Here is a 72,089-nt window from a genome sequence, read left to right as displayed (position 1 = left end):
GTATAATTTGGTAATCTTGTTTTTTTTATTTAAATATAATTTTTAATCTATCACATCCATCAAATCACTCACAAATTTGAACAAACTTTAATCTTAATCCACCCACTTTCACCTTTAATCTATTTAAAGTGAACAACACAAACTTCATACAGTAATCCACTTGTTTTCATCCTCTCCCTCTCAATCTAATCAACCTACAGGGAGAGAGAGGGGAAGGAAGAGGGATATTCTTCTATTTTTAAATCATCTATGTTATTTCTTTGTTTAAGGATGATATCAACATTACAATTATGTCCGCAATTTATTTTTCATCTTAATTATGAAAATGATGTAAAAATATGTCTTTTTAAATTATTTTTACAAAAATAATGAATCACAAAAATTTGAAAATTGTTATAGAATAAGGTTTAAAAAGTAATTTTTAATTATAAATTTTTTTATTACATTATCTTTTTAATATTTTTTTATTAAAATATGTTACTTTCATTTATACATTTTTCATATTTTTTCTACGATAAATCAAACTTATATAATGATAATTTTTAATTATTTTTAAAATAAACTGCAATTTCGTAATCTTGTTTTTTAATGATTTAAATATAATTTATAATATATCACATCCATCAAATCACTCACAATCGTCGACAAACTTTACTCTAAATCTACTCACTTTCACCTTTAATCCCCTTAAAGTGAACAAGATAAGCTTCACATTCTAATCCACCTGAATTCATCCTATCTCTCTACCTCCGGTCAACGATGAGGGAGAGAGAGGATAGAAAGAGGGAAATTCCTCTATTTTTCAATCATGTTTGTTATGCAATGATTTGAAGGTGATATCAAGATTACAATTATGGACGCACTTTATTTTTTAGCATAATTATGAAAACGATGTAAAAATAACGAAAATTTGGAAATTGTTATAAAATAATGTTTAAAAAATAATTTTTAATTATAAATTTTTATTATATTATCTTTTAAATATTTTTTATTAAAATATGTTACTTTCATTTATACATTTTCATATTTTTTTCTACGATATATCAAACTTATATAATAATAATTTTTAATTATTTTTAAAATAAAATATAATTTGGTAATCTTGTTTTTGTTTGATTTAAATATAATTTTTAATTTATCACATCCATCAAATCACTCAGAAACTTAAACAAACTATAATCTTAATCAACCCACTTTCACCTTTAATCCATTTAAAGTGAACAACACAAACTTCACACTGTAATCCACTTAATGTCATCCTCTCCCTTTCCATCCGATCAACCTTGAGGGGGAGAGGGGAAGGAAGAGGGAAATTCTTTTATTTTTAAATCATCTCTATTATGTGTTGGTTTGAGGGTGATTTCAAGCTTACAATTATGTCCGCAATTTATTTTTCAGCTTAATTATGAAATTGATGTAAAAATATGACTTTTCAAATTACTTTTACAAAAATAATTAATAACTAAAATTTGAAAATTGTTATAAAATAAGGTTTAAAAAGTAATTTTTAATTATAAAATCTCTTATTACATTATCTTTTAAATATTTTTTTATTAAAATATGTTACTTTGGTTTATACATTTTCATATTTTTTTCTACGATAAATCAAACTTATATAATGATAATTTTAGTTATTTACAAAAAAAAGTACAATTTGGTAACCTTGTTTTTCTTTGATTTAAATATAATTTTTAATCTATCACATCCATCAAATCACTCACAAACTTTAACAAACTTACTCCTAATCCACCAGTTTCACCTTTAATCCACTTAATGTGAACAACACAAACTTCACACTGTAATCCACTTGATCTCATCCTTTCCCATTCCATCCGATCAACCTTAAGGGTGAGAGTGGGGAAGGGAGATGAAAATTCTTCTATTTTTAAAATCATCTCTCTTATGTCGTGGTGTGAGGGTGATATCAATATTACAACTGTGTCCGCAATTTATTTTTTAGCATAATTATGAAAAGGGTGTAAAAATAACGAAAATTTAAAAATTGTTATAAAATAAGGTTTAAAAAGTAATTTCATTACATTATCTTTTAATTTTTTTATTAAAATATGTTACTTTCATTTATACATTTTCATAATTTTTCTACGATAAATCAAACTTATATAATGAGAATTTTTAATTATTTTTAAAATAAACTGCAATTTGGTAATCTTGTTTTTTATGATTTAAATATAATTTTTAATCTATCACATCCATTAAATCAGTCAGAAACTTTAACAAACTTTATTCTAAATCCAATCACCTTCACCTTTAATCCACTAGAAGTGAACAATACAAACTGCACACTCTAATCCACTTGATGTCATCCTCTCCCTTTCCATCCGATCAACCTTGAGGGAGAGAGAGGGGAAGGAAGAGGAAAATTCTTCTCTTTTTAAATCATTTCTGTTATGTCTTGGTTTGAGGGTGATATCAATATTACAATTATGTCCACAATTTATTTTTTGTCAACTTAATTATTAAAATCATGTAAAAATATGAGTTTTCAAATTACTTTTACAAAAATAATTAAGAACGAAAAATTGAAAATTTTTATAAAATAAGGTTTAAAAATTAATTTTTAATTATAAAATTATTTATTACATTATCTTTTAAATATCTTTTTATTTTAAAATATGTTGTTTTCACTTATACATTTTCTTATTTTTTCTACGATAAATCAAACTTATATAATGATAATTTTTAATTATTTTTAAAATAAACTGCAATTTGCTAATCTTGTTTTTTTATGATTTAAATATAATTTTTAATCTATCACATCCATCAAATCACTCACAAACTTTAACAAACTTTACTCTAAATCCAACCACCTTCACCTTTAATCCACTTGAAGTGAACAATACAAACTTCACACTCTAATCCTCTTGATGTCATCCTCTCCCTTTCCATCCAATCAACCTTGAGGGAGAGAGGGGGGAAGGAAGAGGAAAATTCTTCTATTTTTAAATTATTTCTGTTATGTCTTGGTTTGAGGGTGATATCAATATTACAATTATGTCCGCAATTTATTTTTTGTCAACTTAATTATTAAAATGATGTAAAAATATGAGTTTTCAAATTACTTTTACAAAAATAATTAAGAACAAAAATTTGAAAATTTTTATAAAATAAGGTTTAAAAATTAATTTTTGTTATGAAATAAAGTGAATAATAAAGAGAATAATAGATAATAGAGAAGAGAAGAAACAATAGAGAATAGAGAATAGGGAGCAACTAATTTGTGTATTATTATTGATAGGAAGAGTCCTATTTATAGATACAATATGTGATCCATAAAGGAAACAAATCAACTTAGTTAATACAAATATTTACCATAAAGAGTAATGAATCATATGAGTAAATGTATCAAATAAATGGACAATCATTAATTCATAACACTTCCCCTTGAGTGTCCATTGATAAAGAATGTGCCTCGTTAAAACCTTACTAGGAAAAACCCTTTGGGATAAAAAATCTAGTGAAGGAAAAAGAGTACAACATTTTGTATTCTTTAATACAATATTGTTCATCACATATTCTATTTCTCCCCCTCATGTAAACTTACATCATTAAGGTGACAGAGTCCGAATTTGTGAGTCATTTGCTCAAAAGTTTTTCTTGTCATATTTTCAGATGAACGAATTTTTGGATATCTATATCATCCTTTCAATTGAACAATACACTACTGTCTTCATATATGGTTGTTGATTCCATCTTTCTCGAGGATAGTCACAAGTTTCTTGTATATGTTGAATTATAAACCTTAACCAAACATATTCACAACTTTCCTCGTAATTTTGTATGATTAGACGATGTTGCTACTATGGTTTGTTTCATATACCTTCATGAAACCATTGTGCTACCACATGTGAACAAACATCTTGTTTGTGATTAACCATTGTGACATTGTAAGAATATGTAAAATAACATGCATATCCATAACCCATTGGTCTTAATCTGAATCATTTGGATGGAATAAGCTCATATTCGTAGTACCCTTAAAGTAACGAAGTATATGTTTTACTCCAAAGCATTTTCTTCTTGTAGTTGAAGAACTATATCTTGCTTAACAAATTTATAGCAAATGCAATATTAGATCGAGTATAATTCGCAAGATACATTAGTGTTTCTATGACACTAAGATATGGTGCTTCTAGACCAAGAAGATCTTCATCATTTTCTTGTGGTCTAAGAAGAGTCTTTATCAACATCTAACGACCTCACAACTATTGGAGTGCATAATGGACATGACTTGTCCATTTAGAACATTTTAAGCACCTTAATCATATAAGCCTCTTGATGTATAAAAATACTTTTATTTAAATACTCAATTTCTAATTTCAAACAAGACTTTGCCCTTCAAAGATCATTCATCTCAAATTCTTTCAATTGCCTTGTGCGCTCATTAGTAGTTTCAACGATGTTTATGTCATCTACATAAACAATAATTATGAAAAATTGATTTTCTAATATTTTCATATAAATACAAGGACAAAAAGGATCATTTCCATATCCTTATTTTAATAAGAACTCAATAAGATGGTTATACCACACACATCCTTGCTTTAATCAATAAAAGAGCATGTTCAATTTTATTGAATAACCCTCTTTAGAATTTGTCTTGTTGGGCAAATTAAATCCTTCAGGGATTTTCATATAAATATGATTCTCAAAAGAACCGTACGAATAGGTTGTAACATCATCCATTAAATGTAAATGCAAACCTTGTTATGCAACTAGGATAATCGAATATTGCAATGTTGTTGCATCCAATACTAGTGAACATGTTTTTTCACTAATCAATACAAGGTTTTGTGAATAACCTTGAGTAACCAATTATGCTTTGTATCTAACAATTTCATCATTTTTAATTTGATTTTTGCGCAAAAATCCATATGTACCCAACAAGTTTCACAACTTTAGGTGTGCGAACTATACGTCCAAAAACCTTTCGTTCAGTAAGCAAATACAATTATGCTTCTTTGCATATTTTCATTTTGGCCAATCTTTTCTTCGTCGACAATCTTCAGTGCTCATTGCTTATTGATCCTCATTGTCATTCATAACATTCATCGCTATGTTATAAGTAAAATTTTCGTCAATGTTAACTTTATTTTGGTTCCATATTCTATTATTCATGACATAATTTATTGAGATCTCATCATTTTCAACCATTTCAGGTACCTGAGGTTCTTCTAGAACCGAACCATTAATTATGTCAAATGAATCTTTTGGGATTTCAACCTTTTCGATTAGGTTATTTTGCATATTAGCCCCCTTTCTCATTCAAGAGTTTTTATCTTTGGAACCAATAGGTCTACCACGCTTCAAACGTGTTCACATGAGTTTTTTAACCCTTTTTTTCGCATCATAATAACTGATCATGTCAAACAAGGCAATCATTTTGATTTGTAAACTTCTGGTTTACCATGACATGCATTTAAATTGTACTAATAAACTTGTAGTACAAACTATAAGAGAATGTTGATAATTTCTCCAATACACTTTCTTTTTCAACTCAATCATAGAGATATAAAGATATTTCATATCTTTTTCATTGTTTGTCTCAATATAATATCCATTTAGACAAATATCATTGAAACTTAATAAGTTTCTATTCAACTTCTTGGTAGAAGTATAATAGCTCTTCTAGAGTTTTCAAATATATTTGTAGTACTATAAATAATACTAACATTGATGTCTCACATTATCAAACAAAAGAAAAATTTATTACTCTTGAGAATTGTATAAGTTGTTGCACAATCAATAAGACACATATCTTTTGGTACTAGTGCAAAACATTCGTTTTTCATATAAAGGTAAATATCAATATGAGATTTTTTTTTCAACACTCTCATAATCAATTAGGTGATCAATGCTTTCATTTGCTTTAGCAAAGAAAATAACAATATCAAGATGAGTAGCATCCATATGGCCATAATTAGAATCACCATCTTCATAAGCAAAGTGTGTTTCTATGTTCTTCTCATTATTTGTAAGATGCTCTGGTGTACAATAAGTACAACTCAAATGGCCTTTACCATCGTAATGATAATATATACCTTCATCTTTTTGTCAATATTTTCACATTTTCCTTTTCCTTTTTTCACATTATCGTGCCACTTCTGGTGACAAAATGTGTCTTTGAAATTTTCTTTATAACCATGTCCAAAATCAAGATCATGATCAATCATGAAATTATAAATAAAATGTTGCTGCATTGACTTCTGGGAATGGAACAGAACCAATTTGGACAAGTTTCATGATTTTTTATCAAAAGCTCATTGCTTTGTTCAGCCATACAAAGGCATGAAATAAATTCATAATATTGATTGCTGCATTCACTTCTGGGAATGGAGCAGATTAGGCGGATCTCATGATTTTTCATCAAAAGCTTTATTGCTTTGTCCAGCCAGCCATACATAGGCATGAAATAAATTCACAATATTTGTGAAATCTCTTTTCACAATATTTTTGTCATGTTGCTTAAATGCTTTATTTCATTATTTAATGGTATCCCAATATCCATTGCATCTAAATATATTTCAACATTTAAAATCCAATATAAGGAATTCTTCCTTGTAATATCAAGGGTCACAAATCCAAATTTTGCAACATTTTGTGTGTTTAGAACTAGCACATAAAATAATTATATTAATAATAATAACAATAATCACCGTGAAAATAAAAATAAAAATAATAAGACGAAGATGAAAATTGATAAAGTTAAATAATTTTTATCACAAGAGGAAAAATATAAGGTAAAATTATAATTTGAGAAAGGAGTAGAAAGAGCCTGGATTAAGACACGCATAACACTGTCGTTATAGAGAAAAAGCTTCCACTAGTCCTCAATTGGTTGGAGCATCTTGCTGATAACGTGTTATGAAATAAAATGAATAATAGAGAGAATAATAGATAATAGAGAAGAGAAGAAACAATAGAGAATAGAGAATAGGGAGCAACTAATTTGTGTATTATTATTGATAAGAAGAGTCCTATTTATAGATACAATATGTGATCCATAAAGGAAATAAATCAACTTAGTTAATACAAATATTTACCATAAAGAGTAATGAATCATATGAGTAAATGTATCAAATAAATGGACAATCATTAATTCATAACAATTTTTAATTATAAAATTATTTATTACATTATCTTTTAAATATTTTTTTATTAAAATATGTTATTTTCATTTATACATTTTCTTATTTTTTCTACGATAAATCAAACTTATACAATGATAATTTTTAATTATTTTTAAAATAAACTACAATTTGGTAATCTTGTTTTTTTATGATTTAAATATAATTTTTTTATCTATCACATCCATCAAATCACTCACAAACTTTAACAAACTTTACTCAAAATCCACCCACTTTCACCTTTAATTCACTTAAAGTGAACAACACAAACTTCACACTCTAATCCACTTGATGTCATCCTCTCTCTTTCCATCCGAGCAACCTTGAGGGAGAGAGTTGGAAAGGAAGAGGGATTTTCTTCTATTTTTAAATCATCTATGTTATTTTTTCATTTGACGGTGATATCAAGATTACAATTATGTCCGAAATTTATTTTTTGTCAACTTAATTATTAAAATGATGTAAAAATATGACTTCTCGAATTACTTTTACAAAAATAATTAATAACGAAAATTTGAAAATTGTTATAAAATAAGGTTTAAAAAGTAATTTTTAATTATAAATTTTTTATTACATTATCTTTTAAATTATTTTTTATTAAAATATGTTACTTTCAGTTATACATTTTCATATTTTTCTACGATAAATCAAACTTATTTAATGATGGAGGCACATGCTTAAGAAGACTAAGCATGCTTAGAAAGGAAGTTCACTAATCCTTCATCCCTTTCATTTGTGTTTGTTATTTTAGATTCCCAAAGTTAACTTAGTTGAATCAACTTTAGTTGACTTGTTGACCTTTGACTAGGTTTGACTTGTTGACTATAGTTGACTTGACTTAAGCCAACATGCTAATCTATGTTTATTTGCTTTGTAGGTTAATTAGGAGTAAGAAAGTAATGCTAGGTGGCACATGGTGATTGGGAGCATAAATGATGTGGAGGAGAGAGTAAAACAAAGGCATAAAGCATAAAGTAAAAGGCATGAAGCAAGTGTACCTATGTACCTTTGGTCTCCTTTGTTTTTAGCACACTTTGGCCACTTTTTGGAGACATATGAGACACATTCTTTGTCTCCTTTTATGCTAGAACGAAATTAGCCTTGCACACACCCTAGTTGGCTCTTTTGTCTCTCATTTTTGTAACCTTATTTGACCTAGTTTCTAGAAGCTAGGGTTAGGTTTTTGTAGAGACATCCTTAGGTATCTTTTATTTGCTTAGAGGCCCCCTAAAATCTTCTATATAAGGGGTGCTCCTAGACATGTAAAAGGGTTGAACATTTTGAAGTAAAAACACTCTTGTGTCTCAACCATTTGTGAGAGTTTCCTCCCTAGGGAGTGAATACTTTTAAGCCTTATCTTGCATAGTAAGTGGCGGCACATATCCAATCATCTTCAAGGTTGCCATGGCTTTTAGCCTAGCCTTGTAGTGGCGTGCTTCTCACATTTTTATCATTTCTTTCCTTTCCATTTTATGTTTTCTTCTTCCTTTAATTGTTCTTGGTTTTCTATGATTTATGTGCTTTCCATTTCCTTTTTGTTTTGAATCAATCCATCATCTTCTTCTCTTGAGCTTTGTGAAAGGAACCTTCACATCTAGATAGCTTGCTATCTTAATGTCCAGTGGGGATTTCACTTACCTTTCTTAATCAACTCATACCATATTCAATAATCTTAAAAGAAAACAAGTTAATCCTTCATCATCTATATAAGATGAGAAAACAATGGGCATGTTTAAAACATGTCACATATTCATCCAGTACACAGTTCCTGAAAGTTCTAACTATAGGATCATATCCAACAAAAATAAATAGTGTATCAAGATTTAGGAAATCAGACAAAAAATATAAAGGAAACAAACACATTCCATCTAATTTCTCAGAACTTGAAAATCTGTCTAGTTCACCATAATTCCAATTGGAACCAATGATGCTATTAGCTTTGTCATCTTAGCCAATCCAGGACTTAATTCTTTCTTTTGACTTTTGGTAAAAGCATGTGAGTCTCGTTGACCTTGTGAAAGAATTTGTGATAAAATCATACTCATAAGTTTAACTTTCTATTTTGTGCAATTTATGATGAAGGTAGACAGTTAAGTATTCCACATGCACATAATAACTAAACATTACCTTATTCTAATTCCCTTTGTATTCTCCTCCATTTCTCCCTAGGCTTGAGTCCTACCCTTGCCATTTTAACAATTCTTTCACATTTTTGTGCACTTGCAAAATTAGGAAAATACAGAGCACGCGGGTTACTCAAAACCTATAAGGATTACAGATCAAAAACACATTTATTTGAAACTCAAAGCTCAATTGCTCAAGTAAATCCTCAAACAAAATCGTGTGCCCAACATTATCATACTTACGCAACAATTGAAATTATAAATTAGTTATTCAATCATCTCATAAAAGTTTATGAAATAAAAATATTAACCTAAACTCATCATAATTCATCTATTTTAAACAAATGAAAAGTAGATTTTATCTACCCTAGCAGAAGAACATTTCAATGAAACACTATGAAGCATGAAGAAGTGAAATCGCACACCTAAAAAGGGATCAAAGGAATTGTCTTTGGATTCTCAAGCTTGAAACAAATGATACTCCATCTCTTCTTTCGTCGATTTTTCAATCAAGCTTGCTCTTGCTCTCGGCATCAACCTCAGGTCATCTTCACCTTCCTGCAAATTCCAGCAAGAGGTCATTATTCAGCCAAAGCAAACCCTAAATTAGATATTTTTTTGGATTAAACTTACCTTCTCTACGAAACCGAACGATTCCGATTACGCTCAACCATGTGAATCCAACCGTGAGTCTAACCTTGACAAAAACCCATTGAGAATGCGAGAGTGCAAGGATTTCCAAAGTGTTAGAGAGTAGATGTTTGCAATGATAGGGTTTGGAAATGATTGAGTGAATCGTGTAATGTGTTGGGAAACGTTAGTGAGAATGCGAAGGTATTTGAGATGACTAAGTAAAATGGGTGGAAAAAGAGGGGGATTGATGAAGTATCAGTGACTTCGAGCATATTGAAAAAAAATAGAGAAGATCGCAATCTGATGAAATGCAGTGTTGAGCACAAAATCGAAAAACTTAATGGAGGGAAAGTTGACTTTTGGTCAAAAGTAATTTTTAAATAAATAAACTTAAGTTTTTAGGTTTATAGCCCACCGTTTTGTTGAATAAGTAACATTATTTAAAGGTCACACTTAACCAAACCAAATATGGTATTTAGTAACGTTTAGACTACGTCAAGTGTGATCTTTTTTTCATGTTTAGAGAAAATTTTTGAGGTTGTGAACAAATTTAATATGGTCTAAAGAAAAAAATATTGTAGTGTGTAAAAAAATTTAAGATTTTTTGTGGGTAATGTTACGAGTACATATAAAACAACATTTTTATTTTTTGCCACACATTTTAAAGATAACTATTAAAAAAATGTGGTATAATATAAACAACATTTCATAAATTATGGTATTTGATAATTTTTAAACCACATTTGTAAAAAAAGTGTGGTCTTTGATAATTTTTAAGCCACATTGTAAAAAGTGTGGTCTTTGATCATTTTTAAGCCACATATGTAAAAAAATGTGGTCATTGATATTATTTTAAACCACATTAGTAAAAAAGTGTGGTCTTTGATAATTTTTAAGCCACATTTATAAAGAAGTGTGGTCATTGATATTTTTTTAAACCACATCTTTAAAATTGTTGCCTTTTATCTATTTAGGTAACATTTTTTTATGTGTTGGTAAGTTTAGTGTTGTCTAAAGCAAAAAATGGTGTAGTGACATCCATCAAATCACTCACAAACTTTAACAAACTTTACTCTAAATCCAATCACTGTCACCTTTAATCCAATTAAAGTGAACAACACAAACATCACACTATAATCCACTTGATGTCATCCTTTCGATCTCTATCCAATCAACCTTGAGGGTGAGAGAGGAGAAGGAAGAGAACAATTCTTTTATTTTCAAATCATTTCTGTTATGTCTTGTTTTGAGGGTGATATCAAGTTTGCAATTATGTCCGCAATTTATTTTTTAGCTTAATTATTAAAATGATTTAAAAATATGACTTTTTAAATTATTTTTACAGAAATAATTAATAACGAAAATTTGAAAATTGTTATAAAATAAGGTCTAAAAAGTACTTTTTAATTATAAATTTTTTTACTACATTATCTTTTAAATATTTTTTTATTAAAATATGTTACTTTCATTTATACATTTTCACACTTTTTCTTCGATAAATCAAACTTATATAATGATAAATTTTAATTATTTTTAAAATAAACTACAATTTGGTAATCTTAGCTTTTTATGATTTAAATATAATTTTTAATCTATCACATCCATCAAATCACTCACAAACTTTAACAAACTTTACTCTAAATCCAACCACTTTCACCTTTAATCCACTTAAAGTGAACAACAAAAACTTCACACTCTAATCCACTTGATGTCATCCTCTCCCTTTCCGTCCGATCAAACTTGAGGGAGAGAGAGGGGAAGCAAGAGGGAAATTATTCTATTTTTAGATCATCTCTGTTATGTCTAGGTTTGATGTTGATATCAATATTACAATTATGTCCGCAATTTATTTTTTGTCAACTTAATTATGAAAATGGTGTAAAAATATGACTTTTCAAATTACATTTACAAAAATAGTTAATAACGAAAATTTTAAAGTTGTTATAAAATAATTTTTAAAAAGTAATTTTTAATTATCAATTTTTTTATTACATTATCTTTTAAATATTTTTTAATTAAAATATGTTACTTTCATTTATACATTTTCATATTTTTTCTACGATAAATCAAACTTATATAATGATATTTTTTAATTATTTTTAAAATAAACTACAATTTGGTAATCTTGTTTTTTTATGATTTAAATATAATTTTAATCTATCACATCCATCAAATCACTCACAAATTTTAACAAACATTACTCTTAATCGACCCACTTTCACCTTTAATCCACTTAAAGTGAACAACACAAACTTCACACTGTAATGCAATTGATGTCATCTTCTCCCTCTCTATCCAATCAACTTTGAGGGAGGGAGGGGAAGGAAAAGGGAAATTATTTTATTTTTAAATCATCTTTGTTATGTGTTGGTTTGAGGGTGATATCAAGATTACATTAAATGTCCTCAATTTATTTTTCAGCTTAGTTATTAAAATGATGTAAACATATGTCTTTTTCAATTATTTTTACACAAATAATTAATAACGAAAATTTGAAAATTGTTATAAAATAAGGTTTAAAAAGTAATTTCTATTTATAAAATTTTTTATTACATTATCTATTAAATAGTTTTTTATTAAAATATGTTACTTTCATTTATACATTTTCATATTTTTTTCTACAATAATTCAAACTTATATAATGATAATTTTTAATTATTTTTAAAATAAAGTATAATTTGGAAAACTTGTTTTTTTATGATTTAAATATAATTTGTAATCTATCTCATCCATCAAATTTTAACAAACATTACTCTTAACCGACCCACTTTCACCTTTAATCCACTTAAAGTGAACAACACAAACTTCACACTATAATGCAATTGATGTCATCCTCTCCCTCGCTATCCAATCAACCTTGAGGGAGCGAATGGAAGGAAGAGGGAAAATCTTTTATTTTTAAATCATCTCTGTTCTGTCTTGGTTTGAGGGTGATATCAAGATTACAATTATGTCATCAATTTATTTTTCAGCTTAATTATTAAAATGATGTAAAAATATGACTTTTTCAATTATTTTTACAAAAATAATTAATAACATAAATTGGAAAATTGTTATAAAATAAGGTTTAAAAAGTAATTTTTAATTATAAATTTTTTTATTACATTATCTTTTAAATATTTTTTTATTAAAATATGTTACTTTCATTTATACATTTTCATATTTTTTCTACGATAAATCAAAATTATATAATGATATTTTTTAATTATTTTTAAAATAAAGTACAATTTGGTAATCTTGTTTTTTTATGATTTAAATATAATTTTTAATCTATCAAATCCATCAACTCACTCACAAATTTTAACAAACTTTACTCTTAATCCACCCACTTTCACCTTTAATCCAATTAAAGTGAACAAAACAAACTTCACACTGTAATCCACTTGCTGTCATCCTCTCATTCTGTATCCAATCAACCCTGAGGGAGAAAGGGGAAGGGAAAGCGAAATTCTTTTATTTCCAAATCATATCTGTTATGTCTTGGTTTGAGGGTGATATCAAGATTGCAATTATGTCCACAATTTATTTTTCAGCTTAATTATTAAAATGATGTAAAAATAACGAAAATTTGAAAATTCTTATAAAATAAGATTTAAAAAGTAATTTTTAATTATAAATTTTTTTATTACATTATCTTTTAAATAATTTTTTATTAAAATATCTTACTTTCATTTATACATTTTCATATTTTTTCTACCATAAATCAAACTTATATAATGATAATTTTTAATTATTTTTAAAATAAAGTGCAATTTGTAACACCCCATTTAATTCAATAAACGAAATTAAAAGAAGCGTCATATATAGATAATATAACGGCAGGTTCCTGGAGTTTAAAACTTAACTCCTTACAACCTAAGGCACACCACGATACTTGAAAAGGAAACTAGATAAAAAGTTTAAAAGAATATGTAGAAATCAAAAAGACGGACAGGTACATGGCCATAGCCCTAAAGGAAAGCCCATCAAGAACATGAAGCCCAACCCATTCAGACTATGCAGCGGAATCGTCTCTCCCCTGTTGACCACGAGTACCTCTCGTATCTACTCCCATCAATAAATTGATGATCGTCGCAAAAGTAGAAGAATAACATACAGAGCAATCAAACGAGCAAAGGGTAAGCTAAAGCCAAAAAGATTTTTATCATGCAATCAGATATACATATATCACCCAAGCATGTTATGACCTTTCAGTCAATACACTAAGACTCGACTCGAATCATCCGGATACATATAACCTGATCGGATTCAGCGGATGCTTGCACTTGTGGTGCATACCTCTACTCACCCCCGAGCTATGTGTTACAAGTGTTACAAGTGTTATAATGAATCAATTCCCTCACACATAAGGTTAGCCCTTAATGAGTTTCAGGCCTCCTGCTACTCTCACCACAAAAGTCAGTCCGCTCTAGGTGAGACTAACTGACCCCTTAGATTGTTAGGATGCAATCCTTACCTTGAATCCTTACCAAATTATATAAATGGGGCACCACCATGGACACCCACTAACAAGGGTCATGGAATTACGTCCCGACCACTGAAGCACGACCCTAAAAATCTCACCTAGAGATTCCAAGGAATTACGCACTGACACGGACTAATCATGGTCAATCAATCAAGAAGGGTTTAACATGCACATACATATATATACATATATCACATACCAGTGCCTCATAACCCACCTCTTTCATATTCCCAATGAATCCATACCAATCCATTATTCTCAAACCATGAATATGGAACTCCATCTCATATCAATGTCATGCCACTTTGTTACCAACCATCTCAATTAGATCATAACCAAGATCATATGGAACCCGTCATTTTCAAACCAAGGATCACACAGTTTTTGCATACTTAACTCATTCATGCTCTTAACAAGGTAATGAAATTATGCAGTAGATCACCAGTCAATATATAAAGCACAACAAACATCGCACAAACTCAAGCATTAGCCTCGCTCAGGCCAGGAGCCCTTGCTTAGGCGAAAGGGCTCTTTAGCTCAAGCGGTAGGTCCTCGCTTGGGCGAGACGACCAACAGTGAGGGTTGTTGGAATGCGGATTCTCGCTAAGGCGAGCCCCTCCTCGCTTGAGCGAGTTGTCCGCTCGCTCAAAAACAAGGTCCCTTGCCTGGGCTGAAAACTGTAGCGACGAGCCAAAGTTCTTACGCGTTCTCGCTTAGGCGAGCCCCTCTTGCTTGAGCGAGATGCCTCGCTCAAACGAGAGCACTCCGCCTGAGCGAGAGCTTGAGTGTGAATTTGGCTTGTTCTACAAATCTCGCTTGGGTGAGAACACGCATTTCTCGCCACTATTTCCCTGTACAGTCACATTTCCACACCCAAACAATAATGCCAACCATACCATACATCCATAGTAACATATAAGCTGAAACATCACGAAATACAAGCAAAACCACAACCACCGCACCAAACAAGAGGGTTCTAGCTTCCCTTGCCTGGAAAATGCCAGCCAAACGACCTCAACACTTAAGCGAATGAGCATGAAAGTTCCCGAAGCAGATTTAAGAGCTACAAGCCCTAACACAAAAGGGGCACGAGATTACTACAAGGAACCCTAACAGTAATTTCCAAACTAGCGAAGAAGAGTATGACTTGACGAACCACTTACATAAGCAAAAATGAGGTCGAGCTAAATTTGAATTTGATTAAACTTCAAACCTTAGCAGAGCTCTGAAAAAGGAAAATGAGAGTAGGTAAGTTACTGTTTTGCAAGAAAGGCAGAAATGAAAGGGGTTAGGCTGCCTTAGGGGCTTCGGACACCCTATGGGCCATACTTAGGCCCAACAGATGGAGTTAGGCCCCTTTTAAATTTTTAGGGCAGAAAAAGAGGGTTTTACATTCTCCTCAACAACAAAAATTTTTGACCTTGAAAATAAAGATTCACCAGGTAAACAAATGTGGATGTCATTTTCTCATGTCCTCCTATAACTCCCAAGTCGAGTCACCTATTCTCTGATCCCAAATGACTTTAACAAGACGTACAACTTTTCCTCGGCGTTCCTCAACCTTGCTATCCTCTAAAGTGATGGGTGGTACTTCCATAGTGAGGTCTTCTCTGACCTGTATATCCTCGGCTTCCAACACATGAGCCGGGTCAAACACATACTTCCTCAGTTGTGAGTCATGGAATACTGGGTGAAGGTTTGCCAATTAAAGAGGTAAGGCTATCTCGTAAGCCACCGGCCGAATCCTTCTCGTGATCTTAGAGTAGACTAACTCCTATGGTGAGAGTAGTAGGAGGCCTCAAACTCATTAAAGGCTAACTTTGCGTGTGGGGGATTGAAACATTGTAACATGATTGGTTGATGAATACTGTTTGGATTGTGTAATAGTATGTGATTACTTGATAAACTGTTTCTACTCTAGCTTACACTTTGTTTGTTTGATTTCTTTGTATGTTGTTCTTCTACTTTTGCGATGATCATCAATTTATTGATGGGAGGAAATGTGAGAGGTACTCGAGGTCAACAGGGAAGAAATGATTCCACTACTTAGCCTTCTGGGCTGGATTCTACTGCTTTGGACTTTCTTTTTGGGGCTATGGCCCAGATAGTAGTCTGTCTTTTAATTTCCTATTTTGATTACTGATGAACATTGTTCTTGGTTTAGTTGTGGCATAGTTGTGTGCCTTGGTTATTGTATGGAGTAGTATTTAAACTCCAGGACTATGTTTCAGTATTATCTTGTGTGACACTTCCTTTAATCATGATTATAAATTAAATGGGGTGTTACACAATTTGGTAATCTTGTTTTTTTATGATTTAAATATAATTTTTAATCTATCACATCCATCAAATCACTCACAAACATCAACAAACTTTACTCTAAATCCACTCACATTCACCGTTAATCCCTTTAAAGTGAACAAGATAAGCTTCACACTCTAATCCACTTGAATTAATCCTATCTCTCTCCCTCCAATCAACGATGATAGGCCATCCCTCTTTTCTAGACCATTCTTCCTCTCATGCTTGCGCATTGGGTCTTCCTTTTGAGCCTTGAAAGAGAAGGAAGAATGGTGATGTCCATCTTGCTTTGGAAATCTTTTTTTGGAGGCAAGCAACACTTTGGAGGTAACTTGCTCTTTTTCCTTTTCATCTTTTCTCTTATCTTTCACTTTATTTTGGTCCTCATTTGCTTGATTGGGTGAGTGAGGTAGGAGTGTGAACTTCTTGCCTTGGAAGGAGAAAGCATAGGTATTAGCATAGCCATCATAAAAGACTTTTCTATCAAATTGCCATGGCCTACCTAGAAAAATATGAGTTGCTTCCATAGGCACAACATCACATAACACCTCATCTTTAAAATTTCACAATTGAAAAGTTAATGAGGACTTGTTGAGTTAGTTTAATGTCTTCTTCTTTAAGCTATTATAGCTTGTAGGGCTTGGCATGAGGGATATTTTTCAAGCCAAGCTTATCCACAACCCTTGTGTTAGCCACATTTACACAACTTCCATTATCTATGAGGAGGGGACATAATTTGTCATTGATATGACACCTTGAATGAAAAATGTTTTGCCTTTGAGAAGGGTCAAGTTCCTTGGAAACTTGTCTTAGTTGGTGCCTTATCATTAACAATCCACCTTCAAGAGGTTTAATCCTTTCACTTGAAGAATAAGTGTGGGAAAAAGTAATTTTGGGGGAAGGGGGAGAAAAATGTTCACTCTCTACTTAAACCTTTAATCCACTTAAAGTGAACAACACAAACTTCACATAGTAATCCACTTGATGTCATCCTACCCTCTCTATCCAATCAACCTTTAGGGAGAGAGTGGAAGGAAGAGGAAAATTCTTCTATTTTCAAATCATCTCTGTTATGTCTTGGTTTGAGGGTGATATCAAGATTACAATTATGTCCGCAATTTATTTTTTAACTTAATTATGAAAATGATGTAAAAATATGACTTTTCAAATTACTTTTACAAAAATAATTAATAACAAAAATTTGAAATTTGTTATAAAATAAGGTTTAAAAAGTAATTATTAATTATAAATTTTTTTATTACATTATCTTATAAATATTTTTTAATAAACTATTTTATTTTCATTTATACATATTAATATTTTTTCTGCAACAAATCAAACTTATACAATGTTAATTTTTTATCATTTTTAAAATGAAGCACAATTTGGTAATCTTGTTTTTCTTTGATTTAAATATAAGTTATAATCTATCATACCATCAAATCACTCACAAACTTTAACAAAGTTTACTCTAAAACCACCCTCTTTCACCTTTAATCTATTTAAAGTGAACAACACAAAATTCACACTCTAATCCACTTGAATTGATCATCTCCCTCTCCTTCGAATCAACCTTGACGGAGAGAGGGGAAGGAAGATGGAAATTCCACTTTTTTTCAATCATCTTTGTTATGCAATGATTTGAGGGTGATATAAAGATTACAATTATGGTCGCAATTTATTTTTCAACTTAATTATGAAAATGATGTACAAACATGGCTTTTGAAATTATTTTTACAAAAATAATTAATAACAAAATTTTTTAAATTGTTATAAAATAAGGATTAAAAAGTAATTATTAATTATAAAATTCTTTATTACATTATTTAATAAATTTATTTTTAATAAACTATTTTATATTCATTTATACATATTTATAACTAGTCCTTCTACCCGTGCAACGCACGGGTTTTTTTTATATGTAATAACTGTGGTAATAGCAATGGGTTTTTGGATATTTAATAATCTATATGATGAGAATCTAATTTTTTAAAAAGATGTTGAAGTGTATCAATAGAATAGATCAATTTAGAATGTAATTAAAGTGGTATGTCAAGTTAATATTTGATTTCATTGAATATTATCGTCAACTACAAACAACAAAAATATGACTAATACACTACTTTGTTAATATAAGAATAAAAAAAGAAAAAATTACATACCTAGAATGTATCCTTTGGTATTGAAGTTCATAAATTCGTTTTGTACAAAATTTCCTTTTGTACACAATGACTTCTTTGTTCAACTTTTTCTGTACCATGATTTTCCTACATGGCAGAAAATAACATAAATCAATTGATATATATTTATAACAGTTCAAAAATTTCTTTGTACACAACGTTTTTAGTTGTGTTTGTTACCTTTCCATCTTCATCCAATATAAGTATTTTCAATCCTCTTTTGGTTTTGACTCTAGAAATAGCAACATATAGTTGGCCATGTGTGAATATAGGTTGTGGAAGATAAAGGCCGACTGTAGAAAGTGTTTGTCCTTGACTTTTGTTAATCGTCATTGTAAAGCATAAAGATATCGAAAACTGTCTTCTTTGAAATTTGAAAGGCAACCCTGAATCAGATGGCACTAAATCCATTCTCGGTATAAAAATCCTGTCACCAATGTTTTTTCCAGTAATTACAGTTGCACATATTACATTCTTGCCTAAATGGTTGACTTGCAATCTTGTGCCATTACATAGACCTTTCGCTTGATCAATGTTTCTCAAGACCATAATTGGAACACCTGTTTTCAACTTCAGTTTATGATTTGGTATCCCTGAACATTTGATATCATTTAAAAATTCAGATGTAAACCATTCAGATTGCACTTCATCTTGTTCATCAGATTGGCAAGGTGTATCTGAACTTAAATAAGTCACCTCTTTACCACCAATTAAAGACAACATGAAATCATTTACTTGCTCTACAGAATCATTTGTTGGGCATAAAATTGCTCCATCATCAAAATAATTAGGATTCAACATGTTAACCACAAATTGAGGATAAACAAATTCAACCAATGCCAATAAAGGTAAATCTGTGTTTGTAATCAGGATCTGTTCTGGAATTTCAACCATGCACTCACCATTCTCATTTAGATCCATTTTCCCGTCTCCAATCTTCAATATCCAATCAACAAATTCTTGAATATCATTGGCTGTTTTAGTATTTGATGTAGTACTTAATCTCATGTTCTTGGATAACTTTAGCACTTTACAACAATTCCATAACTCTGAATAATTGATTTATGATTTTATGATATCAAACCTAGATCCTTTTTTGATAACTGGTAGAATTTGTCTAAAGTCACCTCCCAAGACAACTTCTTTGCCACCAAATGGTTTGTCTTTATTGGCATCATCAACATTTCGCATAATATCTCTTAGTGTTCTATCAAATGCCTCAAAGCACATTCTATTCATCATTGGTGCTTCATCCCAGATAATCAAACTGGTTGTCATAAGAAGTTTTGCCCTGAGACTACCTTGTGCTATGTTGCAAGTTGATTCATCATTAATTAACAGTGGGATGCAAAAGGTAGAGTGTGTTGTTTTTCCACCAGGAAGTAATAAAGAAGCAATTCCACTTGATGCTACGTTCAAAACAATCATGCCCTTGCTTCTTAGACCAGCCGACAATGTCTTCCACATAAAAGTCTTACCTGTACCACCATAGCCATATAAGAAAAAGAATCCTCCCTTCTTTGAAAGAACTGTTGTCATGATATCCTGATATACATGAATTTGTTCATCATTCAGTGCTTTAAACAAACTGTCATGTTCTTTCGCCATGTCTTGTTTATTATATTGCAGCTCATCAACAATAAATCTATTATTGAGTGTATGTACATCTGAAAGATCAAGTTGAGGTAATGAAGGATAATCTTTCAAACTTCTACCATTTGACATTAGCATTTCCTCTATTTCCAGCAGACATAGTTTTTGTAATTCAGCAGTCTGAATTTGAAGACCTGCAATAAGTAAATAATACAATTAAAATATATATGTATAGCAAATTAAAAAAAATATGAAATACCTGGTAAGTTCATCTCCTTCCTTTTTTGGTACAAAATTCCATCACATAAGATACTCCAAGTAGAATTCCAAACTATATCTGGTTTAGAAATTGTATTCATCGACAACAAAGTAAAAAATAATCTTCTAAGTTGATACCCAGAAGCAAATTCACTTGCTTCTTTGATTGCATCAATATATTCTTTGTCGTCAGCCAACAATCCCAAAACATAGCAAGCTTCTTGGTATGTTTCATAATACTTTCCATCAATTGTCTTAATGCTTTGATAATCAATACAACCTTTTTGAATGGTCAGTAATATCCTCAAATAATAAAGTTCTCCAGAACCAGGAGGAATATAAGTAAGTCTACCAATGTTGTAGCCTTTCTTCCTTGGTTTCCATTCTTTTTCTTTGGCAAACCACACAAATTTGCTTGGAAATTCTGAATAAGTCAATTGTTTTCCTTCCTCATAAACTTTGTTAGCCTCAAACCAAGCTAGAAACATTGTGTTAGCATTTTTGTATCTGTTGAAGACCACATTAATATCATCATCATCTTTAAACAAAGCTGATTGTTGGCCAGGAAGATGAAAGGTCAATCTCTGAACAGGAGGCCATCTGTGATGGATGTCAAAAGCAAATATTCTCCAAGCAGCTTCACATGGTGATAAATACCTACAATCGTAATACCTTTTGATCTCATCAATAATGGTTGATTTTTTAGACTGTGCAGAGTTGTTGCTTATTTTAAGAGTAGCTCTGTCGGGACCTTTGTTCACATATTTGAACAAATATTTTATTGAATTGGTCTTGTTGCAATACTCTGTATTGACGTGTGCTTGATACCTCATTAGAAGTGGTGGATTGTAAGGAACAACACTTCTATTGTCCAACTTAATTCCATTCTTCTCAACAAATCTACCATTATCAAGTCTTCTATAGCATGGATATCCTTCTTCATCAATTGAAGTCAAAGATGTGAATTTTTTTGGATAAAATTTAGAACATCTTCATTCCTTCATGCAAGGTGAATTATGTCTTGCATGTCCGCATGGTCAATGAATCTTGTAACTTGAGACAACTTTTTCCAATTTGGGGTACAAATCAGCATTTGGCAATTCAGCTGATATTACTTTATCAATATCAGTTGAATTCTTCAACTTGCTTTCTCCATCCAACCATAAAAATATATGTGCATGAGGTAAACCTCTTTTTTGGAATTCTGTTGTGTACATTCCTGCATATATAAATAAAAAATAAATATAGTTGTCAGAATTTAATTTAATAAAAATTTATATAATGTATATTACTTCATATATAACATACCTGCAGTGCTTTTTCCAAAGAAGTCCTTTTTCTTAAAATCTGTCATCATTTCATCCAGCTTCATTTTGAACACTCTACATACAATATCAGGTCTATCCGAAGCTGCTAAGCCTTTTGCTAAGACAAATTCTTTTATTTCACTCCAATTCACATTGCATGTTATAGTAATGAACAAATCCGGATATCCAAATTTTTTACAAATTGCCATAGCATCTTGACAATTGTTGAGCATGTATCTGGTACCACCAGTGAAAGAAGCAGGCAAGACAATACGTCTTCCAATTAAAGAAGGATCTGTCTCTCCTCTATTAACAGCTTCTTGTAATCCATTAAGAATATCACAGCGAATTAACTTCTGATTAGCTCTGATGAATGACAACCTTTGGGCTTCAACCATTGTATAGCAATCGACCAGAAACTGTTGGAACAATCTGCATGCATTCACAATATTTCCTGCTTCTACAGCTCTTTGTTGTATTCTAAAGGCAATACATTCTCGCAAAGAAATTCTAACTCTTACCCTGGATTTTGTTTTTGAATGAGATTCTCTTATTGGGATATCCTCTTGATAACCATCTTCTCCATATGGAAACATGAGAGGATATTGCAGTGGAATGAAAGCTGTGTGAGTTTCGTGCAGTCTGGTTAATTCACCAGAACATTTTTTGACCACTATATCTCTGCCTACATCCATATTGCCAAAATCACCAACTATAAGTGCAGCTATTTCATCACATGAAGGTGTATTGTAGACTCTAGGGTCTTTGTTTCTGCCTCTAAATAGTCTTAGCGTGAAATCTGATTCCATATGTTCCAGTGACAAATCTCTTACTCTTCTAAAAGATTTCGGAAGAACATTGTGATTGTCAATCATTTGAATCAAATCAGCAACCAATGATTCATCTATAACAGATTCCTTGGTGTTTGAACTAAAAAATAATAAAGAGAATACATGTCAACACATGTATTTAAATATTTCATATAATGAAATTATTTAATATATTCACTGACCTTAAATGCTTGACTCTGTTAGTCATTTCATTTTCGGTATCATATATGTACAACTGTGCAAACTTTGGCTTTGATCCATGCTCTGGCAATAAACTGCCAATACGGTGATAGTTCTGTCCATTCAGAACAAATTGTGGTGCAGCAGAACCATTGTTCATTGAGTTATCAATCTTACCACCAATTGAAGTAAATGAAAACATGCTATTGTATACTCTTATGTTTTGTAGAAATGATTTGCTTCTTTGATCTTCACCATTTAACAAACCTTCAAGAAGATTAGGTGGTCTTTTTAATAGTGGAATTTGGACTTTTCCCTTTTGACAACACAATGAGAATTCAACTCCCTTTGAGGTGTTACATTTTTCTGCTCTTTCTTCATACCAAAGTTGAGCATTACAGTATTGGCATTCCAAGCAAGGTTCTCCAATATTGAGCAGTTCTGAACATCATTACAAAACATTAGCATGAAAATGCGTATATTTTAATCTGCAGTTATATACAATTGTGTTGGACATTATGTACCTTGTAACTCTCCTTTGCAATATAATTCATTTGTAGTTGTAGTACTTGTAGTATGTTCTTCAATATTAGTAAGATGAAAACTAATTAATGATTTCAAAGGAATTTATATTAACATCAATAAGTTTAATATCTGAATTACCATCATCTCTTATCGTTGCTGAATCATCATTTGTTGTGTCTGAATAATTATGTTGTCTTCTTGTTTCATCATCAAGATTGAATCTGTTTTGAAGTGATTGTATGACTTGAAAAGGATATTTGACAACTTTATTCTTAGAAACATAATGCGACTCATTTACAACCTCTGATCTCCCACCTATGAAAAACAACAGAAAACAATTGTCTTACCTGCATTGGCATTGTGAGTATGAATCCAAATGTACTTAACTGCACTAGAATTGTAACTATTTTGTCCATAATTTCTCTGACTTTTATTGTTAAAAGCTGGAGTCATTCAAAAACATTGATATAAATTTTAAAATTGTCATTTAAATAGGTATATAAGAAATTAAGAATAATGTAGAAATATACCGAAAGAACTATGGTAAGTTAAAGTAGAAGTTGCAGATTGTGAAGTGATTTGTTGTTCAACTAAAGTACTTGAAAAACTTGAAAATTTGTTGACTGTTACTGCATTGAAACGAAGCTTAGTTTAAAGTGAGACGGAATTAATATTATTCATAAACAATGTTAAAATTAAGTATTGGAAGAACTTCAAAACTGACCAATTTGTCTGTGAAATATTGAATTCATATTGTGAAGGTTGTTGTTGTTGTTGTCAACATCTGGAAAAGGATTATTGTAGAAGCATTGATATTAAAGAAATAAAAAAAAAAACTTCATTGATTCATTTAACAACAATCTGTAAAGATATAGCTTAGAAAAAAAAAACTTACTAATATCCAACTGTTGTAATGGAATCCTGTCTATATTTTTCTGAAATGATCTTTGAGATACAGTTGGTTTATCTGTGATTAAAACAACAAAGATGTTTGAGTATGCATCTGTGTTGTGAAGTTACAATCCAAAACATACATTTACAAATATATATATATATAAAAAGAAATCCTGAGATTTGTTTACTTTGAGAAGAATGGTTTGCAAATTTAGTTTTCTTTCTTGCATTCTCTTCTTTGTCATCTGCAACATAAAAAAACATACAAACATACAAATGCATCATTTTTAAATAAATTATTGATGAAGAATTAGAAAAGATAAATGGTTTAAGTAAGATGTTAATGACTTACATGAATGTTGATTACTTCTTGCATTGAACCTTTGTTGTAGCACCAGTTTCCTTCTCAGCCTTGCATTTTTACAATCGTTATGCTCCATTATAGTACATAAATGTTATGGAATAGTTTCAAAGGTTACAATGGAAGAAGCAAAAATAAAGGTAAGTTGACTAAATGGATGGAAAAGTGTTTACTGTTTTATTACTATATTGGTGAATGTCTTTATTAAACTTTTTTGTCTAGCTTGTACCTCTAATCACAATTGTGGAAACAGAAATATATGTAATTATAATAGGAAGCACTTGTTTCAGAAGACAAACATTAAAAATAGAAAGAGCATGCAGTGCTGAGTGTTAATATATCAGAATCATTCATATATATAGCACTTATTTCAGAGTTGATTTGTTCTTACAACTAACAAAACATTTGCTTTTTATGTAGGTACAATCAGACGTCTTTTTTATGCACTACTATATATAGTACATTTCCTTGACGAAGATAATTGCCAAAATCAGCTGGCAAATCCTAAAACATACATAAAGTATTAATGAAATTAGTATATGGATTAAATTTTTAAAATAATTTGGAAACATAAATCAAAATATGAAAGAAACATCCATTTAGTAAAAAATATGAAATGAATCTCACCAGATGGCTAGCATTGCATTGATTTGGATTCAGAAATATGAAGAAATGCAACTTCGGTCCATTGAAAAGGGGTTGATCTGCCTCAATTCTTTTAAGAAAAAGTGCAATAGACAAAGGTTTGCATTTACTGGGAAAAATAGTGATGTGGAAGCAAGAATCACCCATATATCCAAAATAAATAGTGTGGAAATCATGAAGTTCATATATGTGCCTTAATTCAGTCCATCCTCCAATTAGCATTGGTTTTTGTAAATTCTTGTTATAAGTAACCACATGTCTATTGCCTTCTTCATCTCTTAAAGTCCATTGACGCTCAAGATCGTCATCATAAAGAATGGCGAATGCACGATCCACAAAACCAACAACCTTAAAAGAGAGAATTTTTTAAAGAAAAAAATGGATTAGTTAAGGTTAAAATCAGGATATTGTAAAAGAGAAAAGAAATTCGTCACACAAATAGAAAGAGTAGAAGAAATCTTGTAAAAGAAAATATGTCTGAAAAATTTGACAATGAACTTACCTCGTCCTGAAGGTGAATAATAGAGAACTGGTACCTACTCATTCTATTAATAACGTCATCTTCATTGAAGTTGTTTTCCATTTGCTTCAACTTTGAGAGAGATAGTAGAGTAAAAGTTGGAAGAATGTAGAATATGATTGAACTGATCTTGAAGTTTAATCTTCATGGTAGAATGGAGATGAATATTTATTTATAGAAGACAAATGACACATGAAAAGACGGGACGATTACAAATAAATTCTTCAACAGTAATGTAATTATTACGGCATTGGAAAACGGGAAGACGATAATAACAGAATAAAACATTAAAAAGATATAACGTTATTAAAGATATATTAAATTATTCTATTATGCTACACAATATAATAATATAATATATGTAATATATACCAATAACAAATTCCCAAAAATGAACTTCTGTAATATATAATATTATACGTAAAAATATAATATTTCATTCGTACTTATTGTATAAAAATATCTCAATTATATTGTACAATGTTTAATAAGTTAGTAATTAACAAAAGATAAGTCAAAAAAAATAGTCAATCAAAATTGTATATGGCATCCAATTCTGTTGTGACAACTTAAAATCTGTCAACAGATAATTGCTTTGCCATATTTATCTTATTTATGAAAAGTAAATATTATGAAAAATAGACATTTATAAATTATGTTGTGAGAAAAAATAGATATATCTTATTTATGAGTCACACAAGTTTAAACAAAAAATCTTTTTCACGAAAGATATGTTATTTACGACTTTCATTACATCATGCTACAAAATGAAATCAATTTTCGTAAGTTTTGATGTAGCTGGTAGTCATATTTGTTGACAAAAATTTAAAAATGTCAACAATATCTTGTGCACCAGCGTATGAAATAAATTAAAATCTAAATAATGTAACTCAAAAGCGCATAATATTGTTATCATGAAATTGAACATAGAAGTTGTAGTTCAGATGAAATTAAAGATGAAATTTAACATAGAAGTTGTAGTTCAGATGAATTTAAAGACAAAACGATGCGTAGACATATTACATTCCCAAAATGAAAGGCATAAAAAAAATTGTCTTCAAATAGAATAACTAAAAGTAGATCTCAAATCACTGCTTTTTCCTTCTTAATATTTCTTTTTAAGAGCTTCAATGGAACATTGTCTTCTTCGATGGATTCAAGTGATGCAGTCTTCTTTCCATATTCTCTCTTATGTGAACTGTTAGCATCATCGTTGGTTGGATTATCTTGGATTAGTTCAGGTGATTGGGATCCACACTCAATTGTTTCTTTGGTAAATCGGACTAATAAATCCTACAGTATTAAAAGTAAATTTATTAAAAGTAAATCCACATTCAAAATTGATAACATTATTAAAAGTATTAAAAAAATAATTCATGTCAAAAACATTTATATAATTTGTATACCTCTGAAATATTAACGGTGGACTCATTGACTATACGCATTTCTTCCCTGCTAAACTCACCATTCCCAGCATAAACATCCTTCAAATAGGTAGAAATAATGAGATTATAAAAAAGAAAAAGATAACTGCATTATAATGAGATTATAATGTAACAAATTTGATCGTAAATTACATCTTACCACAGATTTCAACGAAGAATCATTGAATTTCTCAATTATATCATCATCAACACATATTTTCTTCACTCTGAAAGACTGCTCAAGTTTGAAATTCTGATCGTTCTTACTTTCCACTTTAAAAAGCAGACTTCTATCAACTAACTCATCAAATTGCTTAGGCAAATTTCCAAAAGAATTCATCTACAAAAAGAAAATAATTAAACATTGTGTAATTAAATATATAAGTGGATATATTGAAGAGTATACCTTATCATGACTGTCTAACATATCAGCACAAGTTTTTTTGAAAAGGGTAGTTGCATCCCTATCAAAGAGGACAAATGTGGTTGAATCGGAAGAGTCAATAACTCGGATCTTAATCCTATATCTGAAAATTGAAAAATAAATTTAATGAACAAAAGTTGTAATTACAATGTTGTTTTAAATTGACATTAATATTAAAAAACAATTCGTTAACCTTGGAAAGACTTTTATAACATGCTTGTTGCACTTCTCACAAAAGAACATCTTTGAATCTGGATAAACAGCTTTGTTGCACACACAAGCAGTATACCACCAGTCATCGTCAACCAAGATATGCTTAATTGTTCCAAACAATATGTAAGTGGTGACCTTTCAATATAAAAAATATTAATCAAGAGATTATTGTGAATAAGAAAAATTGCACAATAATAAAAAAATCTATTCTAACCTCTTTACAATCTTTTAGACCTTGAATGGTGGTTCTAGGTGTAAGTGTTAAAAAGTCCTCTTCGACAGTATTTTTGGAAGTCTGAGAAAGTTGTGTTAATCCTTGAGAGGGAGATTCATTGTTCTTAAACATTCTATGCAAAAGAAAATATAGTTGTTCTTGTAAACAATAAATCTATTATTGAATGTATGTACATCTGAAATATCAAGTTGAGCAAATGAAGGATAATTTGCATTACAAAGTAACGAAAATATTGTTACAAAAATGGATTATAAAGTTCGAATAAACTGAAGAACAATTTCAATATTACCTTGATTTAAGTTTAGATGCTTCCTTGAAGTTAACATTGTACTTAATACGGGTGCAGAACTTACAATTTTGAACTTGAACCTTATGTATATTTAAAAATATAGTGTATGTGAGATTAACATGGAATAAGTAGTACAAAGTACTTTGTAAAAGTAATAACAAAATTTTACCTTGAAAAGTTTTGACTTTCACAAATTCTATACTTACAGCAACATTTTGTACTTCTCCACTTGAAAGAAATACATTCAGTTCATCCACATAAATACCAAACAAAGTACACTCTATTCGAAACGTAAAGATTAAAGTGCAATATAATGTCATGTAGTTATTTGAAAAGAAATATAAAAGGAATTTAGTATAGTATAGATATAGAATACCCATCAGCTTCTATTGCTATGACATTTAATTTTGTTGTCTTTCCATCAACTTGCAATTCTCTTTCAGTCCCCACTCCGACTAGTAATCCCAAAATATCTAAAATGCAATTCATAAATGTTAAATCATATACTTTAACAAAAAATGTTTATTAATAAAAATATTAATAGTATTGGAACTAAAAAGATTGACTTACCAACTAAATAATCAGTATCAAATGCAGTGGTTGTCAATAAGGACAAAGGTGTGTATTGTGGTTTAATATCAGGAACCAAATTAACATTAAGCAAAGAAACTTTTGTACCAAACTGGAAGTTTATCTTATAAGGGTGGTGTGTTGTTCTGTATATTCCAGAATTCGGAGCAACACTGAAGTTTTGTATGGCATAAACATGGCCTTCAGAAATGTCATTCTGAAATTTGTAAATTAGAGTACGTCTAATTGAAGCATGTATTTTAGAACACTGAAACAGATAAAAAGAACATATATAAATTTAAGTATAAATATGTTTAGCATACAAATATTTAATTCATACAAATTTGTAAAGGAAAGTAGGTGTAATGGAAGAATTTAAAGAATAACATGAATAATAACCTCTTTGTCTTGAATAACGAACTCCATGGAAAAAGGACACCTCTGTTTAGTGAAATCAGGAACAAACCATGAACGAATGACCCTAGCGATAATATTCCAATTTTCCTTCTGGGGACTTACTTCGCTTACGCTCTGGCTTTGGTTTGGAACTTCATAGAGAGACATGTTGAACTCACAACAACAATATTGAAAAATGAAAAGTAAAAAAGTCAGGATTAGATTCGAGACATATTTATACTTACATAGAGAAATAAGGAACTAATAAGACAAAATTGTAATTCATACAACTAAAGTAAAGAAATACCAAAAAAAGGTTGAAATAATAACTTTATCAGAATCTATTTTTTATTAGTCAAAGGAGAGTAAAAGAAGTGTAACGATTAATCAAGACGTGGATATGGCAATTTTTGAAATGGTAGAAGAAAGCAAAAAGTAGAATATATTCAAATAAGGACTCTTCAAACATGGGGTACCAACGTTTTGACAGAAGTCATGCGAATATATATTGGTGAAACCTACAAATAACAGCTATTGATGTCAGAAGAAATTAAGTATTCATATTGATTTATTGACAGGTTTCATAGAAAAGGAAAACTAAGAGAAAAACATTCTGATGAAAATAAAGCATGAAGCAGATGACTTGAAAGTGAATAAAAAAATTGTTGGCGTGATGGATTAAGCAGTGAACAATTAATTGAAACAGTAATGTGGAAACAATCAAAAACTGCAAATACATCCTGGTTTCTTATGCATTCACGAAAGAGGAAATGTAGAAAAAAGTGATACCAAACGATAATGTCTTAGACGAAATTTCAGAACTGCAAATCTCATATCATTTCGTCTATAAAGCAAGACTACTATATTTGTACATAAAACAAATGAAGTACATACCTGTGGTGACTGGAAACGTTAATGGCTTGTAAGAATACGTGAATGGATGTGAAACGTGTTCTTGATGAAGAAACTGTGTTGGATATCTACAAAAAGTCAAATAAAAGTGTGGTGTAGAAAAGCCAAAGAATCTTCTAGGAGAAGGAACTTTGTTAGAAACTTCGAGGAGAAGGCACTAGGTTGGATTATTTAAGTTAAAAACGTAAAAAAATAAAATAAAAAGAAATATAAATAGTACAATTAAATATTTAATGAAATGACGGATGCTTACAACAGAAGAAATCTCGTGGAAGGTGGAAGATAAAGAAACATAATGAAGCAGTGCAAAATGTCATATCAATAGACATTGAAATAAAATATTATAAAAGTATTATAAGGGATGTGGATGAAAAATGTTCTGGAAAGTTATATATTTAAATAAATATAAAAAAATTTTAAAACGCAGAGACATGATATGATTTGTGTCTGACAGTAATTAAATGCCACAGATTTACGTATATGGAAGAAGATATGGAGCAGGTATGAGTAAATAACTTTGCAGAAGTTCAAAATACACATAGTAAAACATATACATATATTTAATATAATAATAAACAACTAAACTTCATACAAAAAATACAGATTATCAATCTGTTAAGTAATATTGTTTATAGATTCTTCATAGCGGATGATAATAATCATTTATATTAAGAAGAACATTGACATCATTGCTTGCTTGTTGACTATCAACTTCAAAAAGAATTAAATCTTTTTCCTCCAGTCCATGAACTTCACGAAAACGTTTCCATCCACTTCCTATCTTGACTGATCTAGGTCTAATCAACAACTTGCATTCAACTCGTGCCTTTGGACCGTAAAGCACAATGTGTGAGAACTGAGTGTTGGCAAAATATTGACGTAAGTCTGAATTTAAGCCCTGAAAATAAAAACTATAAGAAATAATATAAAAAACAATTGATTTTGTATGTGTCAAGGTTAAAAAGAATAAATGAAGTTTTCTGTACAGATTGTATTCAATGATCGAAAAAGAAGATAAAAAAAGTCACCAGAAAGCTTGCTTTGCAGTTGTACTTAGAAAGCCGGAACTCAAAATGAATTAACTTGGACCTTATTAGAGGAGTTCGAACATGACTTAGGAATTTATGGACAGTTGATTCTGAACAGTGATCGTAAAAGTGTATTTCAAAAGCAGAATTCCCAGTATGCCTTAAATAACATAGTTTGGGTGGTTGAACTTGATAAAACTTTCTTATATCAACCCAGCCATCAGTAATTCGCGGACCATAGGTATTCATGTTGAAGGTAACATGGTGAACATGGCCTTTTTTATCAGAAATAGTCCAACGTGGACCCAATTCATTGCCTAATTGAATGACAAACAAACGATTGACGAACGCAAAATCCTTCAAAATAAAACCAATATAAAAAAAATTAGTAAAGGATGTCGGAGAACAATGATGGTAAATAATGTATAAGAAGCAAGTTCACAAAAACTTGGTCTTCCATGAAAATAGTAAAGAATCCACCCTTCCATTTTGAGCCAAGTATGGATTGTTCACCAAGGATGCATTGCTTAGTGGTCATCTGTAAAATTGGTAAAATAGGTTTGTTTTTGGAAAAATAAATTAAACGCACTCTAACAATGTAAAACAAATTGTTGAAGATGATGAAAATAACAGATTATAAGAACGTCTGTTTTAAAAAATGAGAGAAAGATGATGAATAGAACCGAATATAAAAACGACTGCTTACAAAAATCAGAGAAAGATGAACAGAAAATATTATAAAAACCATGCTTATAGAAACGTCTGCTTAGAAAAATGAAACGAAGATGAAGATCAAAACCGATTATAAAAAAGTTTGCTTATAAAAACATGCATAGAATATGGCGAGAAAGAAATATGGCGAGAAGATATAGGAGATGAAGAGAAGTAGAGTTGATAAAAGGGTTTAACAGTCATACCTTTCTGTAATGAATAAGAACTTCTTGAAATGGCAGAGGATGGCTTGTTATCGCAGTGTAATGGTGTTAAGATAAAAATCTACAAAACTCATAAACATTAAAAAAAATAATTAACTTCATACACAGTAAATGTATAAAAGCAAACACAAAGACTAATATATGTTATAAGTGCATACAAAATATAATTCACCTTAAAATATATATTGATATATATATATATATATATATATATATATATATATATAAAGATTAACAAAAACAATATACAAAATGTTATAACTTAAAACCAGATTAATGGATAAAACACTTTGATATGGTTGGTTGTTGTGTGACCTTCAACTTCAAAAAAAACCTCACGATGATCATCTGCAGAAAGTTAATGAAGATTACAAAAACTTTTCCAGCCAGTTCCAATCTTAACAGAATTACGTCTTATGATCAATTTACATTCGACTTCTCCCCTTGGTCCGTGTAGAACAATAGATCTAAGACCACTGATTTTAAAATAAGTGGCAAATTCTTTTATCAAATACTGCAACAAAAAGGAAAAAATATCTTACTTATTAAGAATCCATGTAAATAAATAATCCAAAAAAGTTGATAGTTGAACTTCAAAATGCTTTAAGTTTGAAGTATGTAGAGGACAACGAATAGAAAGATGGTTGAAGAAGTTGGCTTTCAATGTTGAGTCGCAAACACGTTTAGAGACGTGTAGTTGGAAAGACGAATTTCCAAAATATTTGAAGACAACCAATTTGTCAGACTCATATGCATAAAAAGAGATTAAATCATTCCAGCCTTGGGTGATCATTGGAGTGTGAATATTCATGTTGTACGTAACATTATGAACATTCCTGTCATAATCAACAATGGTCCACTGTGAACCAAGGTCCTTCATATTACGTATTATGAAGAGTCGGTCGACGTGTCCAAAATCCTTCAAAGATAAGGAAGTTTAGAATAAAGAAATACAAACAAAGAATACAAAGGAATGTGAAGGAATAAAAAAAAACCTGGTCTTTCAAAAACATAGTCACGAATCCGCCAAGCATTTTGCCAAAAAGTATGGCTTGTGGTGTGCGCACAGATTCCATTGTTTGAGAAAAGAGTGGGTATGAAGAATAATTTCAAGAGAAGATAATGGGTCACACAAAAGAAATAAGATTTGTCAGTATGTAGACGCCAATATATAGAAAGAGAAAACAAAAAGTCATTACTGTTGCAAATATATAGAAAGAGAAAAGGATAAGTCATTCCTTTTGGTAGGGTCCGTACTTACAGGTGAAGAATGCATCATAATTTTTTCAATTAACTGTGAATATAAAAGTGAAAAAAAAAGTACGATTTAAAAGATAATAGGGTTGAAATAATAAAATAAATAAATAATTACAATTACAAATTTAAGATTTGTGAACTGTTTTTTTGACCTAAATTAAAATATCTCAAAATATTTGAAATGTCGTGAAAAATGGAAAGTGGCAATCAGAACAGAATACACAGAGTTGTGAAAAATTTAAAGAAGTAGTCGAAAAAAATTAAAAATAATAACAAATTACGACATGAACAAAGCTGACATGCATGTGTTGGTAGTCTGGAGATCAAACCTTTAAACAAAAGAAAAATGATGAACATAAGAAGATGAAAATAAAAAAGCTCAGAAAAAAATATAAAGCATATCCAGAATCGGTATTTTGCGGTTAAAATAAGATGTTTGTGGTTGTACTCTTGATCTGAAGAATTTAAAAAATTGAATGTTAAGATGAAGCAAATAATCAATTACAATTAATAAATAAAATAAAGAACCATAACATGAGCGGAAAATCTCAGATGCATGTGTTTGTACTCATCAGTTGAAGCATTTAAACTGCATAAAAATGATGAACAAAAGAACATGAACAGAAGAAAGTTCAGAAAAAATATAAAGCATCTACAGACTCGATTTATTGCGGTTTAAAAAAGATGTTTGTGGTTGTAATCTTCATTTGAAGAATTAAAAAAACTCAAACTTAAGATGAAGCCAAAAATCAAATACAACTGAGAACAAAAAATAAAGAAACATACCTGTTGGCTGGAGAAAGCAAACAAAAAAAAGATATCGAGAAAAGAAGAACAGAAGAAGAATAGAAGAAGATGAACTGCATAAAGCTCAGAAAAATAGATAAAGCATCGCCAGACTCGATTTTTTGCTGGTTAAAAAAGATGTCTGTGGTTGTACTCTTCATTTGAAGCATTTACACACTGAAAAATAAGATCAAGCAAAGAAACCATTAGATCTTTGTAAAAAACATAAAGAAAAATACCAGTTAGCTTGAGAAACCAAAAAAAAAGATATCCACAACAAAAATGGACAGATGAACGGCAAATCTCAGATGCATGTCTTTTTAAGCGTCAGTTGAAGCCTGTAAACAAAACAAACATGATGAACAGAAGAAGATGAACAGATGAAATGTAAGAAAAATAGAAAAAACATCTCCAGACTCAGTTTTTTGCTGGTTAAAAAAGATGTTTGTGGTTGTACTCTTCATTTCAAGCATTTACACACCTGAAAAATAAGATCAACAAAAGAAACCATTAGATCTTTGGAAAAAACATAAAGAAAAATACCAGTTACTTTTTTAATAAAATATTTTATTTTCATTTACGCATTAATATTTTTTGTACACAAATCAAAGTAATACAATGATAATTTTTAACCATTTTTAAAATAAAGCACAATTTGGTAATCTTGTTTTTCCTTCATTTAAATATAATTTTGAATCTATCACATCCATCAAATCACTCACAAACTTTACTCTAAATCCACCCTCTTTCACCTTTAATCCACTTAAAGTGACCAATACAAACTTCACACTCTAATCCACTTGAATTCATCATCTCCCTCTCCCTCGAATCAACCTTGACGGAGAGAGGTGAAGGAAATGGGTAATTCGTCTAATTCGTAATCATCTCTGTCATGCAATGGTTTGAGGGTGATATCAAGATCACAATTATGTCCGCAATTTATTTTTCAGCTTAATTATGAAAATGATGTAAAAATATGAGTTTTGTAATTATTTTTCTAAAATAAGGTTTAAAAAGTAATTATTAATTATAGATTTTTTTATTACATTATTTTATAAATATTTTTTATTAAAGTAATTTATTTTCATTTTTACATAATAATATTTTTTCTACCACAAATTAAACATATACAATGATAATTTTTAACCATTTTTAAAATAAAGCATAATTTTGTAATCTTGTTTTTCCTTGATGTAAATATAATTTTTAATCTATCACATCTAAAAAAAAAGCACACACAAACTTTAACAAACTTTACTCTAAAACCACCCTCTTTCACCTTTAATCTATTTAAAGTGAACAACACAAACTTCACACTCTAATCCACTTGAATTGATCATCTCTCTCCTTCCAATCAACCTTGACGGAGAGAGGGGAAGGAACATGAAAATTACCCCATTTTTCAATGATCTTTGTTATGCAATGATTTGAGGGTGATATAAAGATTACAATTATGTGTGCCATTTATTTTTGAACTTAAGTATGAAAATGATGTAAAAATATGGGTTTTGAAATTATTTTTACAAACACAATTAATAACGAAAATTTGAATATTGTTCTAAAATAAGGTTTAAAAAGTAATTATTAATTATAAATTTTTTTAATACATTATTTTATAAATATTTTTTTATTAAAATATTTTATTTTCATTTACACATTAATATTTTTTCTACACAAATCAAACTTATACAACGGTAATTTTTAATGATTTTAAAAATAATGCACAATTTGGTAATCTTTTTTTTCCTTGATTTAAATATAATTTTTAATTTATCACATCCATCAAATCACTCGCAAACTTTACTATAAATCCACCATCTTTCACCTTTAATCCAATTAAAGTGAATAATACAAAGTTCACACTCTAATCCACTTGAATTCATCATCTCCCTCTCCCTCCAATCAACCTTGACGGAGAGAGGGGAAGGAAGATGAAAATTTTTCGATTTTTCAATCATCTCTGTTATGCAATGGTTTGAGGTTGATATAAAGATTACAATTATGTCTGGAAATTTATTTTTCAGCTTAATTATGAAAATGATGTAAAAATATGAGTTTTGAAATTATTTTTACAAAAATAATTAGCAACGAATATTCTTATAAACTTTTTATTACATTATTTTATAAATATTCTTTTATTAAAATAATTTATTTTCATTTATACATAATAATATTTTTTCTACCATAAATCAAACATATACAATGATAATTTTTAACCATTTTTAACATAAAGCACAATTTGGTAATCTTATTTTTCCTTGATTTAAACATAATTTTTAATCTATGACACCATCAAATCACTCACAAACTTTAACAAACTTTACTCTAAACTCACCCTCTAATCCACTTGGATTCACCATTTCCCTCTCGCTCCAATCAACCTTGAGGGAGAGAGAGGGGAAGGAAGATGAAAATTTTTCTATTTTTCAATCATCTCTGTTATGCAATGGTTTGAGGGTGATATCAAGTTTACAATTATGTCCGCAATTTATTTTTCAGCTTAATTATGAAAGTGATGTAAAAATATGACTTTTGAAATTATTTTTACAAAAATAATTAATAACAAAAATTTGAAAATTGTTCAAAAATAAGGTTTAAAAAGTAATTATTAATTATAGATTTTTTTATTACATTATTTTATAAATAGTTTTTTATTAAAATATTTTATTTTCATTTTTACATAATATTATTTTTTCTAAAACAAATCAAACTTATACAATGATAATTTTTAACCATCTTTAAAATAAATTTGGTAATCTTATTTTTGCTTGATTTAAATATAATTTTTAATCTATCACACCATCAAGTCACTCACAAACTTTAACAAACTTTACTACTTAAAGTGAACAACACAAAATTCACACTCTAATCCACTTGAATTGATCATCTCCCTCTCCTTGCAATTGACAGAGAGAGGGGAAGGAAGATAGAAATTCCTCTATTTTTCAATCATCTTTGTTATGCAATGATTTGAGGGTGATGTAAAGATTGCTATTATGTCCACAATTTATTTTTCAGCTTAATAATGAAAATGATGTAAAAATATGCCTTTTGAAATTATTTCTACAAAAATAATTAATAACGAAAATTTTAAAGTTCTAATAAAATAAGGTTTAAAAAGTAATTATTAATTATAAATTTTTTTATTACATTATTTTATAAATATTTTTTTAATGAAATATGTTATTTTCATTTATACATATTAATATTTTTTCTACAACAAATCAAACTTTTATAATGATAATTGCTAATCATAGTTAAAAGAAAGGACAATTCGGTAATCTTGTTTTTTATAATTTAAATATAATTTTTAATATATCACATTCATCAAATCTCTCACAAACTTCAACAAAATTTACTCTAAATCCTCTCACTTTCACCTTTAATCCCCTTAAAGTAAAAAAGACAAGCTTCACACTCTAATCCACTTGAATTCATCATCTCAGTAACATTTTGTCAGGATATTACGAATTTAAAATAAATAAAATAGATAACACAATAATTACATCGCAATTAATAATACCTCATTTCCCATAAAGCACGGGAAATTTAAGACTTTATTACTTCCAAATAAAATTCCAAAATCCATAGTTTATTAGAGGAAAATAATAAAAAAAAACCTCTCATAAGAGTTTACAATTTATTTCCAAAACAAAAGATATATCTATAGCTCCCATGCTATCCCTGCTCCGTGGCTAAGTCTCACCAGAACCACCTGCATCAATATCATCTGTCCACGTGTACCGTGTACACGATCATCGCCAAACACAAGAAGATAGGGTGAGCTTAACAGATAAAACATATACAAATATATATATACACATATACCACATGTCAATATAAACTACACAAACATTCCAAAGGACTTCCCTTCCTTTGATTCATACCACCTGGCCACAACCAGGTTATTCGTGTTCTACATCTTCTAGTGATTACTTCAAGATGACTTGCTGCCAAACCTATTGGCCACAACCGATATAGCACGTACAAAATACGAACATAGTTCGTAAAGTCCCAAGACTACCAAACTCGTTAATCAACTACTAAGGAGGGAAATCTATCTGGACCCATCCGTACTAGCCACAACTAGCACATTCACACCGGCATCACTCGCCAACTCAAGCCACAACTCAAGAGTTCCTCGTGTTCATCCGCCTTCCCGAGCCACAACTCAAGAGATGCTATTCTGAGTCACAACTCAAGGAATACCACGTGCTTTAACCCCCATCCCGAGCCACAACTCAAGGGATACGTTTTGAGCCACAACTCAAGAAACACCAGCAACCCCACCTTTGGAGCATCACCAAAAGCCTTGTAGATCACGCATATAGAATCAACCACCCGAAGATACAATAGCAAAATCGCCTGGCAGGGGACACGTGACGCTACGCGCTACTCGCTTCCAGACCACCTAGCGGGGGACGCGTACCGCCAGGCGCCAAGTGCCTCAGAACCACTCAAAGCTATAGGTACCGCCTGGCAGAAAACCTCCACCGCTAGGCACACGCACTCCAATAGTCCTCTACTTCTAACGCTATGCCTGGCAGAACCTCCTTCTCTGCCAGGCGCCACTCGCACTAGAACCTCCCTCTCCGCCAGGCGCCACACCAGTAGCTTACGTAGTATATAATTTCAAGCACTCTGAACAGCTTACAGCCCAAACTTAGATCTATAATCTCCAACATATTCATCCTAAATTCAGTTGGTCCATGTAACGTCCTAGCCGAAAATTACTGATTAAAATAAACAAAAATAAATTTTAATTAAAACAACCTCATTTATTATTCAACAATTTCCCAAAACGCAAGAAATATTTAAATCCTTAAGTTTCAACGCGCGAAAATAGATAAAAAATTAATTCGCGACAATATCGTATTACAAATATAATTGTCCATAAAAACTATTACAATAGATCCATAGTCCAACAAAATAAAACAGTGATAAATTCCCAAGAGATCCCTACTCCGTCTCTATGCGTTAGCCTGTTCACCTGCATCAACATCTACTCCCATGTAACAAGTTACATGATCATCGCCACATACACACAGATAGGGTGAGTTCATGTAAATAAAACCAAACAAAAAATAAATACAACATCTGAACATTAAAACCCGTGTTAGTATTCTTCTCCCTTTTTCCTTACTTCTCCACTTCCAGCACTTGCATTAGACGTCTATCATTTCTATACCCTTCAGGTGAGATCAATGATCGATCTTTGCTGCACGAGTGTCTACTCGCCCCTCCGACTATAGGCCACCACTTGATAGTCCACACGTGGGAATAACTTTGCCATAGCATCTCACCGTGACACCAAGTGGAGCTCGCCAAAACAAACCTAAGTTTGTAGTTGTTCCCAAACTACCAAAACTCCATCAGCATGCACTGAAGAGGGCAATCACCCGAAACCTCGCCCTACGAGCCACAACCCGCACACTCCACTAGACTTCCTAAACAACCAGGCTACAATCTAAAGTGCTCACCTGTTACCCCAATACAAGATACACTCGTAACTAGGCCCCTGGCCAAAGCATCGCATCATGAACATCCCTTAAAGCGGTGTAGAAAACTTTCCTCGCGCACCATCACTGGACAAAAACTGCCTGGCGCGCATCTCACGTCGCTAGGCAGAATCTAGCTCCAGACCGCCTGGCGGGCATCACACACCATCAAGCGCCAAGGACCACCAAAATCCTCACTGCACCGTCATTGCCTGGCGGACACCTCCTAGCGCCAGGTGCCTCGCGTTGACAGTGGCCACTGCCACTATTTTTGGACACTACCGCTTGGCGGCTCGCCCCGCGTCTCTTGGCGCCATACCAGTAGCGCAATGCTACTGGTTTTTGGCATTTTTCTCAGGTCTTAAGAGACCCCAAACATACCATACATTATTCTCATACCAATCTTAGTATTTTCGGACATAATACTATAACCAAACTCAACATATACCAATAACTCATGCCCAATGCACATATACACAATTACATCATACCAATTCGATTATCATCATGCACATTTACTCTTCATCAATTTCTACTATAAACCTGCCACATACACTCAATGTATTCCAAGTATTATAATCTTACAGTCTAAACTTCATATAAATCATGTCACCACAGTTTGGACATTATTGCTCATGCAATCTATTCAATCATGCTCCAGGCACAATCACACTACTAAGTATTCACAGTTTCACAATTTCAAACCCACTTTTCCATAACTATATAATTTTCTACTACTCAATCATCATCTCATACATGAGTATTTCTCAATCATGTAACCTAACCATACATATCACATAATTATAGTTTTCTAATAACTGAGGTTCATATCAGTATGCAAATTATTTACTTACACATACACCATCACTCACAATACACACAATATTCACACTCTAGTTGAACTGCGGCGTTGCCTAGCAGTAGCTATTGGCCGCCACGCGGCTCACAAACTTCTGGATTCAATCCAGATTCTTCCTGCACGATGTGAGCCCTAACTTCCCCAATTTCCACTCTTCTACACGTTTTGACTCATTACCATTAGCAAACAAGTTGTTCAATTCAATATTAACTCCCATTTCATTCTTGATATTCCACAGAGTACCAAATCAACCTATATGATACATATTATCTCATTTCTCATTTCAATGTAGCCTCCCATACCCAATCAAACAAGGATTCATGCAATTTTCGCAACTACTCAATTATAAACAATAATTCATCAAGCCAACGATTCACACACAATAGAATTTCAATCCCAGCATCATCACACCACAGAAACATTAACAAACCGAGAAAACTGGGCAACCTAGTTCGTGCTGCCTGGCGGGTCTCCTTTAGCCGCTAGGCGGTTCATAATGAAAACCCAGAATTTGGGTTTTTGGAGCATGCGTCACCTGGCGGGTCATTCAACGCCGCCAGGCGGTTCCTGGAGATTTCCAGAAACGTAATGAAATGAAGAAAAATTGACGTACTTGGCATTTCCTATTCTCAAGTACAATATGACAACAGACAATCACGATTAAAACAAGATAAGAAACTCCCCTAACCTGGAATCCTTGCTTAAAATTTGGACAATTGAGTGTTCCACCACTTACTGGCTAATGCCTTCTTCAAGCTCCCTCCCTATTCAGCTCTAGTTTGTCTCACCCTTACAACACATTCTCCACTCTCGTTCTGTATCTCCTCTCAAACTGCAGAATAACTCTAGCTCTCAATTAACCCTCCTCTCACTCCTCTCACTCCCGTTGGCTACTCTTTCTGCTAGGGTTTCCCTTACCCTTTCACATTCATGCCAAAACTAAAATTGGCAAAATAGAAAGTTTATTTTATCCAAGCCAAGGTTTGAACCCATCTCCACACAATTGCAATTCAAGTGCACAACCAATTCAACCAAGTCATTTTTCATGATAACATTCATACCTCAAAAATTATATCCTTACTTATCACGCTCCAAACACATCATTAGAAAATAATAAAATTAAATAACACACAACTACCATATATAGGACTCGAACCCAAGTCCTCTCACATATATAAAGTACTCTCAACCACTAGAGCTAGTACTTTTCCACGTCATGAGGGTTAACATTTAGTGCCATAAAGGCTTCTCCTAACCGCATTTATTAAATAATTATTTATTTAATTATCTAAATTTAGTGGGTCTTACAATCCACATCTAAACCATTCATACCAAATGGATTTGATCCAAAAGAACCCTAAAATCAGTTACTTGACTATACTTTTCTATAAATTCATATTTGCCAAAAGGGTTTGCCACCGCATAGGTTCCACAAGTTCACAATTCCTGGTTCACAGTGTGCCATCCAAGGCCATTCCACTTGTATACCAGCATTCTATACTATTTTAACTACATCTCCAACCGCTCAAGTATACTAGTTTAGTGCACTCAAACCTATGGCTAATTCCCTTGTACACCCCAATTGGTATTTCTATGAAACTCGGGTTTACTCATACTTTTACTGCAGTATGTTCACTATTAACTCCATCATATTTTCGATTAAGACCCCAAATGAACCCATACCATCAATGCATAACTACACCATCCCTAGTTTCTGTCTAATGATTCGTACCTGGTTTCCTTAAACTCCACTTGACATCAAAAACCATTCCCCAAGTCAAAACTGCACCTCGCAGCCACGCAAATGCACTATTCCTGCGTTGGCGCTTGGCGACAAGTCCCGTGCCACCAGGCGGTGCGTGCCTCCTTGGGCAGTTTCCCAGAACCCCATCACACTGCGCGAATGGTGAACACTAAATACTCATCCCTGTTCCTCAACCTCTCCATTCAATTCAATTCCATTAAGTGTTTGAGATTAACACTCCGGTTAAACCTCCAAATATACAGAAATTCCTTACTTTTACTCAACTAATTTATCTAATTTGCGAATTCCCTAATTTTTAACCCTAAACTTACCTTAGTATTGTTCCATTAAAACTTATCGAACAATTTTTACTAAATTCTAGGAATTTCCACATGATATCATTTGTTGATACTCACCCTCGCTTTCCCTCCAACTAACATCATCATAGAATACCCAGAAACTTGGAAACAAACCAATTTGATCCGCGTCGCCTGGCGGTTCAACCAATCTCGTTAGGCCCTTCATCCAAAACCCAGAATCGGGTAAAAATTCTATGCATCATCTGGTGGTCGGGAATGTATCGCAAGGTGGTTCCTCTCACAGGAACCCAGAAACACCAAAATGCACGAGTCGCCTGACTGATATGCATAGCCCGCCAGGCAGTTTCTGGAATTTTCTAGGAACACAACAGTTCATGGAGAAACAGATAATATTCATACAATTCACATTACATACAAATAATGAGAAAAACTCCCTTAACCTAGAATTTGTTAGCTTAAAATATAGAGTATCCTTTGATTCTCCCCCTTTCCTCCAATAGCTCTCCTTTGCTCTCCGCAATTCAGTTCAAGGACTCACTCAACCTCACCACTCTCTAATTTTCGTGCTCTATTTTATAACCTCAATGGCAGCCTTGCAAAATCTTTCCTCTAACCTAAATTGTTCCTTTTAATGGTGCCTTAATGTGGTTTAATAACATAAAAACGAAAATGGTTTAAATGTGGGTGTTTATTGCCATTCATGGTTGTAATATGGATTGTTTTTAGCCACCTCTAGGCCACCATTGTAAGGCCCACTAAATTCTTTTTCTTTTTCAAAATTTTTCGAGGTCGAAAATTTTCTTGTTGGGGAGAATGTAAGGCACACTAAATTCTTTTTCTTTTCTGCCCAAAATTAAAAGGGTTGCCCTAATGTAATGGGCCTACGGCGGGCCCAATAGGGATTCAAACCCTAATTTGCCCTAATTCCATTCTCTCATTCACTTTCCAGAAAACACGTCTCCTTGCCTCCTTTGAGCAGCCGCCACTCTCTGTTAGGGTTAGCCGTCAACCTTCCTCAAGTTAGCTCAAGTCAAGTTTCCGCTCCACGTAAGTCACTCCTCCGCTTATGATTCCACTTTTCTAGACCTATTTCTGTTTTTACCGTTAGGGTTAATAACTCGTTCCTTATTCTGTTTTACCATTCGTTTAAGCTCTTTGGCCATCCTTAGGACAGTCGTGCTCACTGTGTGTGTGTGTGTTAGATTATTCCGCTAGCTTGTTTTTCCAGGTACAGGAAGCTAGGGTTCGCCCCTTTCTTTTGTGTTGTGCTGCTTATGCTGCGGTTTTATCATGTTAATGTGCTTGGTGTGGTGATGTGAACCTGTGTATGATATTATTGAACCATTTGTAATCTGTTGAGTGTTTATGCACGAGAGAACAGTGGTGAGCACTGGTTTTCTTGCCCAAGCGAGTATATCTCGCCTAGGCGAGATCAATATAGGCTCGCCCAAGCTGCTTCTCGCGAGTGGTCGCTCAGGCGACCCACGTTGCTCTTGAGCGAGCGAGCATCTCACCCAAGCGAGAGGGCTCTCGCCTAAGCGAGATCCCGCGTGAGGCTACTGTTCCCCTTTTTTAGCCCTCGCCTAGGCGAAAGGGGCTCACATAAGCGAGAGCCTCTCGCCTGAGCGAGACCCTTCAGCCTGAGCAAGGAGCTGGGCGAGGCAATGTGATGTGTGATTGTTTTCCTTGAATCTTGAATGGTTAATACTTGCTTGGATTTGAGTATTGTGTTAAATGCATGAGACAAATAAATATGCATGAGTGTGATGTGATTCATGAATTATGAATAATGGGTTTGTCATGAACTTAGCATGTGATCTCAATAAGGAGGTTGGTATTAAAGTGGCATGGTAACGAGATGAGTTGGAATGGGATATTCATTGATGGAGTATGATGAATTAGTGTGGATTTGATTTGAAACATGAAAGGGGTTCGTAATAAAGGTTGACATAATATATGTATATGCATGATAAATCTTCCTTGATTGTTTGGGTATGGTCGACAGTTAGTGCATAAATCCTTGAGATCTCTAGGTGGGATCTCAGGGTCGTGCTTCAATTGTCAGGGGATAATTCCATGGCCCTTGTTAGTAGGTGTCCATGGTGGTGCCCCATCTATATGGTCTGGTAAGGATTCAAGGTAAGGGTGCATCCTGACACTCTAAGGAGTCAATTAGTCTCACTTAGAGCAGGCTGACTCTTGTGGTGAGATTAGCAGGAGGCCTGAAACTCATTAAGGGCTAACCTTGTGTGTGAGGGAATTAATTCATTGTAACACTTGTAACACATAGCTCGGGGGTGAGCAGAGGTATCCACCACAAGTGCAAGCATCTACTGAATCTGACCAGATTGTATGTATCCGGATGAGTCGAGTCGAGTCTTAGTGTATTGGTTTGAGAGTCATAGCATGCTCGGGTGTTGTATATGTAGTTGACTGCGAAAGTTTATCAGATTGCACGATGAAATTATTTTGTGCTTTAGCTTACCCTATTGTTTGTGGTTGTATGTTCTATGGTGTGGTCTTTTCTTTTGAAATGATCATCAACTTGTTGATGTGAGCAGAGGTGAGAACTCCCCAAACTAATCAGGGTGATGGAGGTTCCGCTGCTTAGTTCGCTCGAACTGGATTTAAAACTTTATGGGCTTTCTTTCCGGGTTGTGGCCCATGTACTAATTTATATTTTAATTTCCTATGTTGACTCTGTTGCTTTGTATTCGTTTAGTTTAGGGCATTGTGGTGTGCCTAGGATATTGTAGGGGTTGTGTTTAAGACCCCCAAATCGCGCTATTATACTATTTGTGTGTGACGTTTCTTTTAATTATGCTTATCAATTAAATGGGACGTTACATTTATGGTATCAGAGCGGTCATTCCTTAGGTATGTGGACTTGGGCGTCCGCTTAGCTTTCTCTGTGTCTTATGAGTGTTCTTAGTTAAATTCTTGTCTTATCAAGCCTAGCCAAGTGATTTTCTATGAGCCAGTGAACTATGGCACCTCATCGTAAGACCTCTCAATCCTCTCAAGGCGACGCACCTGATATCACTAAGGCTATAGAAGAAATGTTGGCTGCTATGACGCAAGAAAGCACGACGATGATGCAACATACGAAGCATCGATGCAGCGACAGACAACATTGCTTAAGTAGCAACAGCTTGTGATGCAGCAGATAAAGGCTGCAAGGGTGGCTGCGGAGGATGTGATGAAGGATTGACCCCAACCAAGGATGGCGAGACATGCTTAAGAAGACTAAGCATGTTTAAAAAGGAAGTTCACTAATCCTTCATCCCTTTCATTTGTGTTTTTGTTATTTTTGATTCCCTAAGTTGACTTAGTTGAATCAACTTTAGTTGACTTGTTGACCTTGACTAGGTTTGACTTGTTGACTATAGTTCACTTTACTTAAGCCAACATGCTAATCTATGTTTATTTGCTTTGTAGGTTAATTAGGAGTAAGAAAGCAATGCTAGGTGGCGCATGGTGATTGGGGAGCATAAATGATGTGGAGGAGAGAGTAAAGCAAAGGCATAAAGCATAAAGTAAAAGGCGTGAAACAAGTGTACCTATGTACCTTTGGTCTCTTTTGTTTTTAGCACACTTTGGCCACTTTTTGGAGACATATGAGACACATTCTTGGTCTCTTTTTGTGCTACCATTCTTGGTCTCTCAACCATTTGTGAGAGTTTCCTCCCTAGGGAGTGAATACATTTAAGCCTTATCTTGCATAGCAAGTGGCGGCACACATCCACTCATCTTCAAGGTTGCCATGGCTTCTAGCCTAGCCTTGTAGTGGCGTGCTTCTCACATTTGTACCATTTCTTTCCTATCCATTTTAATTTTTCTTATTCCTTTAATTGTTCTTGGTTTTCTATGGTTTATGTGCTTTCCATTTCCTTTTTGTTTTGAATCAATCCATCATCTTCTTCTCTTGAGCTTTGTGAAAGGAACCTTCACATCTAGATAGCTTACTATCTTAATGTCCAGTGGGGATTTCACTTAGCTTTTTTAATCAAATCACACCATATTCAATAATATTAAAAGGAAACAAGATAATCCTTCATTAGGACCCTTGTCTTTCATTCATGAATATAGTAGAGAAACTCTGTTGAGATGCCTTCAGACTCCTCTCTTTTTGTGAATCAACTTAGGCTAGAGTTCTCCTTCTTGGTTTCCTCTAGCCCCCTTCCTTGAGTGTTGGCCCAACCTCACTTGAGAGTTTCTCCAAACACCATTGCCGCACCACTACTTCTCTCATCTTCTAACTTCCGCACCTCCATCCTTCTCCATGGAAGCTTCATCAATTTCGCATGGCTTCTCCTGGGCTTCCTTACTTTTGAAGATGGACTCATCAGGTGGTATCTAGAGCATTGGTTGATCAAGCTTGATGTCAAGAGATAAGTTCATCTTCCTTGTGGTTTTTCTTTCAATTTTCATGTTGTTCATTACTTCCTTTGATTGTCTTGTTTTTTTTTCCTTCTTTTCACCTCATTGGTTATATGGTTCTTATCATTGTTCCTTTGGAACCATTCGGCCATTGTGCCTAAGAGCTCAACCATGGTGAATTTGTGTGCCTTTTACATTTTCGTTTGAGTCTTGTTCATTTTCTATTTCATCTATTTGAGTCATTTTAAATTTCTCATCCATATGTTTTGTCTAGAGTAATGTGTAGTTCAATTATGTCTTAAATTCGTTTGTTTAGCTTTCCATTTTGCTGCTGTTTTGCTGCTGTATTGCTACTATTTTGCTGCTGTTTTTGGTTCATAAATACACCTTCTCTTCTCCCTTGGAGCCTTGGAAATGAACCTTCACATCTAGATAACCTTTGTTATCTTAATGTCCAGTGGGAATTTTCCTTGTGCTTGCTTAATCACCTAAGTTTCATTTTGTTTCTAGTGTGCTTTATGTGCTTTTAATTTTCGCATTTGAGTTCATACTTGTTAATTAGTTCTTGGCAAGTTCTTTAGAGTTAAATTCCATTGTGTTTCGTAATCTTCTTTTGATTCCTTTAAGTTTCCTTCTCTTTTGTTTCTATTAAAATGCAAATGATCAAGCATAGTGTGGTGGAGATTCTAATTTGTGATTGAAACTAACTGTTGTAAGAGCTATAAAAAAAGAAAGAAAAAGAGCACAAAAAGAGTACAAGCAAGTGCCAAAAATAATCAAAAGAAAAGATAAAAAGAAAGTGGCAAAAGAAGTACACTAGAATCACTACCGTCACTTCAGTTTGAGAGCATTTTTCTGTTGCATTTTACTGTTGTTCCAGTTCTGTCTGTCTGCACACTTTCTGTATTTGTTTTATCACAAAAAATTGGCTATTACAAATCTCGATCTGATTTTTGCTTCTTGTAGCTAAAACATAGACGATAAAAAAGAAAACAAAAATCATTGAAAAATGTTGAGAAATGAAAAAATGATAAATCGCTGAAGTATAGGCTGAATTTCACGTTTTTGGACTGGCAGTGGCTGAAAATTCAAATTCTGTGCAGATTTCTAGCTTGTTTTTGGTTGTTTTTAATCCATTCTAGTGCCATTCTTTAGGTAATTCATTTGAGTGCTTAACTTGTTTCTTTGCCTTATTTCTAGTTTGTCTTTCTTTGTTAAATCTTTGAGTATGTTTTATCTATATTCCACTTGAGTTTAGCTTTTCTTTCATTTAAGCTTTTCTTGATTTTCCTTATTGGCTTCTTTGGTTTGGTGTTACATTCTTGGTGAAAGATTTCTTTGGAGGTAACCAAATACTTAAGGTAACATCCTAGGAGGTGGAAACCAAAGTGGAACTTCAAGCTACAAGTGAAGTTCACAAAGGAGAAAATTCAAAGCAAACACTTGAGTGAGACAAAAGAAGAAAGAAAAGAGTGGAGTGAAACACTTGAAGACTTTTTAAGTTTGCGCAAATTTGTGATTGTATTCATTTGAGTTGTATTTGTTCAAGTTTTCTTTCTTGTATCTCATTAAACTAATTAAGTGTCTTGGGGGGAGCCTTAGGTGTTATCTCATCTCTTAATTAGAACCTTCTTAAATAGTAAAAGCGCTTGTAGACGGTGAGTGTGTCTTGCAACATCAAGCCTCACCAAAGTAGGCCGCATAGTTAGACTCCAATTTTTTGTTTTTGTTGCTTAATTGTTACTGTGTGTCTAATTCTATTTTAGAAGTTTTGTGCAATATTCTTTGAATTACTTTGGCAAGGAAAGACTTGGTAAGTAAGCAATCCAAGTGATTCACCTCTCTATCCTGGAAGATAATTCAAGAAGTTTGTTATTTACTTCTTCTTTAGAATTTCTTAGTTAGCTTTTAGTAATCATGGCTAGTCAACCCTCCCTACATAGTGCAAGTGATTATGAGGATTCAATTCATATTTTAAAACATGTTTCTCAACAATTCAAATCACTTAAACTATGGAGACAACAAGACGCAATTTACAAGGTGAAAGATCAATTGGAAAGAGATGGCCAAATTGCTCTCTTGGAGGAACAAATCAAAGCTTTAAAGAAAAGAGATGAGAAAATCCAAAATAAGCGAAAAAGTAGGAGTAATTCTAGCAAAGGGTCTAGAAGTGGATCTTCAATATATGGGGAAGAGGAAGGATTAAGATTAGGAGAATATTATCAACAACCTTCCCACATTAAGAGGCAAAGAAAAGACCATACTCCTAGAGAAGTTAAAGTAGACTTGCCTCACTTTCAAGGCAAGGATGATGTTGAAGCTTATTTGGATTGGGAGATGAAGGTTAGGCAACTCTTTGCTTGCCATCAAGTTAGCGAAGAAAGGAAAGTTCCTATTGCTACCCTAAGCTTTCAAGGGTATGCTATATATTGGTGGACTTTTATAGTCCAAGAGAGGCTAAGAAGTAATGGACCTTCAATTGAATATTGGAATGATCTTAAGTCAACCCTTAGGACGAGACACATTCCCTCCTACTACAATAGGGAGCTCATGAACAAGCTCCAAAGACTCCAATAAAGAAATATGTTTGTGGAAGAATATAGAAAGAAAATGGAGTTACTTATGATGAGGGCGGGAATAATTGAGGAAGAGTCCATTACCATTTCTAGATTCTTAAGTGGCTTAAACCTTGATATAAGAGATAGAGTTAAGCTTCTACCTTACCAAGATTTGAGTGATTTGGTGCAAATATGCATTAAGGTAGAACAACAAAATTTGAGAAAATCTTTTTCAAAAAGAAATCAAGCTCAAACTAACTCTTATGTTAAGAAAGAAGAGAAAAAAGAGGAGCCACCTAGGAATCTAGGAAAAGGTAAAGAACGGAGTGCATCATCACACACTCGCACAAGTGAAATCAAATGCTTCAAATGTCTTGGTAGAGGTCACATAGCATCTCAATGCCCCACCAAAAAGACCATGATTCTTAGGGGTGTTGATAGATATAGCAGCCAGGATGGAAATGAAAGTGAGAGTGGAAGTGAGGAATCCAACGAGTCTAATATAGAAGATGCTCACCCTTGTGATGGGGACCTTTTAATTGTTAGAAGGATCCTCAACAATCAACCTAGTCCACAAGCACTAACACAAAGAGAGAACATATTTCACACAAGGTGTAAAATTTTGGAAAACACTTGTTCTCTAATTGTGGATAGTGGCTCGTGTTGTAACTGCTACAGTACTAGGTTGGTTGACAAGTTGTCTTTGACTGTCTTACCTCATCCAAAACCTTACAAACTTTATTGGCTTAATGAAGATGGGGATTTGGCAGTCAAACATCAAGTAAAGGTCAAGTTTTCCATAGGGAAATATGAAGATAGTGTGCTATGTGATGTAGTACCTATGGAAGCTTGTCATATCTTATTGGGGAGACCTTGGCAATTTGATAAGAAAACCATGCACAATGGTCTCACCAACGAGATTACCTTTACTCACAAGGCTAAAAAGTTTGTTCTTCATCCTCTTTTGCATCACAAGTGGCTAAGGATTAACTTCAAATGAAGAACGAAAGAGAAAAAGAGAAAGATGAGGACAACAAAAAGGAAGTCCTCAAAAAGTCCAAAAGCTAAATAAAGATGAATCTGAGGCGGGAGAGATTGGTGTTCCTTCTCCCAAGGTCATTCAAAATGAGAACATTTTAACCATGAAATCTTTAAATCAAGTTCTCAATGTTGAACAACCTTCATGCCTCCTGCTGTGTAAAGGAACACTCACATGTACTGCCACAACTCTTGAGCTTAAGAATCTACCTCCTAAAATTGAAAATCTTTTGAAAGAGTTTTATGATATATTCCCTAAGGAAGGGCCTATTGGGCTTCCTCCCTTTAGAGGAATTGAACATCAAATAGATTTAGTGCCTTGGGCTAGTCTACCAAATAGACCAACCTATAGGACAAATCCTCAAGAAACAAAGGAGATAGAGTCTTAAGTCCAAGAGTTGTTGGAGAAGGGTTGGGTTCAAAAGAGCCTTAGCCCTTGTGTTGTGCCTATTTTGTTAGTACCTAAAAAGGATGGGAAATGGAGAATGTGCTGTGATTGTTGAGCCATAAATAACATCACCATTAAATATAGGCATCCCATTCCTAGGCTTGATGACATGCTTGATGAATTGCATGGGTCCCTCATGTTTTCTAGAATTGATCTAAAGAGTGGTTATCACCAAATAAGAATCAAAGAAGGTGATGAGTGGAAAACCGCTTTTAAGACCAAATTTGGACTATATGAGTGGTTGGTGATGCCCTTTGGGCTTACTAATTCACCTAGCACATTCAAGAGACTAATGAATCACGTTCTTAGAGAGTGCATAAGAAAGTTTGTGGTTGTCTACTTTGATGACATTTTGATCTATAACAAGAGCTTACATGAGCACATAGACCATCTGAGGTCTGTCCTTACCATCCTTAGGGTAAATAGTTTGTTTGCAAATAAAGAGAAATGCACTTTTTGTGTAGATAGTGTTATTTTCTTAGGTTTTGTAGTAAATAAAAATGGGTCCATGTTGACCCTACAAAAATAAAGGCCCTCCAAGAATGGCCTACTCCTAAAAATGTTGGAGAGGTTAGGAGCTTCCATGATTTGGCAAGCTTTTATAGGAGGTTTGTTCCTAATTTCTCTACTTTGGCTTCACCCCTCAATGAACTTGTCAAGAAAGATGTATCTTTAATTGGGGTGAAAAACAAGAGTCTGCTTTTCAGCAACTCAAGGAAAAGCTCACCAATGCACCCATTCTAGCTTTACCAAACTTTTCAAAAACCTTTGAGGTAGAGTGTGATGCATCTGGTGTAGGAATAGGTGTTGTGTTGTTGCAAGTAAGGCACCCAATTGCTTATTTCAGTGAAAAACTTCATGGTGCATCCCTCAACTATCTCACCTATGATAAGGAATTGTATGCCTTAGTTAGGGCCCTTTAACCTTGGGAACACTACCTTATGTACAAAGACTTTGTCATTCATAGTGACCATGAGTCGCTAAAATATTTGAAGGGCCAACACAAGCTGAATAAAATACATGCTAAGTGGATGGAATTCTTGGAACAATTTCCTTATGTGATAAAGTACAAGAAGGGCAAAAGTAATGTGGTGGTTGATGCCTTATATAGAAGACACACTTTGTTTTCAAAATTAGGAGCCCAAATTCTTGGATTTGATCACATTCCAGAAATGTATAATCAAGATTTTGAGTTTTCCTCTACTTATGTTGAGTGTATGGAAAGACCTCAAGGAGGTTTCTATGTGAATGAGGGGTATTTGTTTAAAGAAGGAAAAATTTGTATTCCCTAAGGTTCACAAAGAAAACTCCTTGTTCAAGAAACACATGAATAGGGATTAATAGGTCATTTTGGGGTAGAAAAAACCCTAGGTCTTTTAAAAGAGAAATTCTTTTGGCCCCATATAAAGGCATTGTAATAGATGTATCTCATGCTTACAATCTAAGTCTAAAATAATGCCTCATGGATTATACACCCCCTTGCCTATTACTTCAGCCCCTTAGGAAGATATAAGTATGGATTTTGTCTTAGGACTCCCAAGAACACAAAGGGGTTTTGATTCCATTTTTGTGGTGGTAGATCGTTTTAGAAAAATGACACACTTTATACCCTGTCTCAAAGTGGATGATGCTAGCAACATTGCTCGGCTTTTCTTAGAGATGTGGTCAAGCTTCATGGTATACCCCGCACCATAGTTTCTAATAGAGATACTAAGTTCCTTAGCCATTTTTGGAAAACTCTTTGGTCAAGGCTAGGAACTAAACTTAATTTCTCTACTTTATGTCACCCACAAACTGATGGGCAAACTGAAGTTGTTAATAGATCTCTGTCTATTATGCTAAGCGCAATTTTGAAGGGAAACACAAATCTTGGGATGAATACCTTCCCCATATTGAGTTTGCCTACAATAGAGTGGTTCATAGGACTACTAAGATCTCTCCATTTGAAGCTGTTTATGGCTTTAATCCTCTCATTCCTATGGATTTGTTACCACTTCCTACATCTTTTGATTTCATTCATAAAGAAGGGGTGGCAAAATCTAATTTTGTTAAGAAAATGCATGAGAGGATTAAAAGACAAATCTAGCAACAAAGTGAGAGGTATGCTAAGTACAACAATAAGGGGGAGAGGGAAATGATTTTTGAAGAAGGGGATTGGGTGTGGCTACACCTTAGAAAAGATAGATTTCCTAAGAAAAGGAAGTCTAAACTTAGCCCTCGAGGTGATGGTCCCTTTAAAGTGCTGAAAAGAGTCAATGATAATGCATATAGGCTAGAGTTGCCTGAGGAATATGATGTACATGCCACCTTTAATGTTGCTAACTTAATAACTTTTGCAGGTGGTACAAATGACGAGGCATAAGTTTCAAATTTGAGGACAAATCCTTCTCAAGAGGGAGGGGACGATGAGATGCCTCTAACCAAGGGACCCACAACAAGAGCTATGGGTAGGAGGATACAAGAGGAATGGGCCTCCAATGCACATACATGGCCCAAGATGAACTTTACATGGGCCAATGAAGATGTGAAGACCTAGCCTAAGACTCTTTGTTTGTAAATATTAGAATAGGGTTTATTTGTGGGCCTTGTATTTTGGGCTTTGTAGAATAGGGTTTTTGTTTGGGCCATGTATTAGGCCTTGGAGGGTTTTTGGGCTTTGAAGAGAATTGGACCAAAGAAGAGTTGGGCTTGAAATTAGCCCAACAAGAAACAGAGTGTGTATTTGTGAGAGGATCTAGATCCTTCTTGCTCCAAGCTTGGTCACCAAGCTTCTCTTATTCGCCTAGAAGCAAGTCCCTTGTGACTTGCTTAGGTGGCAAGTCACACTTGCCTCATGCTCTCTTTTTGGCTCCAAATACAACATTCTAGATCCTTTTTCGCTCCATTTTTTTAGACCACTTGGCTCTCCTTTTCTACTATAAATAGAGAGCTTAAGACCCTTGTTTTTTCATTCATGAATATAGTAGAGAAACTCTGTTAAGATGACTTCAGGCTCCTCTCTTTTTGTGAATCAACTTAGGCTAGAGTTGTCCTTCTTGGTTTCCTCTAGCCCCCTTCCTTGAGTGTTGGCCCAACCTCACTTGAGAGCTTCTCCAAACACCATTGTTGCACCACTTCTCCTCTCGTCTTCTAACTTCTGCACCTTCATCGTTCTCCATGGAAGCTTCACCAATTTCGCATGGCTTCTCCTGGGCTTCCTTACTCTTGAAGATGGACTCATCAGGTGTTCTGCGTGCTCTTCTTGAGTCCTGTAATAGATAAGTATATCGTCTATAAAGACCATAACTAATTTATCTAAGAATTGACGAAAAATTCTGTTCATGTAGTCCATAAACATCGCTGGAGCATTGGTCACACTGAAAGGCGTAACCATATACTCATAGTGTCTATATCGGGACTTGAAGGCTGTCTTCTGCACATCATCAGCCTTCACCAAGATTTGATGGTATCCCGACCGCAAATCAATCTTCAAGAAGACGGATGACCCATGCAACTAATCCATCAAGTCATCAATTCTCGGAAGCGGGTATTTATTCTTGATGGTTATGTTGTTTAACTGTCTGTAGTCCACACACAGACGTGAACTCCCATCCTTCTTCTTCACTAGCAACGTTGGTGCTCCCCATGGCGAAGTACTTGGTCGAATGAATTGTTTCCCCAATAACTCCTCTATCTATTTCTTGAGTTCCACTAACTCTACCGGAGCCATATGATACGAAGCCATCGACATTGGACCGGTTCCTGGCACCAGATCGATAGAGAATTCTACCTCTCTACTGGGAGGCAACCCTGGCACTTCCTCTGGCAATACATCTTCAAATTCCTGCACCACTAGTATAACCGACATCCCTTCCTTCTACTCTACCTCCATGCAAGCGAAGATTATGAAGCACTGCGTGCCACTCTAAACCTAGTTCACCACTCCCTAAGGAGATACCAATTCAGGCTCCTCTAAGTCGGGAAATAACAGCCTCTTCTCTCAACAGTCTATAAGAACGCGATTGGCAGAGAGCCAATTCATCCCCAAAATTACCTTCAACTTTTGTAGAGGTAGGCAAATTACATTTACTTTGTACATGCGTCCCTCTATCTCCACCGGACACCTAGCACACAAGGACGACGTCCTGACCAAACCCGATGCCGGAGTAGATACCGCAAGCTCACACTACAGCTCGCACACCGGCAAACCCAAACGTTCCACACAAACATTTAACACAAAAGAGTGTGTCGCTCCAAAATCATACAATACACAACATGTCTTTCCAGCTATCACACAATCACCTATAACAAGGTTACCTTAGCTAGCAGCCTCCGCTCCGGTCATGGCATACACTCTGCCTGTCGCCTGAGGCATGTTGCCTCTATTCCTCTGCTGGTGCTGGTAGGTAGTCTGAACTGGAGGGCGTATCGCTGCCCTAGAAAGGTTGGGGCAGTTTTTCCCAAAGTGGCCCTACTTGCCACAGTTATTGCATATATGGTAACCCTCCATGCGTGGGCAGGCGCTCCTCAGGTGGGGACCTCCATAAATATAACACTGTACCCAGCCCTGTTGAGGGGAAAAGTTCCTAGACCCCCCCAAAGTGGCCTTCCTTCCCACAATTGTTGCATCTGCAGTAACCCTCCATGCGTGGGTAGGAGCTCCTCAGGTGGGGACCTCCACAAATATAACACTGTACCCGACCCTGTTGAGGGGAAAAGTTCCTAGACTCCTGAGGCTGATGGTGAGGTCTGTCGTATGGTCTCCTCCGCTCCTCATGTCTGGGCGTGGACCCAGATAGTCCACCTATCCTTTGTGGCTCTTGTGGACGCTGACCTTCCACCTCATTCTTCATCTTCTCCATCACTCGTGCTTTCTCCACCAGTGCAGCAAAGTCCTTGATGGATAGACGGGCTACCATCAAGCGGATGTCACCACGGAGGCCATTCTTAAACTTATGGCATCTCCACTCTTCATCGAGTGGCAAGGTGTAGAAACGGATGAGATGCTTGAACTTCTTAGCATAGTCTGTCACAGATTTTCCTCCTTGGGTCAGTTGGAGGAATTCCACCTCCTTGGCAAATCTCACACTGTCAGGGAAGTATTCCGAGAGGAACTTCCCCCTGAAGGCCTCCCAAGTCATAGGCTTTCCTCGCTCCTTCATGATGGACTTCATGCTAATCTACCAATGTTCAGCTTCTCCGATGAGCATATAGACTGCAAAGCCAACCTGTTATCTGCTAGACACATCTTCACGTCGAAGATTCTCTCCAGGTTCTTCAGCCATTGATCGGCTGCTTCCAGGCTAGTCTTCCCGTTGAATTCCACTTGATGGTGTTTCAGGAAGTCTTCCAGACTCCACTCTCTTACTGGCGGACGTGGCTTAGGACCAAACACAGGGGCAGTCGCCCTATTCTCCTCCAATTGGCGGAGGGCCTCCATGTGCTACCGGTGGGCATCCTCAGCAGCTACCCTAGCAGCCTCCATATGCTGCATCACCAGTTTTTGCTGCTCAAGCGACGCTGCTTGTCGTTGTATGGATGCTTCATGTTGCTGCATCATCGTCGTGCTTTGCTGCATCATGGCAGCTACCATTGCCTCAATTGCTCTAGCGATATCTGACACATTGCTTTGGGAGGATTGCGGAGTCCTACGAGAAGGTGCCATAGTTCACTAGCACACAGGAAATCACTTGGTTAGGCTTGATAAGACAGGAATTTAATTGAAAACACTAAGAAAGACACAGTGAAAGCTCAGCGAACATCCAAGTCCACAGACCTAAGGAATGACTGCTCTGATACCATAAATGTAACGCCCCATTTAATTTAATAAACGAAATTAAAGGAGGCATCACACTAAATAATATTTTAGCGTAGTCTCAGAGTTTAAACACCCCTCCTTACCACCCAAGGCACACTACGATGCCCCAGAAAAAACAAGTTATAAAGTTTACTATAATCATATAGAAATATAAACGACAAGCTAATACATGGGCCATGGCCCCAAAGAAAAGTCCAACAAGAACATGAAGTCCAGCCCAAGTAGACTATGCAGCAAAATCGTCTCTCTCCCGTTGACCACGAGTACCTCTCGCATCTGCTCCCATCAATAAATTGATGATCATCGCAAGAGTAGAAAAGAAACATACAAAGCAATCAAACAAGCAAAGGGTAAGCTAGAACTGAAAGATTTTATCATGCAATCAGATATACTTTCACAGTCCAATATACATACATCACCCAAGCATGTTATGACCTTCCAATCAATACACTAAGACTCGACTCGACTTATCCGAATACATATAATCAGGTCAGATTCAGCGGATGCTTGCACTTGTGGTGGATACCTCTGCTCACCCCTGAGCTGCTCACCCCTGAGCTATGCGTTACAAGTGTTACGATGAATCAATCCCCCACACACAAGGTTAGCCCTTAATGAGTTTCAAGCCTCTTGTTACTCTCACCACAAGATTCAGTTTGCTCTAAGTGAGACTAACTAACTCCTTAGAGTGTCACGATGCAATCCTTACCTTGAATCCTTACCAAATTATATAGATGGGGCACCACCATGGACACCCACTAACAGGGGTCATGGAATTACGTCCAGACCACTGAAGCACGACCCTGGAACCTCACCTAGAGATTTCAAGGAATTACGCACTGACAAGTACCAAATATATTTAAACAACCAAATAACAATAATCATGCATTCAAACCTCATTTCCTCATTTATAACCACTTTCCTTTCATATTCCATATTGAATCCATGCCATCTCATTCTCCCAATTTCATGAATATAGGGTCTCATCTCATACCAATATCATTGCCATTTAATATCACCCATCTCATTCACTTTACATGCCAAGGTCACACCAATATATCAATTCAATTCGTAACTACATATATTCCATTGCCATTTCTCATACTTGATACTCATAATTTCCATATTGGGACCTCAAGGCCTTCTTCTGTATATCTGGTGGTATCCTAACTGTAGATCAATCTTTGAGAACACCGATGATCCATGCAATTGATCCATCAAGTCATCAATTCTCAGGAGAAGGTACTTATTCTTGATTGTCATCTTGTTCAACTGCCTCTTGTCCACACACATGATGAATATCACCCTACAGGGCTTTTCAACTTGGGCCAATGGCCTTGCCCATTTAGTTTTTCTTTGTCATTAAATAAATAATCATTTTGGGCCTTATACTTTTATTGGGCCATTATTTTGTGCTATCTTTAATTGTCTTGATTCTTTTTATAGCTAGGAGAATACAAGAGGAATGGGCCTTAAATGCGCATGCAAGGCCCAAGATGAACTTCACATGGGCCAAGGAAGATGTGAAGACCTAGCCTAGGACACTTTGCTTATAAATACTAGATAAGGATTTTATTTTGGGCTTTGTATTTTGGGCCCAGTAGAATAGGGTTTTCTTTGGGCCATGTATTGGGCCTTAGAGGAAATTGGGCTTTAGAAGTAATTTTAGACCAAAAAGGGGAATTGGGCCCAATGAGCCAAGAGTAGTGTGTCTACTCTAGAAAAGCCTAGAAGCTTCTCAAACTTGCTCTCCAAGGATGAGAGTTAGCTTCCCATGGCAAAACAAGTGTGACTTGCTTAGGTGGCAAGTCACACCTCCCACATGCTCCTTTTTGGCTCTAAATTTCAACTTTCTAGATCCTTTTTCCCTCCCTTTTTCTAGACCACTTGGCTCTCCTTTTCTACTATAAATAGAGAGCTTAGGACCCTTGTATTTTCATTCATGAATGTAGTAGAGAAATTCTGTTGAGATGACTCCAAGCTCCTCTCTTTTTGTGAATCAACTTAGGCTAGAGTTCTCCTTCTTGGTTTCCTCTAGCCCCCTTCCTTAAGTGTTGGCCCAACCTCACTTGAGAGCTTCTCCAAACACCATTGCCACATCATTTCTCCTCTCATCTTCTAGCTTCCGCACCTTCATCCTTCTCCATGGAAGCCTCATCAATTCCACATGGCTTCTCCTCGGCTTCCTTACTCTTGAAGATGGACTCATCATGTGCTATCTAGAGCCTTGGTTGATCAAGCTTGACGTCAAGAGATAAGTTCATCTTCCTTGTGGTTTTTCTTTCAATTTTCGTGTTGTTCATCCATTTTTGTTTGTGTTCTTTCATTTTTTATGTTGTTCTTCCATTTTCTTTGAGTTTTCTTCAAGTTTCCTTCAAATCAACCGAACATCTATGAGTCTACATGAATTCTATGGATTCAAATGGTAGATCTCCATGATTTTTGGTTAAAATTTGTTCTTAAGTTCCATTTATTTTTTCAGCAACATTTTCTTTGCTTCCTAGTGTGTGTTCTTCATTTTCATTCGGTGGTTTCCATTTATTTTCAGTTTATCATCTTGTGTTTTGTCTTAAGTAATGTTTAAGTGTTTTGTTTCATCTCCATTTTCGTTTCATTTGCTATTTTCTGCATTTTCTTGATGAGAACCAAGTCCTACATCACACAAAAGAGCAATGAACATTAAAGTGATGCTTGTGGATGTGTAAGGCATGTTCTCACTATTTTTATCCATTTCACCGATTGGATTCTTGCTTTTGTGTGTTCTAGATGTTCTTCTATGATTCATGCTTGATTCTAGATCATAATCAAGTTCATTCTACTTGAATTTCATAGAACATCTTCTTAATTTCTGTGAGCAACTATGCTCTAGTCTCTATTTTCAGTTTTCACTGCACGCACACTTATTGTTTGTGGTTTATCCTAAACACATGGTTCGACAAAAGTTTTTTCCGATTTTTGCCTCTTAAAGAAGAGAGATAGACGAAAATAACAAAAAAAGAATCACTAAAAAAATGTTGAGTACAAAAAATATGAAAAATCTGTGAAGTTGAGGCATCAATCAGCGTTTTCTGGACTGCCAGTTTCTGGAAAATTCATTTTTAGTGCGGTTTTGTGTGCGTTTTGCTGTGTTTTAAGTGCTCTTTGTTGATATAATTCTTGGCTTAGGTGTGTGCTCTATATTGCCTTGAGTTGCCTTAATTTCAAGTGGATTCTTCCCTTCATTTGGCACTGTTGCAATGAGTACTATAAGCTTCATGTTTGAGCACTTCTTTTTCAGATTTTCTCTTCAATTCTAGTGCCATTCTTTAGGTAATTCATTTGAGTGCTTAACTTGTTTGTTTGCCTTATTTCTAGTTTATCTTTCTTTGTTAAATCTTTAAGTATGTTTCAACTATATTCCACTTGAGTTTAGCTCTTCTTTGATTTAAGCTTTTCTTGTTTTTCCTTATTGGCTTCTTTGGTTTGGTGTTACATTCTTGGTGGAAGATTTCTTTGGAGGTAACCAAATACTCAAGGTAGCATCCTAGGAGGTGGAAACCAAAGTGGAACTTCAAGCTACAAGTGAAGTTCACAAAGGAGAAAATTCAAAGCAAACACTTAAGGGAGACACACTTTGGAGGCTGGATCGAGAGCTTTAGAGACATAGCTTGGCATAGCATAGTTTTATTTTGGTTTTTGCTGAGTCCATGGATGAAAGGAAAAAAGCTCATCTTTTTTGGGATATGAGCAACAACCATATTCTGAGTGTCCACCTGCAACCATATATTCCAAATAGTTTTCAGCAACAATATGTACCACCACAATAAGTTGAAGCAACCAATGGACCATCCTACAAGGAAGTTATGATCTTAATGGGTGAGGTTATAGAGAAATTAGAGTCCATGGATGAAAGGTTGCGAATTGATCAAAGATGTAGAAATATTAAGCAAGAGTGGTACGAAAATAAGCAAATATTGTCTTATATGTTGAGGGATGCAAGTAAGAACAACTTCATAGAATTACTTGTAACTGTTAATACCACCCCTCAACCCCATCAGAGATTTCCTGAAAATCCAGATATTAACGAACTTCGTCATGAAATCAAAGATGTGCTTTTGAAGTTGGCCATCAAAGCTGAACAAATGTCTGAAGATTTGAGTCAGCTAATGAATGATGCAGTGAGAAAGGTCACTTTGGAAGATATGATGAAAATGATGACTGAAATGATGAAGATGAATCATACAGATCAGAAAGAGATGATGAATGTCGCCGCACAAAGTTTGCAGAGTCTGTATGAAAAATCAATAGCGGAATCACATCACATTGATATATCTACTGCTGGATATACTGATTGTCATAGTAATATGTCTATTGATGGACATATTAAAGATGTTGCTGAAGTTGATAAACAAGTGCAATTAAAGAGCCAACAATATTCGAAGATGTAGCTGAAGCATCTACTATTGCAACTGACTTGGTTAATGATGAAGCAGCATAGTCAACAACACCAGGTGAAAATTTTTGCTCACAAGATGAGATTACAAGGATTACTGATGATCTGCTTAACCATCCAAATGCACCTGATGATGCTCAAGTTGAGTTGAAGCCACAAATTCCACACATCAAGTTTGTTGATGTGAATGATGCAAATAATTTTTCAGTGGTTACCTTTGTTGACATGGCTGCAGAAAAAGAAGAAAGGTTGTTGCAACAGGTAAAAAGCTTAGATTCAAATTCTTTTTGAAATCATTGTTGATAGAAAAGTTAAATTGCATGCATATTTGTTTTCTGTTTTTAATTTTAGTGAAAAATTTTTAAAAAAATAAAAAAAATGTGTTTTTCTTTTTAGTTTTTATACAAATAAAAATGTAAAAGTAAAAAAAATGGTACAAGCTGATTTGTACTTTGTAAAATTAAAGAAAATAAATTTTGACATATAGCCAGATTGAGCCAAATGTCACAAATTTTTTCGTTTCCTCCCCAAAATAAGTCCATCAAGGACATTTTTTTTCGAAATAAGTGAGGGGGAAACAAACTGTAGGTAGAATTTTTTTTTTTCTGTTTTTCAATTTTTTGTTTTTGTTTTGATTTAAAAAGAAAAAAAATTGTGATTTCTTTTTGAGAAAATTGTGAAAGTATTAACTTGTTATTAAGTGAAACTTTTAAACAATATGTCTTATAAGAAATCCACAAAAATATTTCCCTACTTTCAATAAAACATATTGACATTGGATTTTGGGATTTGATTCAATAATTGGGATGATCATAATTCTGGAAAAATAAAAGTCTTGTTGGTATGAGCGGATTGTTTCTATGATTTGCTAATTGAGTTGATTTGAGAATTTCTTGATTAAATCTTTTGTGAAAGAATTTGACCTTGTGAGTCTTAAGCCTTAATGTAAAGGATGAACTGCCATATGGCATTCCTATTTTTTCTTGAGTGACTTGCTCATGTTTGTTTATACTCAAATGTTTAGCTTGACTCTTTTGTTTTGCATCTTAGGTGAATATGCATGATTTGATATGATTGAGGCAATTCTTGTTTCTAGCTACTTGGCCAAATAAGCCCACCTTGATATTAATCCATTGATAGCCCCTTTGAGCTTTAAACCTCTTTTTCTTGTTTCAAGCCTATTCCATAACCTTGAAAAGAAAAAGACCATGTTCTACCTTAGGAAGAAAGAAGGAGCTAATGGATTGTGTTCAGGAATGGTTGAGGAATAAAGTGTGTGGGTGAGTATCTCACCCACAAATTAATAAAATTGGCAAAAGGAAAAATTGTTGACAAAAAAGTGTTGAAATAATTGCTTTCTAAAAAAAATAGTGAGAGCAACAAAGAGCAATAAATGAAAAAGAGTTGTTTTTGAAATTATGCTCCATTATTCTTCCTACATTACTATTTCAAAAATCCAAAACTCCTAAAATTTTTCCTACCTTTGCCTTGGCCCCATTATAGCCTGTAAAAAAGTCCTCATGATCTTTGAATGCATGTTTTCTGAAAGTTTATGAATATTATGTTAGTTTTGAAATGGTTAAAAAGCCAAGAAGGGGGGGTTGAATTGGCTAGTTAAAAATTTAGGCTATCTTTGTAAGCTAAAAACCACCTTTAATTGAATCAAATAGATCACCAAGTTAGGATGCAAACAGTACTAAACTATACACTTTCAATCGATCAAAAACAAAGTTAACAAATTTATTTTCCTGAACATATTATGTTCTGGTATAATCAATCGATTGAAACTGAAAAAACAGTCGACTGAAATACTGGGAAAAATGCAGAAATGCGAATTTGAATTTTAAACCAGAAACAATGCTCAAGAATGATCAAGATCAGTTCCAAATGATTATACAAACATGCTCAGTGCATTAGATGCTATGAAAACATGTAAGAACATGAAAAAGATGATTAAAGAAAAAGTTCTTGAAACTTTAAAATGAAAATGCAAGAAAGAAAGGCTAGAGAACAGAGGACACCACAAATTTTTATACTGACTCACTCAAACCTGAGCTACATCTAGTTTGTGAAGGCAACCTTAGCTTGACTTTGCACTATTTCAAAAGTTTTACAAAGTATCAACCCTTACACTTCCAAAATATGCAAAAACACCACAAAAGACTCTTGAATCACACAAGAATCACACCAGCACAGCAAGAACCCTCTTGCAGACCTGGAAAACCACCAGGCACACACACAAAGCTTGAGAAAGATCAAACCTTAGTGGTAGCACAGCCTTGCCTACCACAAACCACGTTCTCCAAGTTTCAAACCAAGCCAAAAGCTTCATGAATTGATCCAAGATCAATCTTCAACAACTGCAACACCTATGATCACGAAGGAGAGAGTTTCTACAAATCATGCTCTAAAATTATCAACCTACCTCTCATTCGAAAATCACAGCTTTTATAGTCAAACTGTTACGAAATTCAACAGGTTGATTTTCAAATCAATCAGTTGATTTCACTTGACTTAAGTGAAATCAGTCGATTGAAAACTAAATCAACTAATTGAATTTGTTGCAGTTTAAGACTACTGCAGCCAACCTTTTAACCTGTTAAAAAGCCATTCAATAGATTAAAAGAGACATTTTAACCTGTTGAAAAACCATTCAATAGATTAAAAACACAACAAAGACCAAACTACATCTAATGAATGCTTTAAGGTCTACAAAATGAATTACAAACTTCAAGTACACTTTCTTAATGATGTAACTACATGGAGAGCACACATTCCAGCCTTGATCACCATGGATATCATCAAATCTCCTTTCCTTCATCAATGTAGGCTTCATTCCAATGGTTATGGCTTCAAGATAGTTCAAAAGAACTTCATTCAATCTTCATCAAATCTTCAAGAAGCAAACCACCTTGGCTTCTCATGTCAACATATTAAAGTCTTTCTAAGTATTATGAGTGTTTACTTGTATGAGTATTTTGAGTGAAAACACAAGCCAAACACTTGAGCGAATTTTGGTGAGAAAATACACATTTAACTTGAGTGCTTTCTTTCATAATTGATGATCTTGTGAATTCAAAAGATTAACTCATGTGTGAAAAAGAGAATCTTTTCGTTTGTCTATGCATGGTAACTTGATTTCTAGAATATTGATTTGTCTCAAGTAAGGTTCATTCCTTTAATCCAGTGTTGAGGTGAAATAAAATACCTCAGAAGAAGTTTTGAAATTGCTCAATTTTGCCCAGGAGTGTAAAGGGATAGGTGTGTGGTTATGATGAATGCGTATTTTTGCCCTCATTCAGTGTTTAATTCCTAGTATTTTGTGTGCTTAAAGAGTGATTTAATTAACAATTCTGATAATTAGGCTATTTGAACTTGTGTGATAAAAATGTCTTAAAAAGTGATTTTTAGTTTCATAAATTATTTTTGGATATTTTGACGTTTGTTGATGCAACTGAAGTTAAGATTAAGCTTATTTAAAGGTGGAAAAATAAATTGATTGAAATTACAAAACACCTTTAAATAAGGTTAAAATCAGCAAGTTCTGGAAAAATCACTTTTGTACTCCATACATTACTTATACACTCCCCTTTTCCAAAATGGGCTACAAAAAATCTACTTTTACACCTCTGCCTTTGTCTATTTGCACCCTTTTTTCCACTCATAAAATAAATGCACTCAAATGTTGCCATGTGGCAATCCTCAACTTTTAAAATTGGCCAACTAGCACAAGCCACGTGGGCTTATTCTCCACTAAAGAATCTGAGCCAATAACATGTTGCCACGTCATCATCTTCATCTCCACACAAAAACCTTAATCTTTATCCTCAACCACCATCCTTCACAGCCGCCGCTGGCAGCCATTGCTCCGCCACCGTCAAACTCGCCTCGCTGGAGAATCACCGTTCATGTCGACCTGCATCATCCACCACTATGCGTAGTAGCCATGAATCATGCACATGTCGGAACAGCGAAAAACGCAGCCACTACTGTGAGCTTCCAACAACGAACCAGATTTGTCCCTGCACCGCGAGACAGAATAGATTTGCTTAGCCATTGCAGTGTCCCCAAGCAACCTTCACGTCACTGATGACCAGAAACGGAGCAGCAGCACACCAGCAGCCATTCATCACTTACACCTCCGCGCAGCCGTGAACGTGAACAAACCACCACTGCAGCAACACGTGAGTCATCTTTATCCCGCGCACCAGAATAGGTTCATGCAGCCATTGTAGTGTCTCCAAGCACCTTGCATGATGAGTCCATCTTCAAGAGTAAGGAAGCCAAAAGAGAAGCCATGCGGAATTGATGAAGCTTGCATGGAGAAGGATTAAGGTGCGGAAGCTAGAAGATGAGAGGAGAAGTGGTGCGGCAATGGTGTTTGGAGAAGCTCTCAAGTGAGGTTGGGCCAACACTCAAGGAAGGAGGCTAGAGGAAACCAAGAAGGATAACTCTAGCCTAAGTTGATTCACAAACAGAGAGGAGTCTGCAGTAATCTCAACAGAATTTCTCTACTATATTCATGAATGAAAATACAAGGGTCCTAAGCTCTTTATTTATAGGCTAAAATTACACCAAGGAGTCTCAAAAAAGTGGAGGGAAAAAGGAGTCTAGAAAGTTGAATTTTGGAGCCAAAAAGGAGCATGTGGGAGGTGTGACTTGCCACCTAAGCAAGTCACACTTGTCTTGCCATGGGAATCTAACTCTCATTCTTAGAGAGCAAGTTTGAGAAGCTTCTAGGCTTTTCTAGAGTAGACACACTACTCTTGGCCCATTTGGCCCAATTCCCCTTTTTGGTTCAAAATTACTTCGAAAGCCCAATTTCCTCTAAGGCCCAATACATGGCCCAAAGAAAACCCTATTCTACTAGGCCCAAAATACAAAGTCAAAATAAAATCCTAATCTAGTATTTACAAGCAAAGTGTCCTAGGCATGGTCTTCACATCTTCTTGACCCATGTGAAGTTCATCTTGGACCTTGGATGCGCATTTAAGGCCCATTCCTCTTGTATTCTCCTAGCCATAAAAAGAATTAAGACAATTAAAGATAGCACGAAAGAATGGCCCAATAAAAGTATAAGGCCCAAAAATGATTATTTATTTAATGACAAAGAAAAACTAAATGGGCCAGACCATTGGCCTAAGCTGAAAAGCCCTGTAGGGTGATATTCATCATCCCCTCCCTCTTGAAGAGGATCTGTCCTCAGATTTAGAGGATTCTTTAAGGCCTACAACTTTGAAAGCTTGATTCCTCGAGGATCAAAAACACATCTACAAAAATCATCAGATAAATTTTCATTAAAATTCTGGACATCATGTAGACTATGTTTTCCGAAGACACATGACAATGGGATTTTATGTTTGGAAATATGTTCAATGAAACCCACTTCACTAAAACATTGATTTTCACTTTGACCTAATTGAGTCCAAAAAGGTAATTCTAAGTCAGAGATTGACTTTTACAAATCTTTTGAGGAATATGGAATTATTGGTGAAGATGGAAAAACAATTTTAGGGAGAGTTAAGACAAAAGTATTAATGACTAATAAAGAAAAGTTTAAAGATGGAATTACTCCCTTGAAGTCTATGCAAGGAGCCGTAGGATGTTGTATCTCTACTTCCCTAAGCATTATTTCTTTCCTCTCAATCTCTTCCTTTTTTCTTTTAAACTCTGCCTCTTGTCTTACTCTCTTTTCCTCTTCATATTCTATTCTCTTTTCTTCCTCTTTTTGTTTTCTCAACTTTTCCTCTTCTTCTCTCAATTCTTGCTCAAATTTCTCTTTCTTTTTGCTCTATTTTCTGAATTCTTATTTTTTCTTTTTCTTCCAACTCCCTCATCTCTCTTAAGAGTATTGTGAGTTTTTCCTCCTTCCTTCTTGCTATCTTAATTTTCTTTTTCTCTATCTCACGATCAAAATCAAAGGAAGGTGGTATGAATGTTCTTCTCATGCATGGTCTCAACTCACTCCAATTTTGAATTGGAGATTTTCTTCCTTTTTCCACTCTAAGCTGCCTATAATCCCACCACTCTCTTGAATGTCCTACAAAACTTGAAATGCACAAAGTAAGAAAGTAGTATTTATTATGTCTAAGATGGAATGATTGCACCAAATCATCTATTTCCCTCTCCCAAGATATGTATGATAATGCACTTATGTCCTCACCAAAGAAAGGGAATGTACTCTCATGTGTATGGTGCATTTTATCTTCACTATGACTACCTAAATGCAATCTATTGTACAAACGATAACTCATTTTGGAAAACACTTTTGAAACACTTATCTAAACAACTTTTCACAAAGAAATTTTAGGAATTTTAAAGAGAATATAAAGGAAAAGATTTCTAGAGATGTTCCCAGGAAAGGGAGGTGAGTCTCATGGACAGGCTTAGAAGCCAAACCTTTCCTAGCCAGAAATCTCTAAATTTCTTTCACAAAAATTCTCAATAAAATTTCCCAACAAGACAGATCTTAATTGTGAAAAACAACTTCCAAAGTGTGTGAAATATTATGACTAAAGAAAGGTCAACTAAGTGTTTAAAGATTTGCACCTAGATATCACGGTGACCTAAAACCTAGAAGCAATCATACAAATTACACAAAACCTGGACATTTAAAACATAAAGGCACAAAACATAAAAATTGAAAACATAAACTAGACGAAAATCCTAAGTCAAAATTCAAGTGGCCTTTGGAACCCCTTGAACCTCACACTACACCTTAAACTATTACAATTAAATGCTAAGGATGGGATTGCTCTAAAGCATTTTCCCACCTAAGCCAAATGAAAGAAAGAAAATTACACAAAATTCGTGACATCAAAACAACAAAAACCAAAATAAAACTATGCTATGCAAAGCTATGTCTCTCAAGCCATCGGTCCAGCCTCCAAAGTGTCTCCCTCAAGTGTTTGCTTTGAATTTTCTCCTTTGTGAACTTCACTTGTAGCTTGGAGTTCCACTTTGGTTTCCACCTCCTAGGATGCTACCTTGAGTATTTGGTTACCTCCAAAGAAATCTTCCACCAAGAATGTAACACCAAACCAAAGAAGCCAATAAGGAAAAACAAGAAAAGCTTAAATCAAAGAAGAGCTAAACTCAAGTGGAATATAGTTGAAACATACTTAAAACTTTAACAAAGAAAGATAAACTAGAAATAAGGCAAACAAACAAGTTAAGCACTCAAATGAATTGCCTAAAGAATGACACTAGAATTGAAGAGAAAATCTGAAAAAGAAGTGCTCAAACATGAAGCTTATAGTACTCATTGCAACAGTGCCAAATGAAGGGAAGAATCCACTTGAAATTAAGGCAACTCCAGGCAATATAGAGCACACACCTAAGCCAAGAATTATATCAACAAAGATCAGTTAAAACACAGCAAAACGCATACAAAACAGCACTGAAAATGAATTTTCCAAAAATTGGCAGTCCAGAAAACGCTGATTGATGCCTCAACTTCACAGATTTTTCATATTTTTTGCACTCAACATTTTTTAGTGATTCTTTTCTTTGTTATTTTCATTTTCGTTTATCTCTCTTCTTTAAGAGGCAAAAATCAGAAAAAATGTTTGTCGAACCATGTGTTCAGGATAAATCACAAACAGTAGGTGTGCGTGCAGTGAAAATTGAAAACAGAGACTGGAGCATAGTTGCTCACGAAAATTAAGAAGATGTTCTATGAAATTCAAGTAGAATGAACTTGATTATGATCTAGAATCAAGCATGAATCATAGAAGAACATCTAGAACACACAAAAGCAAGAATCCAATCGGTGAAATGGATAAAAAACAGTGAGAACATGCCTTACACATCCACAAGCATCACTTTGATGTTCATTGCTCTTTTGTGTGATGTAGGACTTGGTTCTCATCAAGAAAATGCAGAAAATATCAAATGAAACGAAAATGGAGATGAAACAAAACACTTAAACATGACTTAAAACAAAACACAAGATGATAACTGAAAATAAATGGAAACCACAAAATGAAAATGAAGAACACACACTAGGAAGCAAAGAAAATGTTGCTGGAAAAATAAATGGAACTTACACTACAAGAAAATGCTTCATTAGTAACCAATTTTAGTGACAAAAAATTGTTAGTTACTATAATTACTAATTTAAATACAAGTTTACAAAGTAAAAAAATTATTGGTTACTAAAATAGTTACAATTATGAATAAAAAATTATAATTGGTCACTAAATTGGTTTTTAAAATTAGCTACCATAGTTTTGCCTACCAAAAAAACTGGTCACTAAAAATTAGCTACCTATGTTTTGGCTACCAAAATAACTTAGTTACTAAATTGCTCTCTAATTAATTAGTAACAAATTTAGTGACCAATTATAATTTTTTGTTTATATTAGTGACTATTTTAGTAACCAATAAATTTTAATTTTGTAAATTGGTATCTAAATTGGTCACTATAGTGACTAACAACTTTTAGTCACTAAAATTGGTTACTAATAAGACATTTTCTTGTAGTGTTCAGAACAAATGTTGATGAAGGATTATGTTTTTTCCTTTTAAGATTATTGAATATGGTGTGAGTTGATTAAGAAAGCTAAGTGAAATCCCCACTGGACATTAAGATAGCATGCTATCTAGATGTGAAGGTTCCTTTCACAAAGCTCAAGAGAAGAAGATGATAGATTGATTCAAACAAAAATGAAATGGAAAGCACATAAACCATAGAAAACCAAGAACAATTAAAGGAAGAAGAAAACATAAAATGGAAAGGAAAGAAATGGTAAAAATGTGAGAAGCACGCCACTACAAGGCTAGGCTAGAAGCCATGGCAACCTTGAAGATGAGTGGATGTGTGTCGCCACTTGCTATGCAAGATAAGGCTTAAAAGTATTCACTCCCAAAGGAGGAAGCTCTCACAAATGGTTGAGACACAAGAGTGTTTTTAGTTCAAAATGATCAACCCTTTTACATGTCTTGGAGCACCCCTTATATAGAAGAGTTTAAGGGCCTCTAAGCAAATAAAAGACACCTAAGGATGTCTCTACAAAAACCTAACCCTAGCTTCTAGAAACTAGGTCAAATAAGGTTACAAAAATGAGAGACAAAAGAGCTAACTATGGTGTGTGCAAGGCTAATTTCGTTTTAGCACAAAAGGAGACCAAGAATGTGTCTCATATGTCTCTTAAAAAGTGGTCATAGTGTGCTAAAAACAAAGGAGACCAAAGGTACATAGGTACACTTGCTTTATGCCTTTTTCTTTATGCTTTATGGCTTTGCTTTACTCTCTCCTCCACATCATTTATGCTCCCCAATCACCATGCACCACCTAGCATTGCTTTCTTACTCCTAATTAACCTACAAAGCAAATAAACATAGATTGGCATGTTGGCTTAAGTCAAGTCAACTATAGTCAACAAGTCAAACATAGTCAAAGGTCAACAAGTCAACTAAAGTTGATTCAACTAAGTCAACTTAGGGAATCAAAAATAACAAACACAAATGAAAGGGATGAAGGATTAGTGAACTTCCTTTCTAAACATGCTTAGTCTTCTTAAGCATGTGCCTTCATCCTTGGTTGGGGTCAATCCTTCATCATCTGTGAACCAAAAATCATGGATATCTACCATTTGAATCCATATAATTCATGTAGACTCATAGATGTTCGGTTGATTTGAAGGAACCTTGAAGAAAACTTAAAGAAAATGGAAGAACAACACAAAAAATGAAAGAACACAAAGAAAAATGGATGAACAACACGAAAATTGAAATAAAAACCACAAGGAAGATGAACTTATCTCTTGACGTCAAGCTTGATCAACCAAGGCTCTAGATACCACATGATGATGTCATCTTCAAGAGTAAGGAAGTCAAAGAGAAGCCATGTGGAATTGATGAAGCTTCCATGGAGAAGGATGAAGGTGCAGAAGCTAGAAGATGAGAGGAGAAGTGGTGCGACAATGGTGTTTGGAGAAGCTCTCAAGTGAGGTTGGGCCAACACTCAAGGAAGGAGGCTAGAGGAAACCAAGAAGGAGAACTCTAGCCTAAGTTAATTCACAAAAAGAGAGGAGTCTGGAGTCATCTCAACAGAATTTCTCTACTATATTCATGAATGAAAATACAAGGGTTCTAAGCTCTCTATTTATAGGCTAAAATCAGACCAAGGAGTCTCCAAAAAGTGGAGGGAAAAAGGAGTCTAGAAAGTTGAATTTTGGAGCCAAAAAGGAGCATGTGGGAGGTGTGACTTGCCACCTAAGGAAGTCAAACTTCTCTTGCCATGGGAAGCTAACTCTCATTCTTGGAGAGCAAGTTTGAGAAGCTTCTAGGCTTTTCTAGAGTAGATACACTACTCTTGGCCCATTTGGCCCAATTCCCCTTTTTGGTTCAAAATTACTTCTAAAGCCCAATTTCCTCCAAGGCCCAATACATGGCCCAAAGAAAACCCTATTCTACTAGGCCCAAAATACAAAGTCCAAAATAAAATCCTAATCTAGTATTTACAAGCAAAGTGTCCTAGGCTAGGCCTTGGACGCGCATTTAAGGCCCATTCCTCTTGTATTCTCCTAGCCATAAAAAGAATTAAGACAATTAAAGATAGCACAAAAGGATGGCCCAATAAA

General features: G+C 33.9%; 1 protein-coding gene and 2 pseudogenes across 1 annotated transcript; 1 reads left to right on the top strand and 2 right to left on the bottom strand.

Annotated features, from left to right (window-relative positions):
- Window positions 1–18,973: 18,973 nt before the first annotated feature.
- LOC114172483 (uncharacterized) lies at window positions 18,974–26,023 on the bottom strand (annotated as a pseudogene).
- Window positions 26,024–27,043: 1,020 nt separating this feature from the next.
- On the bottom strand, window positions 27,044–29,679 carry LOC114172485 (replication protein A 70 kDa DNA-binding subunit B-like). Its single transcript, XM_028056942.2, has 9 exons — window positions 29,515–29,679; window positions 29,116–29,383; window positions 28,922–29,018; window positions 28,236–28,368; window positions 28,002–28,156; window positions 27,791–27,911; window positions 27,545–27,724; window positions 27,367–27,444; window positions 27,044–27,253 (listed from the first exon to the last, which is right to left on the bottom strand). The coding sequence occupies exons 1-9, from the start codon at window positions 29,677–29,679 to the stop codon at window positions 27,044–27,046; spliced, it is 1,407 nt and encodes a 468-aa protein (XP_027912743.2).
- Window positions 29,680–49,147: 19,468 nt separating this feature from the next.
- On the top strand, window positions 49,148–50,673 carry LOC146885632 (uncharacterized; annotated as a pseudogene).
- Window positions 50,674–72,089: the final 21,416 nt, after the last annotated feature.

Source organism: Vigna unguiculata, chromosome 6 (genome assembly GCF_037176805.1).
Source record: "Vigna unguiculata cultivar grain cowpea cultivar isolate G323 ecotype 2 chromosome 6, ASM3717680v1, whole genome shotgun sequence".
Classification (NCBI taxonomy): Eukaryota; Viridiplantae; Streptophyta; class Magnoliopsida; order Fabales; family Fabaceae; genus Vigna; species Vigna unguiculata.
The sequence above is the reverse complement of the archived record's forward strand: the minus strand, read 5'-3'. Positions and strand labels throughout refer to the sequence as shown.

What these genes read in the sequence shown, in the direction of transcription:
- LOC114172485 (XM_028056942.2), bottom strand. Translation starts at nt 29,679, where the DNA reads ATGTCTCTCTATGAAGTTCCAAACCAAAGCCAGAGCGTAAGCGAAGTA. An exon ending in TCGTTATTCAAGACAAAGAG is followed by an intron (nt 29,384 to 29,514) that starts GTTATTATTCAT and finishes TATCTGTTTCAG; the next exon opens with TGTTCTAAAATACATGCTTC. An exon ending in ATTCTTCGTTGAAATCTGTG is followed by an intron (nt 27,445 to 27,544) that starts GTAAGATGTAAT and finishes ACCTATTTGAAG; the next exon opens with GATGTTTATGCTGGGAATGG.